Source organism: Callithrix jacchus, chromosome 3, assembly GCF_049354715.1.
Source record: "Callithrix jacchus isolate 240 chromosome 3, calJac240_pri, whole genome shotgun sequence".
NCBI lineage: Eukaryota > Metazoa > Chordata > Mammalia > Primates > Cebidae > Callithrix > Callithrix jacchus.
The window spans coordinates 124314795-124386883 of record NC_133504.1 but is presented as its reverse complement, the minus strand read 5'-3'; the positions used below and the strand labels follow the sequence as shown (position 1 = coordinate 124386883).

At 39.2% G+C, this 72089-nt stretch overlaps 2 long non-coding RNA genes across 2 annotated transcripts; both read right to left on the bottom strand.

Moving 5' to 3' along the window:
* Positions 1 to 20980: 20980 nt before the first annotated feature.
* LOC118152082 (uncharacterized) lies at positions 20981 to 28905 on the bottom strand. Its single transcript, XR_004740431.3, has 3 exons — positions 28647 to 28905; positions 27176 to 27339; positions 20981 to 21414 (listed from the first exon to the last, which is right to left on the bottom strand). It is a non-coding gene; the product is annotated as an uncharacterized LOC118152082 (long non-coding RNA).
* Positions 28906 to 35735: 6830 nt separating this feature from the next.
* Positions 35736 to 58253, bottom strand: LOC144581874 (uncharacterized). The gene is made up of 3 exons (XR_013533289.1): positions 58164 to 58253; positions 41373 to 41624; positions 35736 to 35936 (listed from the first exon to the last, which is right to left on the bottom strand). It is a non-coding gene; the product is annotated as an uncharacterized LOC144581874 (long non-coding RNA).
* Between the last annotated feature and the right edge of the window lie 13836 nt (positions 58254 to 72089).

Here is a 72089-nt window from a genome sequence, read left to right as displayed (position 1 = left end):
TTTGCATCAATGTTCATCATGGATATTGGCCTGAAACTTTCTTTCTTAGTTGAATCTCTGCCAGGTTTTGCTATCAGGATGATGTTAGTCTCAAAAAATGAGTTAGGGAGGATTCCCTCTTTTTGTATTATTTGGAATAGTTTCAGAAGAAATGGTACCAGCTCCTCTTGGTATCTCTGGTAGAATTCAGCTTGTGAACCCGTCTGGTCCTGAACTGTTTTAGGTTGGTAGGCTACTAATTGCTGCCTCAACTTCAGGCCTTGTTATTGGTCTATTCAGGAATTCAACTTCTTCCTGGCTTAGTCTTGGGAGAGTGTAAGTGTCCAGGAATTTATTCGTTTCTTCTAAATTTACTGGTTTTCTTGCATAGAGGTGTTTGTAGTAATTTCCAATGGTAGTTTGTATTTCTGTGGGATTGGTGGTGATATCCCCTTTATCATTTTTTATTACATCTGTTCAAATCTTCTCTCTTTTCTTTTTTATTACTCTGGCTAGTGGTCTATCTATTTTGTTGATCTTTTCAGAAAACCAGCTCCTAGATTTATTGATTTTTTTTGAAGAAATTTTTGTGTCTCTATCTCCTTCAGTTCTGCTTTGATTTTAGTTATTTCTTGCCTTCTGCTAGCTTTTGAATTTGTTTGATCTTGCTCCTCTAGTTCTTTTAATCACGATGGTAGGGTGTTGATTTTACATCTTTCCTCGCTACTCATATGGGCATTTACTGCTATAAATTTCCCTCTGGACACTGCTTTAAATGTGTCCCAGAGATTCTGGTATGTTGTGTCTTCATTCTCTTTGGTTTTCTGCCTTCATCTCATTATTTATCCAGTAGTCATTCAGGAGCAGGTTGTTCAGTTTCCATGTAGTTGTGAGGTTTTGAGTGAGTTTCTTAAACCTGAGTTCTAATTTGATTGCACTATGGTCTGAGAGACTGTTTATTTTGATTTCCCTTCTTTTGCATTTGCTGAGGAGTGTTTTACTTCCAATTATGTGATCAATTTTAGAGCAGGTATAATGTAGTGCTGAGAAGAATGTATATTCTGTGGTTTGGGGGTAGAGAGTTCTATAGATGTTTATTAGGTCTGCTTGGTCCAGATCTGAGTTCAATTCCTGGATATCCTTGTTAAATTTTTGTCTTATTGTTCTGTCTACTATTGATAGTGGGGTGTTAAAGTCTCCCACTATTATTGTGTGGGAGTCTAAGTCTCTTTGTATGTCATTAAGAACTTGCTTTGTGTATCTGGGTGATCCTGTGCTGGGTGCATATACATTTAGGATAGTTAGCTCTTCTTGTTACATTAATCCCTTTACCATTATGCAATGTCCTTCTTTGTGTCTTTTGATCTTTGTTGGTTTAAAGTCTGTTTTATAAGAGACTAGGATTGCAACTCCTGAATTTTTTTTTTTTTTTTTTTGCTCTCCGTTTGCTTGGTAAATCTTCCTCCATCCCTTTATTTTGAGCCTATATGTGTCTTCACTCATGAGATGGGTTTCCTGAATACAGCATACTGATGGGTCTTGACTTTTTATCCAATTTGCCAGTCTGTGTCTTTTGATTGGGGCATTTAGCCCATTTACATTTAAGGTTAATATTGTTTTGTGTTAATTTGATCCTGCCATTTTGGTGCTAGCTAGTTGTTATGCCTGTTAGTTGATGCAGTTTCTTCATAAAGTTGATGGTCTTTACAGTTTGGTATGTTTTTGCAGCAGCTGGTATTGGTGGTTCCTTCTCATGTTCAGTGCTTCCCTCAGGAGCTCTTATAGGGCAGGCCTGGTGGTGATGAAATCTCTCAGCAGTTGCTTGTCTGCAAAGGATTTTATCTCTCCTTTGCTTATGAACCTTAGTTTGGTTGGATATGAATAAGCACTCTAAAGTTTACATCAAATTAAGTCTCCTTCATCAGAGAAAAGAAGACAATTTTGCTCCCTTTTAATTAAAATATCATGGACATTTGTTGCTTCCACCAACACTGTGTTACCTGTGTTTCACTGGAGGTGACTCTGTCTTACTTTATATTCCAAGAAGCTAACATGTTTCCTCACTCGTACGTGTTCAAGAAGAGATTGAAAACAATCTCTGTACACATAGTTTTACCCAAAGTTACTCAACAAAGTCATAAGACAAGACTCTTGTCTTGGCATTAATGAATACTTTCTAATTTTTTCTTTTTTCTTTTTTTTTGGAGATGGAGTTTCACCCTTGTCACCCATGCTGTAGTGCAATGGTGTGATCTCAGCTCACTGTAACCTCCAACTTCTGTGTTCAAATGATTCTCCTGTCTCAGCCTCCTGAGTAACTGGGATTACAGGCACATGCCACCCCACCTGGCTGATTTTTGTTTGTTTTTACTAAAGATGGGGTTTCACCGCGTTGACCAGGCTAGACTCAAACTCCTGACCTCAGAGATCCACTCGCCTCAGCCTCACAAAGTGCTGGGATTCAGGTGTGAGCCACTGCGCTCGGCAACTTTCTAATTTTTTTATTACTACACTTCAGGCAGTTTAGCAATGCTTTTCCAGTTTGCTGTGGGAGCAAAAAGTGAGGTTGGCAGTGTCAGCTCATGAACTGACATTATTTGGCAAATATAAATTAGGCATAGAGATTAGTCTGCTTTCATAGCAGAAAGACCCCTATTCATCCCAAGCTTATTGGTACACATCAGTCCCAGTGTCTATAGTTGAGAGATATCAGCTATTGAGGGGCTAGCTTATCACATCTTCAACATCAGTGATACCCTGTGTTTGAGTGAAAGCAAGGCATACATGCACAGTATCCACTGTAACTTGTTTGGCTGGTTTTTATGGGTTAACCAGTTGACTTTACATTTCTTAGTTTGAAAAAACAAAATCAATGTGCGATACTAGAAATTTTATAAAAATGAAGTAAGTAAAGATATTTTAGGCAAGTCTGAAGGAAGTGAAAATCAAGAATAGCTACCAATAAGGAACTTTAGAACATGCTTTTTTGAAAACAGGAAGCTGTGATTACCCTCAGTCTCCATCAGTCACTCAAAGTAACACTGCACATTCTCTAGGGACAACCCTGACAGGGAGAGGATCTCAGATGCACCAGGGACTCTTCTCCCCTGAAACATGAACATCACAGGCCATTGGGGCGGGGTGTGTGCCCATCAGCATCTCTGGGTTATCCTCCTGAATTAGTGCTCTCTTGGAGGAAGGCAGTTCTGTAAGGCTGGCTTGTTCTGGCAGGCCTTGGCTAGGCCAGTCAGTTTGTCTTCCCAGTCATTTTTAGTCTTGGCAGCTCTTGAAATATTTCCTGACTGGAAGTCGAGAGCATGAACTTTCTTACGTAGGTACCTTATTTCCAAGCAGTTGCCTTGGGCTTGAAGCTGACATTTTGAGAGTAACACTGAGTCAGAGAGTTGTGATGAGGTGCTCAGAGTTCGAAACCACATGTTCAGGGCTTTCTTCCCAGCTTTGCCTCTGGCAAGCTATGTGACTTCAGGTGAGTTGCTGCACCTCCCTTTGCCTGATTGCCTCACTCTGTTTGCCTTTGCCACAGGGCTGTAATAAAGATTAAGTGGAATTGGTATCCTATCCACCACATGGAAAACACTACCTAAGAAAGACTATTATCACTTGCCTCCATCCCAATTCAGACATGCTGTATATTAACTTTGGCAAATCTATTGACAAGTAGTATCAACTAAGAAGATTGCTGGGCTGCACGAGGTAGGTGCTGAAAGAGGCAATATAGCTACTTGGTTGTGGTCACTATTTGCATCAACTTTTTTGTTTTAAATTTTGTTAAATATCTTACTTATACTTATTCTCAAATTAAAATGTAAGATTTTTTTCTAATAAATTCTTAATATATGTGAAGCAGAAGTATTACATATATCAGATAAAAAATGGACTATTTTCAAAATTTTAAAAAAGAAATCTATTGAGAGGCAAGACTTCCAATACCAAAACAAACAACCAATCAATTTAGCCACAAGACCCCTAGTTTCAGGAGACAGAAATTCTAGGATTAATTTTGATTGCTTTCAGTATCATGATCTAATTACTTTATTACATAATATATCTACCTAATATCCATATTACTTTGGGGTGCACAATTGCATCACTGCCTCTCATTTTAGGGAGAACTGCATGGTAGGATTATTATCTGTGCAGCAGAGAACAGAGACTGTGGTATTGAGGAATTAACCCTAGTTAGAGATTGGGAAGACTCACAAATAGGAAATATGCAATTAGGATTATTTTTTGACCAGTGAATTACCCAGTTGGCATTACTCAATTCACGCAAGAGTTTCAGATGTTGGAAATGAGTGCAATGTAGGCAAAGTGTTAGTGAAACACAGGTGCACAACTTGAGCTTAAAAAATAACATTTTGGCTATTTCTCTGGTCATTAAAATGGTGCTTATACATCACATGTTCGCAGCATTTTAGAAGCCACTAAAAACTGAATTATCTCAGCAGGGCAGTGGGTTTGGCTTGAGTAGGTAGCAGAGCAAAGTTATTGAAAGTACTGGCTCTAGAATTAAAACCCCTGGAATCAGATCAAGGTAACAACACACTTACCTGGCTGCTGACCTCTGGCTGCTTCCTTGACCTCTCTAAGGATCTATTTTCTTGTCTGGAAAATTGATATAAAAATAGTACCTATATCATTAGGTTGCTGATAATATCAAATATGAAAATGTACATTAAGTGCTTAACTCAGAGACTGAACAGTAAGAACTCACTACATTTTAGCTATTACTACTTTTTACTATTACTTGGGGTCACTTGCCACCTTGACCTTGCATTGGTAAATAGCACAATGATGAAAGAAATCTGTTCCTGATTAGCACCAAGATCTCCTTTATTCAGGGAACCCTAATTTGTCTTTCCGTTAAATGCATTGAATACTGGTGAGATTAGAAAGTCCTGGAATTGGATACTCACCCTGTTTCTGTCAGAACCTGTGAGTCAGGTTCAGAGTAGCTGTCACCTTCCTATATTGTTTCCATTTAATGACACCACTCTTTCCCCACCATTTTCTTTGAAAGGACAAGGAGCTATTGAGAAAACTCAAGTATTGAGAGCAGGCTCCAGGAAAAAATCAGTAACTTGCCCGAGGCCATGTGGAACTGCATTTCTGCAGAACTACTTGGACTACCTTAATAATAGCCAAATTTAATAGGCACTTGCTGTGTGCTGGCACCTTATGTGCATTATCTTGCTTAACCCTCATAACAACCTTTTGGAATGGGACTTTCATTAGTTATTTTCACTGGAAGAAACTAAAGATAGGTGTATAATTTGTCCAAATCAGCACAACTCGTAAGCACCGCTGTGTGCTGTAAACACTCTATGATATGGGATGCAAGAACTTTGTGCCTGATAATTGTTGTCCCTCTGAGTCCTGTACGGTGCCTATAGTTTTGAGAGCAAAAGGACTAACGCCTGCTAAACTTTGCCTTTTTCTTGTTTACAGATTCATTAGCTGAGTTTCCCACGTCACCTGCCAGTAGACACTTTGGTTGACCTCAAAGGGCAGACAGCTGGGCATGGCCACTGCAATTTTATTGTTCTATTTTCAGGAAGCCACAGAGCAGTTCTAAACCTTCCCTAGCAGTTGACTTAGAGCTCTTATAAATGGAATTTGATATGCCTATCCTGGAGGACTTTGCAAGCAGGTAAAACTAAAGACTACACATACACATCTGTCATACATCTTTAGAGACTCCTGACAAAGAGTTTCTATTTCATGACTCACTTGGGAAATATGGGTCTCCTTTTTACTATGCTGGATCTGGAGCCAGAAAGGATGTGAAGGGAGTCTGAGACCCTGTCCTCCGACAGGTGTTTCTGCTACTATGTGTTTACTAAGGTATTAGTGGTAGCTGGGCGGAAAAGTGTGCCATGCTTATGTAAGTTTGTGAAAGTCTGTGTATGATTCAGTTAAACAAGTTTCTTCAGAGCCTTTATCTGCCATTGTTCATAGTGAATTGTTATGTATTAAGGTAGCTTAAATGACTCTAAAATTATCTTTTATTGGAGCAACTTGTGGGACTACTTTCCTACAGAATACATTTGCAGGAACCCTGGTAAAAATGCTTTAGCATGTAGGCTCAGGGGTAAAGCCAGGCTCCGCCATTGAGATGTTGTGTGACTTTGGGAAAGTTATTTCCATACTCTGTACTATCTCTCTTTCTTCATCAGTAAAATTAATGCAATAATGACATCTGTCTCCTACGGCCTTATAAATAAGGTCATGGTCAGCATCCCATAGATGTTAACTGTTATATTTTAAAAACGGTACTTCAATTTTAAATTTTGAGGTTAGTTTCTTTACCTCAGAGAATTTAATCTCCTCTCATATTGTTATCTGCTGACATAGGAGGCAAAAACAGCCCCTAAAACAAAAACAAAAATCAAATCATTGTTTCTGTGGTAGGTCATGTCCATCCTGCGATTGACCTAAAAATGTAATCACTAAGAGCAGTAAGAATTTTCTTATATGACAAGAGAGGTCCATGTGGTGCCTCTCCCAGCCTACAGATAGTTCATGTTGTAAGTCTGTAATTCTGAGTTTTCTGGACCCGGGAAACTCTCACCAGGGGCTCAAATTTTCTTGCATAAGAAGACTCTCTAGCAGGTGACTGAAGCCCTCCTCAGTTGCTCCTTCCTCTGAGAACTCTACAAGCCAAGGTCTAGACACTGCAGTTCAGGACATCAAATTGGTACTTTGTTCGTTTTAGAAAAAAGTGGACAAATCAAGGGATATCAAACTGTTGGTAAAAATGTTAAAAATTGTGGCAAACGAAATGAGGAGGTAGTCCTGGGACTGTAAGTAGATAAATACCACTTATTCCTTCAAAATCATCTTTAGAGTTTAAAACTCACCTTCCTTCCAGGATGATCCTTCCAGGATGGCCTAAGCAAAATCCTCTGTGTTACAACCAGTATTACAGCAGCAGTAATGGAAACCACGGAAGTGAAGGCGAGGTGGTGGTATTGTATAAGAAAGGGAATATAACCTTCAGGCAGGAGAGCCCAGAAATTCCTGTTTCCCAATCCATAGGGAAAGGAGAAGGGGCAGGAAGTCTCCAAAACTTTCATTCCAGGAGATATGGATTTAGATAGTGTCTATGGAATTGTTAAATCAAGTTGAGCCTAAAGCTGCCTCCTTACATGTTTAAGTTAGTCCTAAAGGTTTTTCTGTACATTGTCAAGTATAACAGGTAGAGTTGTAAACTGACCATAGCCTACAACTATGCCAATCACTGGGTTTTGGCTAATCAAATGCATCCAACTACTTGAATCCTGTTCAAATAAGGTAAATGGAGAGCTTTATTCAATCCAGTTGCTTCTGTTCTTCACTTTTGTTTTCTGTACCTCGCTTTCCTTTTACTGTCCATGTATTTCCCACCACGTGCCTGTGCTGGAGTTTTTCTGAATCTGTTGTGATTCGGGGTGGGGGGGGCGCCCGGTTCATGAATTATTCATTGCTCAATTAAATGCCTTTAAATTTAATTAGGCAGCTGGGAGCAATGGCTCATACCTGTAACCCCAGCACTTTGGGAGGCCAAGGCAGGTGGATCACCTGAGGTCAGGAGTTTGAGATCAGCCTGGCAAATATGGTGAAACCCTGTCTCTACTAAAAATACAAAAATTAGCCTGGTGTGATGAGAGCTCCTGCAGTTCCAGCTACTTGGGAGGCTGAGGCAGGGGAATCTCTTGAACCCAGGAGGCAGAGGTTGTAGTGAGCCAAGATGGTGCCATTGCACTCTATTTAGGGACAGAAAGTGAGACTCAGTCTCAAAAAAAAAAAAAAAAAATTCAGCTGAAGTATTTCTTTTAACAGGATTTAGGCAGCATACATGATGGCAGCCTGCAACTATTCCAGCCAGGTAAGTGGAGTTAATTGGTAGAGTACTCAGGGGTGGGCATGAAAAAGCAGAGGGAAGATGGCAGGAATGTGTTAAAAGGGGAAAGCTGATAAAATCAATAGAACTTCAGGATTGATCAATTATCGAAGGTCAGAGGGAGTAGTGAAGAATAATGCTGTTAATGGACTCTGTGGTGGATTCTAATGTCATCAAAGGGGAAAGAATAAGTTAGGAGAGGAAATAATGAGGCCAGTTTAAAACTGCACTTTGGCCATTGGCTATTCATTCCCAAAAATGCTACCAGAAAAACCTATTGATCAGGCAATGTTAAGTTTATTAGAGCACTATCCAGTTTTAGTGATATCTCAAAATGCTGAATTAAGGCAAGGAAGTTATAGCATTTCAGGGCCTGGGCTATGTGATTTTTTAAGGTAGGTTTTGTAAAAAGGTGGGTAGTAGAGATGAGTGGGGACAGTGAGGCAGAGGTCTTGATGCCAGTCTGGATGGAAAACTGTTCAGTCTTCATAAATAAGCTGTCTGGCTCACAGCCTTAACTTTCAGGAAAAAGTATTTCCTGGTTGAAGCAGCTAAAGTATTTTGCCTGGCGCAGTGTTATTTAATATATACACATGAAGAGTATATGCAACACTACAGCTGCCTGTTTAATGCAGGGAATATAAGGAATTCTCAAGATGGGAATGGAACATTCAAGCAGATGAGATCAACAGGATATCCTGAAACTAGGAGTGGAAATGATGATATATCATGTTCTTGTAAAATCTAGAGTAGACATTATGTGCTCTTACCACAAAAATAACTATGTAAGGTAATGTGCATGTTAATTAGCTAGACTTGACGATTCCATAATGTATGTAAACTACAGAACATCATGTTGTGCACTGTAAATGCATACAGTATTGTCTGTCAATTAAAGAATGAAAAAACAAGATTTTTTGAATTTATGTAAGCATGCAAATCCAAGCATAATCATTTGAGGACATCACGTACACTGTGAAACTTGTTTCTCACTGACCTACTTACCAAAAATCTCTGTGCTGTCCTGGCTTACGGACATTCAGGCTTAAACATGTTGTCTGGGCTCTGACCATTTCAAAACTACTTTGTCACTGGCTTCAGTCTCTTTATAGATAGATACATATTCTCTACATGTTTTTTCTTTCAGTTAATCTACCTTGATGCAAAGATTTTCTCTCTTTATATGAACTAGCTCTGCTGTCCCAAGATTTCCTCCATATAGAAGAATATAAAGCACATTTAATGAAAGTAAAGGTTTTGAATCAAAGGGTATAATTTAGAAGTTTAGAGTATTCAAAAATGTCCCCCTCTCCTGCTCTCTGAAAGAGCTCAATGTGTGTTATTAAGAATGAGGGAAACTGCTTCTAATTATAGAAGTAAATCCACTATGTATAGTAAATCCACAATACTGAGAAATAGCTCGGTATGGTGTTGTCTAAGGTCAAGCTAAAGCTTCCTAGGAATTGAAATCTCAATAACTATTGGTTGAACTGAACTGTGACAGATTTTCCACTCTTTGTCTTGCAATCATTTTTGGCAAATAATGGTTTTAGTAAGTACTTCCAGGAAATAACAGTAACATTTGGAACAATTTCATAAATGAGATACTTATTAAGAATATATAATGCCTTTGTTGCTCTCTTAATAGCTCAGTGTAGATATAGATATAATCTTAATTATTTACTGCCTGGGAAAGCTCTACTGCAATGACTCATTCCTTTTTAGAGCTTAATGGAACTTAAAAGAGTCCTACGCTTATTTTACATCCAGGAATATGAGGTCCAGAGAAGTTATATAGGGTTAGAAAACAGGTTCCTGATTCGCAGGTCGGAATTTTTTTCCATTACAACATTATGCCTTTCATGGATTCCCATTATTGCTTCACAGTCTAGAAGCATCTTCCCCTTTCTTGAGCAGAAAATAGAGATAAAACATCCACCAGTAAATCTGAAATTCTGGAGAGAACAAATTTCTTTTTACAAACATTTGGGTCATAATTTGGCCCAATACTGAGGCTGAATGTAAGGTGATATCCTGGTGTTACAAACAAATAGTTATTTCAGACAAATAAAAGATGCCTGATTTTTTTCTTACTGTGTTTACTGCCTGGGTCGTTCTTTGACTGAACTTGTTTTGTCATCAGATAGAACTTGAGAAGCTCTTCTGACTTATGATCAACCTGAGTAGAACTCTTCAACAACTGGCTCTGTGTTCTGTGAAATGGCAGAATAATTGCTCAGTCAATATTTTAAGCACAGTAACTAACTTCTTTCTTACTAGTCACATAAAATGACTCTTCATCATTCTCTTGTTTGCATTGGCTAATAAGGTAACAAAGCTGCTATTCATGTCAGCAATCGTTTTTCTGCCACAAAAGAGCACTTCTTAGAACAATAGAAACTTCTCTGCTCCAAAAACAAACAGAAAGATTTTGATTCATTGATTTGACTGAAGTCTTTTTTTTTTTTTTTTTGAGACGGAGTTTCGCTCTTGTTACCCAGGCTGGAGTGCAATGGTGCAATCTCGGCTCACCGCAACCTCCACCTCCTGGGTTCAGGCAATTCTCCTGCCTCAGCCTCCTGAGTAGCTGGGATTACAGGCACGCGCCACTATGCCCAGCTAATTTTTTGTATTTTTAGTAGAGACGGGGTTTCACCATGTTGACCAGGATGCTCTGGATTTCTTGACCTCGTGATCCACCCGCCTCGGCCTCCCAAAGTGCTGGGATTACAGGCTTGAGCCACCGCGCCCGGCCTGATTGAAGTCTTATAAAGGGTAACTTTCAATGTATATGACTCATAAATAACAAATATACATTAAAAAACAAGACAGAAAAATCCCCCAGTCCTAAATTGGGTCTTGGTAATATATATTACTATTTTATATGCAAAGTTCGATGATTGATTACTTAAATCTCCCCCCTCTCCTTCTCCAGTGGTCTCTTTTTCAGAAAAATAAAAAGAAGCATTGATACCTCAGGTGGAAACAGACTTATAGCAGTCAGGGGAAGTTGGGCAGTGTGGCAGTGAAGAGTAAGCAGTGTTTTGATTTCATTTTTTTCTTGGTCAAGTAGAAAATGCTAATACTCTGAAAAAACCCCACAGTTATTACTTCACCCAAGTCTACTGTGGAAAATAATACTTATAATAAAAAGCAAACAAAGGTATTTGCATAATAGTCATACTCAGCAAAAATTAATAGATGTTTCAGTTGAACTTTGCTTGCATATTATTTGCATAGATTTCATTTACTAATAACACTCAGCTCTTTATTTTTTATTTCATATTAAACATTTGAGTCTAGAACTGTTCTGTTTCTCTTGAGATTATTATTTCTTGATCTCTTATTTTATTCTTATTCTCTCTAATTTTAGTCATCTTGATGAAAGTCAAGAGAGGAAAATATTGACAAAATAAATTGTCACCACATTCTTTTAAAGAGTCAATTATGGCCAGACCATCCTAGGGACCAGGAAAACCAGTGATCGTCACTTACTTTGAATTTACATGGCATGGGCAGGCAATAGACAATAAATAAACAAACACAGTAATTATTTTATATAGTGGAGGTTAATTTGGTTTGGGAATTCAGAAAACACCTCAGCTGGTGATGGTAGTGAGCTGTAACTTGAAACCATACATAACTCTGGAGCCAGATCATTCCAGGCAGAGTACAAGATTCTACATCAGAAGAGTGATTGGCATGCCTGAGGATGAGAAAGAAGGAAGGCCTGAGAAGCTGGAACAGTCAGTGTCATATGATATGCAGGGATGGACCAGAGTTTGAGGACCCTGAGGGGCCATAGTAAAGTCTGTACTTTATTCTAGCTATGTTGAGAAGTTGTTGCAGACTTTTTAAAGCAGGACAACAATGTAATTTTATTTATTTATTTATTTAAAGATCACCATTGCTGTGTGTAGAGCAGAAACAAGGAAACTGTTGTAATAATCCAAGTAAGAAATGGTGATGTTTAGAATAAGGTAGTGAAGACGGAGAAAGGCAGAGAGATTTTAGATGCATTTTGTATGTAAATATATGCAGACTTGATGTATTAAGTGGCATTATGACAGGGATAGGGAGAAACTGAGGAAAAGTTATTGGTTTTTGACTTGAGCAACTAGGTGAATAATGGTCTTATGTACCCAAGTGAGGAAGTCTTGGGTATGAGCTAGGGGAAAGAGCTCTGTTTTGGCCATAAAATCCTGAGAGGACCCCAAGACTTCCAACTGGAGCATTATTGCTAATGATACCTTTCATTTATAGATTATATCATATACTCTTACAATTCTTATTTGTGTGATTGATGGATTGATTGCATGGGCAGATGTGCAGAACTGGACACAAAGGAGGCATAAGTGAAGAGAAGAGAGGACACAGAAGCAGGAAGGAGAATATACTCAAAGACATGGTGATTATTGCTGATTGCCACACAGAATCCAGCCTTGGCTTTGCCATGTACCCCTGAGAGGAAGCTCAGTTCTCTTTCCTCTCCCATGCCCTCCCCTGATCATCTTTATGGGGCCTGAAATGAGGCAATTTTCAAAAACGAAAAGCAATGATTGGCCCATATCTCCTTTTTTATGGAGTCCTCATTTATCTTTGAGATGCTATCACACTTGATATATTTGTATTCCAGTTGTCATATTAAAGTTTCTTCCTCTATGCACTTCTGGATTCACTGAGATTTAGGAACCAGGAAAAGAAAATATGTTGACATTTACTACTCTGATATTTATGTTTCAATAAGTATAACTTGAATCATTTATTTATTTTCTAAAACCATAAAGTAACACTGAAGACAGATCTTATGAATGATTTATCTTCTATGCACTCAGTTGCCAACTGAATTTTAATTTTCAAAGAAATGCTATTTTAAATTACTAGATAATATTCATGTCCGTGACTACTATACTTTTTTAATTTTTAATTTTGGAACACATAGGAAGTAGCAAAGATCGTACAGTGGAGTCCAGTGTACCTTTAATCTGGTAACAGGCATTATTTAAAAAAATCTGAATATAATACACCCAAAACAGAATAACCTAGATCCATAAAGCAAGTTCTTAGAGACATAAAAAGAGATTTAGAATCCCACACAATAGTGGTGGGAGACTTTAACACTCCACCAATTGGAGTGATCACTGTCCAACACTATTGGACAGATCACTGAGGTTAAAAATTAACAGGACCTGAATTCAGTGTTAGATCAAATGAATCTGATTTGTAGAGAATTATCTGATTCTCTACAGAACTCTCCACTCAAAAACAAGAGAATATATATTATTCTCATCACCACATACTCTATTAATTGACCAGTATTACGACATAAAACAATCCTCAGCACTGCAAAAGAACCAGAGTTACACCAAACATACTCTTGGACCACAATGCAATAAATATAGGAGTCAAACTTTCAAAATTGCTCAAAACCATGCAATTACTCGCAAATAAAACAGCCTGCGTTTGAGTGACTTTTGAGTAAATAACGAAATTAAGGCAAAAATAAACAAGTTTATTGAAACTAATGAGAAAAAAGATACACCGTACTGGAATCTCTTGGACACAGCTGAGAGAGTTAACAAGGAAAATTACAGCACTAAATGCCAACAACAAAAGGTTAGAAATCTCTCAAATTAACAACCTATATTACCTGAAAGAATTAGAGAAGTAAGAACAAACCAACCTCAGTGCTAGCAGAAGACAAGAAATAACCAAAATCCAGGCTGAACAGAAGGAAATCAAAACATGAGAAACCATTCAAAAGATCAGTTAACCAAGAGTAGGTTAGTTTGAAAAAATTTGGTAAGATAGGCTGCTAGCTAAACTAATAAAGAACAAAAGAGAAGATCCAGATAAACACAATTAGAAACAACAAAGAAAATGTTACCACTCACCACACGAAAATAAAAATAACTATCAGAAACTACCGCAAACACCTCTATGCAAAAAAAACTAGAAAACTTAAAAAAGATGGATAAACTCCTGGACAACATGACCTCCAAAAACCAAACCAGGAAGAATTTGATTCCCTGAGCAGGCCAAAAATGAGCTCTGAAATTGTATAAGTAAGAAATACCCTGCCAACCCCCCAAAAAAGCCCAGGACCAGATGGATTTACAGCTACATTTTACCAGAAGAACAAAGAAGAGCTAGTATCATTTTTACTAAAAAAAAAAAAACTCTTTTAAAAATTGAGGAGGGATTCCTTACAACTCATTCTATGAGGCCAGCATCATCCTGATACCAAAACCTCGCAGGGACACAACAAAAAAGTAAACTTCACACCAGTATTCTTAATGAATATTGATGCAAAAATCCTGATCAAACCACTTGCAAATGAAATTCAGCAGTACATCAAAAAGTTAATCCCCCATGATCAAGTAGGCTTTTCCCCTGGAATGCAAGGTTGATTCAACATACACAGATCAATAACAGTGATCCATCGCATAAACATAACTAAAGACAAAAACCACCTAATTATCTCAACAGATTCAGAAAAGGCTTTTAATAAAGTTCAATGTCTTTTTATGTTTAAACACTCTCAATAAACTGAATATTGAAGGAACAAACATCAAAATAATGAGTAATCTATGGCAAACTTACAGCCAACATCATACTGAATGAGGAAAAGCTGGAAGCATTCCCCTTGAAAACTGATACAAGGCTGTCCTCTCTCACCACTCCTATTCAACATAGTGTTGGAAGTCCAGACCAGAACAATCAGGCAAGAGAAAGAAATAAAGGGCATCCAGATAGAAATAGAGGATGTCAAACTATCCCTATTTGCAGACGACATGATTCTGTGTATATAGAAAGCCCCATAGTCTTGGCCAAAATCTTCTTCAGTTGATAAACAACTTCAGTAAAGTTTTAGGATACAAAATCAATGTACAAAAATCTCTGGCATTCTTATACACTAACGACAGCCAAACTGAGAACCAAATCAGTAATGCGATTCCACTCACAATTGCCACACACACAAAAAAAAATACCTAAAAATGTAGCTAGCCAGGGAGGTGAATGAACTCTACAATGAGAATTATAAAACACTGCTCAAAGAAATGAGATGACACAAACAAATGGAAAAGCATTCCATGATAATGGATAGGAAGAATGTATATTATCAAAATGGACACACTGCCCAAAACAACTTACAGAGTTGATATTATTTCTATCAAACACTCATTGATATTCTTGACAAAACTAGAAAAAAATGTTAAAATTTACATGGAACCAAACGGAGCCCAAATAGCCATGACAATCGTAAGTAAAAGAGCAAAGCTGGAGGCATAGTGTTACCTGACTTTAAACTATATTACAAGGCTACAGTAACCAAAAGCAGCTTGGTACTGGTACAAAACAGGCACATAGATGAATGGAACAGAATATAGCATGCAAAAATAAGACCACACACCTATAAACATCTGATCTTTGAAAAAGCTTCCAAAAATGAGCAATGGGGAAAGGACTCCCTGTTCAATAAATGGTGCCAGGAAACTGAATAGCTATGTGAATAATATTGAAACTGGACCCTTTTCTTACACCATGTAGAAAAATTAACTCAAGAAGGATTAAAGACAAATGTAAAATCCAAAGCTATGAAAACTCTGGCAATACCATTCTGGATGTATAACAAGACAAAGATTTCATGATAAAGACATTCAAAGCAGTTATAAAAAAGGAAAGATTGCCAAATAGGACCTAATTAAACTAAAGAGCTTCTGCACAGGAAAAGAAACTATCAACAGAATAAATGGGCAACCTACAGAATGGGACAAAATATTTACAAACTATACATCTAACAAAGGTCTAATATCCAGTATCTATAAGGAGCTTAAACAAATTTACAAGAAAACAAAACACACCATTCAAAAAAGGGGCATGAGGAAACACTTCCCAAAAGAAGACATACACATGACCAATGATCATATGAAAAAAGCTCAACATCACCCACCATTAAAGAAATGCAAATCAAAACCACAGTGAGATAGCATCTCACACCGGTCAGAATAGTCATTATTAAAAAGTAAGAAAATAACAGATGCTGGTGAGACTGAGGAGAAAAGGGAACTCTTATACCTTACTAGTGGCAATATAAATTAGTTCAACCACTGCTGAAAACAGGGTGGTGATTCCTCAATGAGCTGAAAACGGAAATACCATTTGACCTAGAAATACTATAGAACATTGGTTATCTAATAGGTATATACCCAAAGGAATAGAAATTGTTCTATCATAAAGACATATCCATGCAAATATTCATTGCTGTGCTATTCACAATAGCAAAGACATGGAATCAACCCAAATACCCATCAACGACAAATCGAATAAAGAAAATGTGGCACATACACATTACGGAATACTATGCAGCCATAAAACAAATGAGATCATGTCTTTTGCAGGAACATAGATGGAATTGGAGGCTTTTATCCTTAGGAAAATAATGCAGAAAACCAAATCCTGCATATTCTCACTTATAAGTTCACTAAATGAACACAAAGAAATCATGAACACAAAGAGGCAAACAACAGACATTGAGGTCACTTGAGGGTGAAGGTTGGGAGGAGGAGAGGATCTTAAAAAAAATAACTATTGGGTACTAGGCTTAGTACCTGGGTGAAGAAGTAATCTGTACAATGAACCTCCATGACACTTGTTTAGCTATATGGCAAATCTGCATATTGTACCCTTGAATATAAAATAAAAGTATTTTTAATACCATTACTAGGTATATATCCAAAGGATCATAAATCATTCTACTATAAGGACGCATGCACACGATTGTTCATTGCAGCACAGTTTATAATAGCAAAGACCTGGAACCAACCCAAATGCCCATCAATGATAGATTGGACAGGGAAAATGTGGCACATATACACCATGGAATATTATGCAACCATGAAAAACGATGAGTTTGTGTCCTTTCTAGGGGCATGGATGAAACTGGAAACCATCATTCTCAGCAAACTGACACAAGAACAGAAAATCAAACACCACATGTTCTCATTCATAGGTGGGTGTTGAACAATGAGAACACATGGACACAGCGAGGGGAGCATCACACACTGGGGTCTGCTGGGGGGAAATAAGGGAGGGGCAGCAGGAGGTGGGGAGTTGGGGAGAGATAGCATGGGGAGAAATGCCAGATATAGGTGATGGGGAGGAAGGCAGCAAACACACTGACATGTGTGTACCTATGCAACGATCTTGCATGTTCTTCACATGTACCCCAAAACCTAAAATGCAATAAAAAAAAATTAAAAAAAATAAAAATAAAAGTATTTTTAAAATATGAATATATTTACCTTTAATTTATTTGAAAGGGAAATCCTTTCTCACAACTAATTAAGTCTTTTGGTGAAAAAAAGTTCATTTGTATTGCATATATATCCAGAGTGGAATCACAGGGTATGAATATGTCGATTACTAGCTTTTTAGTAATAAAAGTTATACATGTTCATTGCATTTAAACATTTAAAATATGATAGCAAAAAGAAGAAGAAAAAATTAAACTACTTTAATCCAAGAACTCATATAAGTATTATAAAAATGTATGTGGAAAGCCTTCCTGTGTGGGTGAAGGAAGAGTGTTCCCAGAAAAGAGACAAGCTTGCTGAAGCACAGAATTCCAGAAAATATATCACTTTTAAGAACTGAAGAAAGTTTGAGTGACAGAACGTTGGAGTGTAAGTGTCGCAGAAGTCTAGGCAGAATTTGTTAGGGGCCTAGTAAGTGAGGCCTTATTATACCCAACCTAACGTTAGCCTTTATCCTAAGAACAATGGCAGAGCCATCACAAAATTTGAAGATGAGAAAAAATATGATCTGATATGTGTTTTAGGAAGATCGTTTCTGCCTGCAGTATACAGAGTGGCCTGGGGTGTACCAAGACTTGAGGCAGGAAATTAGATTTTCTAGTAATCCAGGCAAGGGATGATGGGTATGTAGACAGGTAAAATGTCAGTGGACACAAATACGGTTTAGAGGGTTATTAATGGAATTTGGGTAGTGAGAGAGGGACAGTTCCAGAAAGATCTCAGTGTTCTTGCTTGAATTATGAAGTAGCTGGTGGTTTGTTTCACAAGAAGAGAAGGGGAGATCTGGAGCTAAGAGGAAAGTGATGCATTGGCTTTGAATTTACTTGAGTGAGGTGAATCATAAACCATGTAAATGAACATGCCCAGGAGACAGTAGAAACAGTTTCTTAATTCAGGAGAGGTCTAAGAGTTATTAGTAAATAAATGGTTACTTGTGTAAAGGAACTTGAATGAATAAAGAAAAAGAGACAGAAGGCTGAGGAACAGCAATTAAAATAAAATGGAAGAGAAAGAAGACTCAGCAAAATAAACGAAATCAATTGTAGCCAAAGAGGAAATAGCGTAATCAGAACTGTGCAATGCCAGGGAAGCCAAAGGAAGAAAGAGGTCCAGGAATAGGAGTGTAGGCTTCAGGGTCAACAGTTCTGAGTGGTCATATGGAAAGAAAGAAGAAGTACTAGATCTGTATACATGATCATCCTACATTGTTTAATATTCACAGACCTCTAGAAGCGTTTTTCAAATACTGACAGCAATTTATGATTACCACTGCCTAGGTAGTAAGAATCTCACTTAATATTTTATTTGAAGAAAGTTATTGATAAGAATTGGACACTGACTTATGTGAGTATGGAATGGAAGGACCATGGGAAGATGTCAAAGGTGGGATGCCAGGGCCCAAAGCACCCTCCGTAGTGAGGGGCAAGGCAGGCGTGGTGGTATTCTTAACTCTGAACTCGTCTTACAGCCAATTTATAGGGCTGGTAGAGAGAAGGGGATGGACAGACGTATTAGCTCATCGACTGGGAATGTGATCCCTAGCTGAAGCCGAAGAGGAAAGCTGGTGTCGAGACTTAAATGAAATTGAAGGAGGTGAAAGGATAACCTTCTGGAGAAGAAAGAGATGACTTGCAATATATCTCTTTCTGGCATTCTACACTGGCTGACTTATATGCTCTTACCATCAATAATACTTAGGAAGCAAGGAAACACACGGCCAAGCCAGTGTTTTTCAGCGATAAATAGCCCTAGTAGAGTCAAGGATATTTTAGTGTATTACAGTTTAGCTCAGATAACAGTTTTTATTTGATTCCAGCCAGAGTGTTTAATGGCTTAAGATTGGAAAACATCCCTGCCTTTTTGCTGTCTTACAGACAGCAAAAATACCATTCTGGATAATATTATTATTATTATTTAATTAGAAGAAATTGAAAAAGAGAAGGCAGAGAAGATCCCAGGTCTCACACTCTGGGACTATGCCATGCCTGGTGGATCCAGCTGCCAACAGCATGTGTGTCATTTTCTTCTTAACTGTACTTGTTATTTTTTTTTGTTGCTGTTCAATTCTACAAGAACAAGTTGTGCAAAACCATGTTCCTCCATCATATGGAGGAACACAGATGAAAGACATGGCTTTTTCTTCTTTAAAAGCAGACAGTTCCATGAAGCAGGGTCAATATGCATCATATTGATATCTGTACTCCCAGCCCCTAGTACATAAAAGCTGCTTTAAAAATATTTGCTTAATGGGTCAGGCGCGGTGGCTCAAGCCTGTAATCCCAGCACTTTGGGAGGCTGAGGCGGGTGGATCACGAGGTCAAGATATCGAGACCATCCTGGTCAACATGGTGAAACCCCGTCTCTACTAAAGATACAAAAAATTAGCTGGGCATGGTGATGCGTGCCTGTAATCCCAGCTACTCAGGAAGCTGAGGCAGGAGAATTTCCTGAACCCAGGAGGCGGAGGTTGTGGTGAGCCAAGATCATGCCATTGCACTCCAGCCTGGGTAAAAAGAGCGAAACTCTGTCTCAAATATATATATATATTTGCTTAATGAACATATGAGGGTTCCAATGAGGTCAGGCACATATCCAAGTAAGTTTAATAGAGACACTGTGATTCATGCTATAAAAGCAGCACAGATACTGCTGATAATATCAGTAGGGAAACACTCAGATATCTGAACACAGGCACAATACATAATCTACATAATAATAATAAGGAAGTAAACTATATATTGATCCACATTCTAAGGCTGAGTTTGTAACTTCTGTTTGGTGGACACTGTCATATTTACCTATTGAAATTTGAATAGCTTCTATTTTGCAGATCTCTCTTTGGAATATTTGTTTTCGTGTCTACAGTATTGAGTTGTTCTATGGGAACTGGAAACATTCCTACCAGGTAAATATGTTGAGTGTATTTAACAAAAAAATACAAGAGTGTCTGTGGGGTGACTTCACTAAACGATCAATAGAAACCAAACACAAAAACCAACAGTGCAACAATAGGACTGCGTGCAATAGTCCTTTGAAAAGTTCTGTTTGAGAGCTGATACATTTTATTTTTATTTTTTAAATAAAAGATCAAGTCTCTTAAATTATAGACTTCTTTCAAGAGTTGAAAAATTAAAGTGATTCGAGGGAAGCTTTTTAGAATTAAGCTTATGTTCAAAGAAAAATTACTGGGCAAGAAGGATAATTTAACAAGTATTTCTATTAATGTATATTAGTATCTGAACCATATTGAGGCAATCTGTTGTAGAAAAAGAAGTGAATGAAAGGCACTCCATCCCTCCCCTGTACCAGCCTTGCCTCTGTTGTCAGTGCTATTGTGACCAGGGGAGTATACCCAGCTCCCAGAGCTCATAGGTCCTTGGCTTCTCTAACTGGGAAGAATGGGGAAAGGGGCCCCAGAGGCACGGTGAGTTTCCCGTCCAAATAAAATTGTGGATCCAAAGAGTTTTGCAGAAATGCAATTTATGAGAGAGAGAGAGAGAGAGAGAGAGAAAGAGAGAGAGAGAGAGAGAGAGAGAGAGAGAGAGAGAGAGAGAGATTGAGAGAGAGAAACAGCTCCCATGCTGTTGTGGGAGGGGAACCCAGAGCGGGAAATCTGCTTAGGTAGGAGCAGCTAAAGTTTTGACCCTTGAGTTATTCCCTTTCTGTTCATGTTCTGGTCCAGTGAGAGGAGTTCTTTCAGACTTCCTCTGAGTAATTGACCTTTGACTCCGATACAGGATTGGCTATTTGGTCTACAATCTTGAGTTATAGAACCTCCTTCTCCCAGAGCTTTCAGTGGGAATTTGGGACAAAAGAGTTCTAGTTGGCTTTCCCTACCTGGCCTGCATGTGGGAAAGCCAGACAAGGAACTTTAAATTTGAAACCCTTCTGGTCTCCAACCGAGGTATGGAGCCAGGAAATTCCTGCATTTGGAGCCCCTCCCCTAGTGGACCTGGGAAGAGAAGTTTCTTTAACACAGTCCCTCAGTTTCACCTCTGAACAGGCAAGTCCAACTGCTGTTGGGACATGGGTGTCGATCGCTCTTTAACTACTTCCTGCTGAATTGGGGCATAGAAGGAGCTCTACAGTTCAGGTTTTCCCAGAGGGGAGTCTTCCAGGGGTGCAGATCGATCCAGAGGCCCACGATAGAACTTATGAGTCAAGGACATTTGGGGTTCCATTTGCAGGACCATTTGTAGCCTCATGGCCTCAATTCTAGAAGAAACAAATTTGACAAGAAGGTTAAAGGTGAGTGGCCCAAAGGTCAGCAATAATCGAATGATTATAAATGGGCAAAGAAGAGGGTAGGGCCAGGACAGCCAGTTGTTAAAACAAGCTCCACGATTCTGTTTCTTGAAGGTCTTTGGCCTTGTGTTTGATTTGGCCCCTGAGTTCTTTAAGTTTGTTTAAGATAATACCTGACTGGTTTACAAAGTAGCAGCATTCTCCTAAAAAGAGACAGATGCCTCCTCCTTCTGCTGTTAGCAGATCCAGAGCCCTTCTATTTTGAAGAGCCATAGCAGCTAAAGAGTTAAGCTGCTTCTGCAGAGTTCCGAGAGAATGAGCAACCTTTTCCATGTCATCGTTTAACTCCTGAGATACAGTAAAACTGAGTAGAGGTAGCAATTCCTCCAATGTGAGTACCAAGTCTTCCTATTATTCCAGCCCCCACTATGAAAGGAATAATTGGGGTTCGAGTATGACATGGCCTTCTCAAGAGAAGACTCTGCACCTGAGAGTCAGTGTAAATTGACATGGGGGGGCACGGGGAAGGAGAGGAGGCATATTTCCCCAGAGATATTATTTAGGCACAGTAGGCTGAGGTGCCACAAAGAATAAGCCTGGTGCTAGGCAGTTAAGGTCTGGGGGTAAGGCAACCCAGTTTTGGCATAGGGAAGCATTGGAGTTGTTGGTAGAATTGACACAAGTGAAGTTTGAGGTAGATGGAATTTGTAGATTGGTGACCAAGGGACCTATAAGCCCGGTATGATTTGAGGGAGTGATAATATCAGAGGGAGAAGCGAAGAGCTATTAGAAGTATAATTAGGCAGTAAGCCTCAGATAAGGAGAGTTTATGAGATGTAGGCCAATCCATAGGGGCGACCACGCAGAGTCCGGTTGCAAGTATTGAAGTTAAGAGTGACAGTCCTGTTAATGCCAGGATGTAAGTCAAATGCATGAGTAGTTACTTTCCTGGGGATCTTGTCAGAAGAGCAAAGGTAGATCCTCTAATGGCTCGCAGGTGTATGAAGGGTGGTCTCCGGGAACTTCAGGCTGTGGGGTGGAGGGCCTATGACTTTCTTCAGGAGGTGCCCAAGGCTTCAGCTGAGTGTGACAAATCCATGAGTCAATTCCCGCCATCTTAACTGCCATTGAAGTAGACAGAATAACTGAAAATGGTCCTTCCCAAGATGGCCTAGAGAAGGAGAGTCTGAGGGGAGAGACTTAGCAAGGACCAACTCTCCAGGGCACAACAGCTCTTTCCCTTTTTCCCTAGGGTGTCCTTCAGGTAAGGTTCTAAGAGCCTGTTGGTGCTTAGCCAAGGAGGTTATATCTTTTATTAGATCTGCTGTTTCCTTGTCTAATACGAGATCATTAGTAAGAAACGGCCATCCGTAAAGCATCCCATAGGGGCTGAGTCCTATTTTCTGAGGAGAGTTTTGAGCCCTTAAGAGTGCTATTGATAACAGAGAAGGCCACAGGAGGTGGGTTTCCTGAGCCAGTTTCTTTAAGTGTCTCTTAAGAATTTCATTTATTTTCTGCACTTTCCCTGAGGGCTGAGGCCTCCAAGCACAGTGGAGATGATACCGTATTCCCAACGCTGTGGAAATTCCTTGGGTCACTGCAGCTTTGACGGCAGGGCTGTTGCCACTTTGAAGACAGTGAGGGAGACTGAATTTTGGGATTCTTTTATTAAGCAGGACATTTATTACCTCTTGGGCTTTTCCTGTTCTACAGGGGAAAGCCTCAACCCAGTTCGTGTAGGCATCTACATATACTAACACATGTTGATATCCCTGAGACTTAGGCATATGGGTAAAGACCATTTGCGAGTCCTCACCTAGGTAATGACTGGTTTGCTCTTCCCCAGGAGGAACTTTGCAATGTGCCAAAGGATTATTTTTTGGCATATTACACATCCCTTGACTATTTGTTGGACAGCCTTGAAGAGACCTTTTTCTGTAAATATAGATTTGTCCATTCGATATGTATTCTCTATACCCATACGGAAGGTTTGTTGTAGGCTGCTAAGTAATTTCCACTGGCTGGCAGCAGGTAGTAGTGCTTTTGTCTCCTCAGTAGCTAGCCATCCTGAAGGAAGAAGATTACGTCCCTGGGAGTTTGCCCACTCTACCTCTTCTGATGAGTATTGAGGTCTAGTTCCCTGGAGAGGGTTTTCCCATATTAAAGGTCTTTCCATAAATTCTTGTCTAGCTGCACTTTTGCCTCTAGGTCAGCTTGGCAATTGCCCTCTGCTTCCTTCTCATCTCCTTTCTGGTGACCTCGGCAGTGTGAGACTGTTACCTCTTTGGGTTCTTGGACAGCATAAGTCTAAATTTTCCTTATGATATTTAATGGGAGTTACTGCCGAGGTTAGGAACCCTCTTTCCTTCATATGGCAGTGTGAGCGTGGAGAACCAGGCAAGCACATTTGGAATCTGTGTATATGTTTAATGTCTTTGCTTTTCCTAATTTTAGAGCTCCGAGTAAGGGCTACTAGTTCTGCCAGTTGGGCACTAGTTCCAGGAGGAAGGGAAGGTCAATGACTACTGCATATCCTGCCTTTTGAACTCCATTTTCTACAAATGAACTTCCATCAGTGTATAGGTTAAGGTCAGGATTGGCTAGAGGAGTTTCTAAGAGATCCTCTTGAGCCACATAGTTCTGGCCTATAACCTGCTGACAGTCATGTTCTTTGTCTGCCCCTTCTTCAGGAAGAAAAGTAGTTGGATTGAGGGCTGCACATGTGCACAGCTGAAGCGCAGGCCCTTTGAGCATTAAGGCCTGATATTTGAGTAAGTGGTTGTTGGACAGCCATAAGCCTCCTTTAGAGGCCAGAATTTTAGCTACATCATGTGAAGTCCATATAGTTAGATCTTTCCCTTGCAGTATTTTAACAACTTCTGACACCAATATAGCCACTGAAACTATGGCCTACAAGCAGTGTAGCCAGCCTTTTGCTACTGCATCAATTTCCTGACTTAGGTATGACACCAGTTGTGGCACGGTCCCCGAGTCTGGGTGAAGATCCCCAGTGCCACTCCTGACTTTTCTGTAACATATTGGGAGAAGTTGTTCCCTGTAGGAAGGCTTAGAGCTGGAGCCTGCAGTAGTGCCTGCTTCAGGGTCTGAAAGTCTGCCTTAGCTTTAGGGTCTCATTGTATTAGATCGGTGTTAGCTTTTTTGGTTTTCCTTAATCAGAGTATAGAGGGGTTTGGCTATTTCACCATATCTGGAAATTCACAATCGGCAGAAACCAGTTCTTCCTAAGAATCTCTGCAACTGTTGTAAGGTCTTTGGGTGGGGGAAGGCCAGAATGGGTTGCAGATGTTCTCCATCAAGGGCCCGAGTGTCTTTAGACAAGACAAGCCCTAGGTATTTTACCTCTTGCCTACAAAGTTGGGCTTTTAACTTGGAAACCTTATATCCACAGGTGGCTAGAAAGTATAGGCAGTCCTGGGTGGCCTGCTGGCACTGGGTTTCTAAGTTAGCAGTTAAAAGTAAGTCAACCATATATTGAAGAACCAAGGTACCTGGATATGAAAAATAACTAAGGTCCTGACCTAGAGCCTGGCCAAACAGGTGGGGGCTGTTTTGAAAGCCCTGGGGTAACACTGTCCAGGTGAGCTGAGAATTCTGGTCTAAAGGTCTTCAAAGGTGAACAGAAACTGGGAGTCAGGATGTAATGGAACACAGAAAAAGGCATCATTAAAGTCCAGGACTGTAAAGCATGTGCCTCTCCTGGTATTTGAGAGAGGAAGGTTTGTGGGTTGGGTACAGCTGGGTATAAAGGGATTACAGCTTCATTAATAAGCCTGAGATCTTGCACTAGCCTACACTGTACATTAGGTTTTTATAGTCCTAAAATTGGAGCATGACAAGGGCTGTTACAGGACCACACTAGACCCTGAGCTTTTAAGTTCCTTACAATATCCTGTAGCCTTTTTTTGGCTTCTGGCCTTAGGAGGTACTGTCTTTGTTAACAAAAAGAGGTGGGATCTTTTAGCCTTATTCAAATTGGGCAGGCATTCTTTACCCGCCCCAATTGTCCCTCCATTGCCAAACATCAGGATTAATCCCTTCTTCAAACCATGGGCAGCAGAGAGAGCTTTTCTCCCTGATGTTCATATAGATGATAGTTCCTGCTCTGGCTAACAGGTCCCGCCCTAGTAAGGGAGTAGGACTTTCTGGCATGATGAGGAAAGCATGGGAGAAAAGCACATCTCCCCAGTTACAGCTTAGGGGCTGGGGGAAATATGGGGAGACTGGATGTCCTAGGACTCCTTTGGAGGATAACCGCCCAAGACAGGAAAGCAAAACTGAGAAGGCCGCAGCAGTGTCCGGGAGAAGATCGACCTTCTGGCCCTCTATGGTTAGCTCTACCCAGGGCTCAGTGAGGGTGATGACTTGTGCTGGTGCTTGCCCTGGGCACCCTCAGTCCTGCTGCTGGGTCATCTGGTTAGCCACCTCAGGCTCTGGGAACCTTCATCCCCTGGAACAGTGTGCTTTCCTGTGATCCCCTTGGCACAGTGGGCAAGGATGAGGATGTGATCCGTTCCTCTGGGACAGTCCTTCTTAAAGTGTCCTGGTAGGCCACAGTGGTAGCAAGCTCTGCCAGACTGGTGGCTAACCCAAGCCTTTACCTTTTCCAAGCCTATTTGGTCTGCTTGCCTGAAGGCCATGACTAGGGCTGTGGCCTTTTTCTTGTCCCTCCTTTCCCTTTCAGCCTGTTCCTCCTGGTCTCTATTAGAGAACACCAAGTTTGCTAGATTTAGTAATGATTCTAGACTCTGTTGTGGCCCCAGGGCCAGCTTCTGGAGCTTCCTCCTAATGTCTGTGGCTGATTGCCTAATAAATTTGTCTTTCAGTATTAGCTGACCCTTGATGGAGTCTGCTGACAGGGGAGTATACTTTCTTAAGTCCTCCCATAACTGCTCAAGGAAGGCTATTGGGTTTTCTTCCTTTCCCTGAGTTATGGTGGATAACACTGCATAGTTCATGGGCTTTTTCCTAGTTCATCTGAATCCCTCAAGTATGCAGGTTAATAGATGCCTATGACTCCAGTCTCCATGTTCTGAGTCAAGATCCCTGTGAGGGTCCATGCTGGGGACTGCCTGTTTACCTGTAGGGAATCTATCCTTCTCCTCTGGTGTCATTTGGTCATGTACTTGACTAACTACCAGGTGTCCCCAAACTCTTGAACCGCTGCTAGAGCAGCCTCTCTCATTGCTGGTTAGGGTCTGGCTAAGCAATAACATAATATCTTTCCAACCTAATTCGAAAGTCTGACCCAGGCCCTGCAGAACATCTATGTACTTGTCTGTGTCATCTGAAAATTTTCAAGTCCCCCCTTGATTTGCTTTAAGTCAGAAAGTGAAAAATGAAAGCTTTAAGTATGTACTTTGGTTGGGCCAAATTCTCCTCCTACTGCCTGTAGGGGGCAGAGTTGAGGCATCCTAGTAGCCTGAGGTGCCTTGACCCATGTTGGCCTTTCCTGACTCCTCTTGTGTTATAGGAGCTGAGGAGACCTGGTCCATATTGGTGGAGGGAGGAGCCACAGGGAGTCCTGGATATGGGGGTAGTCCTGGATATGGGGGTAGTCCTGAGGAGGGGCCAGTAGGGCATAGGTTAGAAGTCTTACGTAGCTGAGGATTATCCCTTAGAGAAAAGAAAATTTGCACATAGGGGACCTCAGTCCATTTACCTTTTCTCTTACAGAAAAGGTCTAATTGTAGAAGGGTGTTATAATTCTTACTTCCTTTAGGAGGCCAGGTTTCTCCACTCAGCAGAGAGTATCACAGCCACACTGTTTGGCAGAAAAAATGAGCCACTTCTTCTTCAAAGATTGTGGGTCGAATTGGTCCCAGTTATCCAGGATACACTTTAAGAGTGATTTTGCCTTGGAAGGGTGGCACCCATCTGAAATTGAACACAGGAATGTCCACATCTCTGGTTATTCCTTGCAACTGCTAGCCCTGGGGCATCCCCCAGTTATAGTACCTTGCAGTTCTCCTTGCACCCTAGATGCATGATCATCTTTGGGCCCCACCATGTGCCGGGTTTAATCACACTTACTGGTGTCATGGGCACAACATCACTGTCTAATGTCCTTACTGGCTACCTTAAGGACATGAGGACTGCCGGGATTAGTGGCCCTGTATCGGCACTTCCTTGAAGAACTAGGACAGTGAGGCTTGAGTGATGGGTGCCAATATTCCCTAGCAAGAGTTCAATTGACATAGGCCTGACCATAAAACTGCCCTATGAGGATAAACTTGAAAAGGGCCTCTAAGCACAACAATCTTAAAGAAGGTAATGGCTGGCTGCATGGCTGAGGCCGGAGCAATGCCCTCAGGACCAGGCCTTCTCCCCCACCCCACTTTCCATCATAGGAATATGTCCTAGGGTTGTGGGGCCTGTAATTAGCTATTTGAGGCTCAGACCAGGTCTGACTGTGGTATCCTAGATGAAGAAGTTCTGCCGTACAGAGAACTGATCCTAGGCAAGACAAATTGTATGTTATCAGATTCTAGCACCACTCAGGCGGATTGGGAAATTGCAGGTGACAAAAAACACAATGTCCTATAGCCTTCAGTACCACTGATAGACTCTGGCTCTGTTAGGACATAACCTAGTACAGCAGATTAAGGGAACTGGCCCTGTGTATTTATACTGTAGGAGGTCCTCATAGGCATAAGCCTGAGGGAACCACAGGCAAGGGTCCCTGGACTGCCACCCCAAGAGCCTCAAAGTCCTAGTAAGAAGGGTAATAGCCTCCTATGTAGGAAATATCTTAAGAGGAAGGAGCCGGGAAGAAGTTTGCCTCATGGATATCTGGATCCAGGAGGTTGGGGTCTGAAAGGCTGGACGTGGCTCACATAGACGGCTTTTTCTTAGGAGGTCTAAGCAAGGCCACAACCTCAATAGAACCAAACTGGGAGTTGGGGACCACTGCTCTTTCCTCCTGCTGACCCTCAGCTTAGCCCACAGAAAGAAAAAACAGTAAGAAAGGGAAGCTGGTTGAGGCTAACCAATGCTCCCAGTTCTGAAGAGCCAAGGATTGTTAGAGACTCCGTTCACAGAAAGCCTGACACCCATGTCTTTACTCTGGAGGCTACACTAGTTGCTCTTAGATGGCTGACAGTTGCCCAGTTTTTACCTCCTTAACAAATTTAAAAGAAAGGAAAAGACAGATTAGCAAGTGAAAGGGGTCCAATATCACTCACCACTCTGAATTCCGACATCTCCTGGCTGGCTTGCCAACAGATGTAACCCGGGGTGTGTACCCAGCTCCCATAGCTCATAGGTCCTTGGCCTCTCTATCCCCAGAGAAAGGGGAAAGGGGCCTTGGAGGCACGGTGAGTTTACTGTCTGAATAAAATTGTGGACCCAAAGAGTTTTGCAGAAAAGTGATTTATGAGAGAGAGAGAGAGATAGAGAAGACAGCTCCCATGCTGTTGTGGGAGGGGAACCCAGAGCAGGGAAACTTAACTGAAGTTTTAACCCTTGAGTTATCCCTCCCTATTCCTGTTCTCGTCCAATGAGAAGAGTTCTTTCAAAATTCCTCTGGAGTGATTTCTCTTTGACTCTGATACCGGATTCACTACTTGGTTTACAGCCCTGAGCTACAGAGCCTCCTTCTCCCAGAGCTTTCAGTGAGAATTTGGGATAAAAGAGACCCATCTGGCTTTCCCTACCTGGCCTGCGTATGGGAAAACCAGACCAAGAACTTTAAATTTGAAACCCTTCTACCCTTCTGGTCTCCAATGGAGGTGTGGAGCCAGGAAATTCCTGCATTTGAAACCCCTCCCCTAGTGGACCTGGGAAGAGAAGTTTCTTTAACAGTTCCTCACTACCATGTTTGGAGTTTCTATTTCCTCATCTTTTAGACGAAGGAGTTCAGTTAGATTAGTTGTCTATAACCATAAAATTCAAACTCTTCCTTAGTATAGTAAAACTTCTATATGATTCTTCACTATCTAGAATTATAATATTATATTATTATGTACTATCCAGATTATATTGCAGAAGGAATATTATCTCTGTGCACACAAAATTTAGTGAAACTGAATATAATACTCTATAAGGTAGAAATAAAGGGAAAGGAATTTATATTTAAATAATATGTATTTTATTGTATAAACACTCTGGAGCACATAACAAAGCAGACAGCTGCTTGAACTTTTTGAAAATAAGTCAACACAAGAAGTCTACAGAAATAAAAGCCCAGAAATCTGGGCATAGACAATAGAATTAAAACAAAATTAGGATAAATTAATATTAGACCCGGCTGATTTGTAGGTGACAAAAGAAGGGAAATGAAGAAAATTAGCAAGGCATTTCTTTGACAGCTTTATTTGCTGCTTCGTTGTAAAACGTTTATTTAATCTGGATGCTTTACTACTTCATTTGGAAAAAAACGTTGGCAGTGTGAGCACATTGGTAATTCAAATTCCATTGTGATATAAATGAAATAGCCAGAGCTAGGGGAATTATTGCCTTTTATGGTGTGATCAGAAGCCCTCTCTCAAGAGGAAACATTTGCACAGAAAGCTTAAAGAAACAAAGATGTCCAAAGCAGAGGAAGACTCTGAGGAAGTGTGTTGACATGTGCCAAGCAACTGCAAGGAAGCCAGCTCAAGAAGGCTACAGCAGACAGCACAACTCAAAGTGTGGCTGTGGCAGAGGATGAGGCAGAGAGGTGGGTTGGGGGCACTGGGAGTGGAGAAAAGCATATGGTGATTTGAAAGCCACTGTACAAACTTCTGACTTACCTTAGTTAGATAGGAAACCACTTAAAACTGAGCTAAGTTGTAACATGATAAGCATTGAATTTTTACAGGAGCCTCTATTTCTTTCATTCATTAGAAAATGAATCCATTTATATTTGAAAATAGCGTGTACGGCTGTAAAGGAAAATGTAGGTAGACCAATTTGACCAATTAGTAGGCTATAGCGATACTGAAAGTGGGAGATGTTTGTGTCCTGGATCTTAGTGGTAGCAGGAGAGGAATTAATCAGTAAGTGATTGAAATGTAGATATGTTAAAAAGGAGAAGATAGAAGCTGTTAGTGTATTGTGTGTGGGCATGGGACAAAGGGAAGAGTCATGATCAAAACCAAGGTTGAGGCTTGAGCAACTTGCAGAGGGGGCTAGGATTTACTGAAAAGGAAGACTTAAGCAGAAGAAGGGCTGTGTGCAGGAGGAAATGAGATGCCTATTAGGCATTCAAGTAGTGATTGTGAAGAAGTAACTGGATAAAGGAGTATGGGGATTGGAAAGAGGTCTGGGCTGGAGATATAAATTTTGGATTTATCAGTGTAAGATGGTATTTAAAACTATGAGATGACCTAAATTGTTAAGGGAGTGAATACAGGGTGAAAAGAGAAGAGGAGAAGACCTGAAGTCAATGAAGTGGATTTATTTTGGTTGATTCCACAGGAGTAGCTTAGAGGTAGACAGGGAATCAAGAGAGAATGGTGTTCTGGAAATCCAGTGAAGAGATAGTTTCTAGTTCAGCTGTGTCCAGGACTTCTGACTGGTTAAGATGAGGACTGATACTGACAATTTCCATTAATTAGCAACACATCTTTGGTGACTTTGACAAGAATTGTTCTTATGGGATAGCAAGGATGAAAGTCTTAATGAAGTGAGTTCAAAAGGGAAGCAAAAGCTAAGACAGTAAGTGTAGACCCTCTTTAAAAAGAGCTGTGCTACAAGTGGTAGTAGAAGAGGAAGAGAGGCCCAGAGAGTTTTTAGTTTTTATTCTTTTTTAAAGATGTGAGATTACAGAACGTTGTGGAGGTGGGAATAATCTTCTAGAAGACCGCTATCCAGCAGAACTCTGTGAGATAGAAATGTTCTGTCATCTATGTCCATGCTATCCTATAGAGTAGCCACTGGTCACATGTAGTTACTGAGCACTTGAAATGTGGCTAGTATGACTGATGAAATGATTTTAAATTTTATTTAATTGTAGGCCATTTGAATTTAAATAGTCATGTGAGTTGGTGGCTAGTGAATTGGACAGCATTACTTTAAAGAGAGGAAAGTAATGAAATAGAGGAGAGAAGGTCGGCTGTGGCAGTGATAACCCTGAGTAGCTGAAAGTGAAAGAGATCCCAGAGTTGAAGGGGTTGGTCTTAGAAAGGGGCATAGCTGTTGATTCACTGTAACAGAAGATATAGAAGTTGGTTCAGATACTGATATTATTGATAGAGTTGTGGTGGTGGCTGGATGAAATTTCTTTTCCAATTGCTTATTTTGTCCAGTGAAATAGAAAGCAAGGTCTCTAGGCTGTGTGAGAAAGTACAAAAGCAGTGTTGGCGTAGTAAAGAGAGAGTAGAAGGATTTTCCAAGGAGCTCCTTGACATTAGTGCTTATGAATTTAAAGAGATACCGGTTAGCATGACTTTATATTTTTCTCCACTTATACTCAGAAGGCCAAGATGCAGTTAAATTTACCTGGAGTTAGGACTTTGCCAGAAAACTTAACCAAAGGAAAAGGGGCAAGGGAAAGATTAAACTGAAGGACCATTGAAGCTAAGCTGGTTAGGAGCAAAGTGAGAACATGAGGAGACAAAGGACAGTGAAAAGATAGAGGAACAATGGATTGTTAACACTTTCACCTTATTCAACATATAAATGACTCAACATGGAGATTTTGCAAATGAAATTCTAGGCATTTCTTGCTATCATCAATGGTCCAATAGTTTTTTTCTTCTTTTTTTACTATGACAGTTTCAGAGGATTCTTTTACTTTTCTGCATTCATTGTTTCAGGATTCCATATGGTTGCTTTCAGGAATCTACTCCAAGCAAATTTTGTCCAATTTTTAAAATACTAGAAAAATGACAAATTTCCATTCTCTACTAACTTTGTGATATGTAAGCCCCCTGATTAGTGCTTTGTGTTTTCAAGGACAGTTTTGCACTCTCAGAATCCTGCAGGTAAACTGTTATTTACACATATCACTAAGGACTATTCACATTCTTTGGTGATAAAATTTTAATTAAATCAACATTTTACGTAAATGAGTCATTTGTTAAGGCTTATAAACCTTGGGATTATACACAAATCTCCACTTACATGTATGTATCCAGAGTGCAACCCTTTTGTGACACATTTTTATGCAGGCAATTTGCCTTATCTTGTGTTATTGAGTCATGAAAACACACGGAATAATAGACGAGGCTTTTATGAGATAAGAAGTGGTCATTAGCTCTGTTGTATACCTATTGTATTTAAGATCAAGACCCATAGCAAAATCAATACCATAAGTTTACAATTCTGAGTTCTCAACCTGCCTTTAATAAGAAGTCCATCTACTGTCTCTCAAACACTCGTTGCTTTTGAGCCAAAGCTCTTTTGTATCTTCAAGGTTTATGTGATGAATATAAATATTAAACTAAAATCTTAAGTATATGGGAAAATTCACATTCCTTTTACATTCAAATAATATTAAGTTTGACGTTTCCTATCTATTCCACCAGAACTATGAGATATTTTATTTCAGTGTTTAATTAACGCCTTGATTTCTATCACCTTGCCTCCTAAACACATCTAAGGTCCCAGGAAACATGTGAAAAGAAACAAACAAGCAAAATCACAAAAAGATTTGAAGAATGTCCCACTGGTCTTGTTATTCCTAAAAGACCCATTTTCCAAACCCACACTGTCCATTGAATTGCAGAGCTTCATGTTTGGAGCACAGAAAGCTCAAGCATGGAACACAGACAGGAGACCATAGTTGGGGTTCAGACACTTTTGCCAAGTTGAAAACTCCAATCTTAGGTCTAACTTTTCTATGTATGCAATACATAGTCCATTTTGCCATAGTCCTGTCACCTTTCTGGGGACCTGATAGGAGAGGTCTAGAGTCCTTATTCTGATTAGAAGGTCACCTGTTTGTGTATTTCTTTGTCCTGGATAATGTACCTTCTCTTCCCTTCTCAGGTACCGTTCCCCTCAAAGATAGTCTTCTCTTTATCCTCTCCACTTCAGAATTGCTATGATAACCTTCTCAATTACTTTAGGCTTTTACAAAAAAATAAAATGCTAGTGTGTACACACATTCTGCTTTAGACCCAATAAATTTGGTGCTCCCCTAGGGCAAGAGAGTACAAAGTTGGCAGGGAGCACAAAGCATAAAATAATGACTCCATAAAGTATCCTCCCCAGGCTTGGAAAGGTCATCTCCATGCTGATCTGAGCTTTGGCACTGACCTACCTGCTTAGGTTAGTCCTTTGCTGAGGGAGAGTAACAAATGCAGCACACTCTGAAACTCCCATGCTGAGTGCTGTTATGCACATTGGTAGGGCAATATGTTATCTAATTAGAGCTTCGCCACTAAAACTTACTGTGGCATCCAGCTGCACATGGCAGGGCTAACAATGTACTGTATTTCTTGTTCCTGGAAGAAAACCATAGCAAATTCCAAAGGCCTGTTTTTACAGGACTGCAGCCAGAATGACCTACTTCCCTAATGCCCTACTAACCTACTAAAATTACTGAGTTCTGAGCTGTGTCATACGATCACCTATAATACCAGCTACTCAGGAGATAAAGCCCCAAAGGAGGAAGCACATTTCTACTTCATTGAGTTGGGACAAAATCTCCATTTAATGGTGCTTTCAGTGAAGACAAAAGTGATTCAGGGAAAAATAAACCTCCTAATACATGGGGCTCACAATGTAAGACTTATAATAAAGAGAAAAATTCTTTTTGATCTTGTGAACAGACTCAGAGAGATCTTGAGTTTCTCCAACTCTGTATTATATTTTTTCAGATATTGGCTATATATTTCATTTTTTAATATTTTTTATTTCAATAGCTTTTGGGGTACAAGTAGCTTTTGATTACATGGATGACATGCATGGTGGTGGAGTGTGAGATTTTAGGGCACTCATTACCCAAGTAGTATACATTGTACTCAGAATGTAGTTATTGTGTCCCTCACCCTCCTTTAACCCTCCCCATTCTGAGTCTCTAAAGTCCCTTATATCACTCTGTTTGCCTTTACAAACCCATAGTTTGGCTTTCACTTATAAGTGAGAACATAAAGGTATTTGGTTTTCCATTCCTGAGTATATGCCAGTATAGTTTATACATTCACTATACTAACAGACCAATGTTTTAGCTTCTTGTTTGTTAAAATAAAAATTCAAAAGCAGAATAAATAGACATTTTTAGGTAGATATCAGTATTTCTGAATGATCAATGCTTAGAAGCAAGGATCAAGTAATTATTTTAAAACTGTCCAATGCCAGACACAGTGGCTCACACCTGTAATCCCAGCACTTTGGGAGGCCAAGGTGGATGGATCACTTGATATCAGGAGTTCAAGACCAGCCTGGCCAACATGGGGAAACCCTTTCTCTACTAAAAATACAAAAATTAGCCAGGCATGGGGACAGGTGCCTATAATTTTAGCTACTTGAGGGACTAAGGCAGGAGAATTGCTTGAGCGGGGAGGCGGAGGTTGCACTGAGCTGAGTTAACATCACTGTACTCCAGACTGGGTGACAGAGCAAAACTTCATCTCAAAAACAAAGCAAAATAAAAAAACTGTCCAAAACTTATTTCCTGAGCTACCACAGTAAATAAAGATTTATTTATGTAATACCCTATTTAGAACCTTAAAAAGGGAAAGGTTTGAATAAATATTATGTGGTGATAGTTTTCTCCTCTTCTTTTCTCCACTCCTCCTCCTTCTTCTTCTTTTTCTTCTGTCCATCCTTTCTTCCTTTCCTTTTCCCCTCCTCTTCCCCTTCTTCATCTTCTTGTTCTTTCCTCTGCTTCTCCTTCTCTTTCAGTTTATCTGCTTCTCCTAGCCTATAGGGAAATCTGGGATTCTGTGTAGGACAGTGAAGGTGGTGAGTGGGGCATCCTATACTCAGGGAAAAGAGTAGGTGGAAAACGGGAACTTTGAATTAAGAAAAGAATTGCTAGCATCCTGGTTTTCAGCTAAATTATTCAATATTAGGCTTTATTTCCAGAAATAAGTGACTTGTATATGAATGTCTGACCATTCCTTCTAGTAAGTCAATGTACTACTTGTATTCTCAATTATGAGCCTTACCATCTTGAATCTCAGTCATATCCATATGCTAAAATTGTGCTAGGTGATAGGGATCCAAAAATGAATGGTCCATGATCTCTGCACCAAAGAAATTCATTGTCTATGATGGCAAATAAAAATAACTTGAGCTATATTATTGTGGTAATAGTTAAACTTTTTGAATTTAATTAATTTAACAAATTTAAACTAATTTTGAATTCTTACAGAAAATTATGAAGAAATTGAAGCAGGTCTATAATACATTGTTTAGATAAACTATTCCAAGATCATACAGCTATAGGATGTTACTCAGGACTTGAACCTGCACAGTTTATAAGACAGTTCTTGAAGTTCTGAAGAATGACAGAGGAAGAAGGACCTGAGACCAATGATAGCTTCTGAGGGGAAATCTTGTTTCAGCTTAGTCTTGAAGAATGCACAGTAGACTCTGCATCCCTGGTGGACAAGACAGGTGAGAACATTTCATATACTTCCCCTTCAGGAAGGGGAAGGAAAGAGATTGTGAAAAAAAAAAAGAACATTACCTCAACCCTTTATATCTAATGTGTCAAGTCCTCTTTATTTGTTCTTTGTTCCTTTGGGTAATTATCTATATACATGTTGATATCAACTTGTTTTAATCAGATAATTGATCAAGGAAACATAATTTTTATAAACCTCAGAAATAGACTCCTGCATGAGCACTTGATATGAAAGCGTTGGTATTACATAATGTGGAGAAAGGTGCTGGAACAAATGATCATCTGTAAGGGGAAAAATTAAATTAGACTCTGTGTTGGATGCTGTGGTGCTCTTTGTAGTGCTCCCCTTCTGAATGGTAACACTAATTCTTCCAGCTGGAGCATAGCTAGTTGACAGGTCACAGCTCAATCAAACCACTTTGCAGGAATTGCCCTTGGCCTAAAGGAGCTGCCTTGCTGAAGGCTGTGGTCCCTCCCTGAAGGCAGCTCACATCCAAAGACTGGCTGATGTGGGGATACAAATTCTATCAATTTGAGACAAAAGGAAAGGGCCATCCCAGCTCCCTTGGGATCTGCTAAGGGATCTGCCTAGGCCTCTGCTGCATATACTTCACCATTCAAGTTTATTCTCTGCCCAAATCGGCCTTCCTTACTTTTTTTCAGGTATTGTTCCTATGTCCATTCTCCAATAAACCACATGTTTACAAATCACTATCTCAGAGACGGTTTCCCAGGGAGGTCTACCTAAGATCCCTAACTTACACCATACCCACAATCAGCTCCAGGTAAGTTAAAACGAAAGTACAGAAAGACAGAAATAATTTGTACAAGGTTACACATCTGAACAATGATATAGTTGAGATTTAAACCCGAGAAGTCTGGCTCTAGAGTCCCTGCTCTTAATCCCTAATGGCAAAGAAAATAAACCACCTAAGGCTGCATAGAATGTCATGGGTGAATTGCACAAACATATTGTGGAGCAAATGAAGCAAGGTACAAAAAATACAAACCGTATGATTTCACTTCCATGAAGCACAAAACCAGGCAACATAAGTTGCATTGTTTAGGAATGCATACACAGAAAGTAAAGATAAAAAGAAAGTCAAAGGAATGACTATGGAAAAAACCAGGTGGTGATTACTCAAAGGAAACAGGAAGAGGTGAAATAGGGAAGATGGTTCTGAGAATGTTGGTAATGTGTTATTTCTTTATCTGAGTGGTGGTTACACATATGAACATTTATCATTTATATGTGTTTCACATTTATAATAATGGTTTTAAACTTTCTTTTCTTTCCTTTTTTTTTAGATGGAATCTCACTCTTGTTGCCCAGGCTGGAGTGCAATGGAGTGATCACTGCTCACTGCAACCTCCACCTCCCGAGTTCAAGCGATTCTCCTGCCTCATCCTCCAAAGTATCTGGGATTACAGATGCCTGCCACCATGTTGGGTTAATTTGTGTATTTTTAGTAGAGACAGGGTTTCACTATACTGGCCAGGCTGGTCTTGAACTCCTGATCTCAAGGGATCCATCTGCCTTGGCCTCTCAAAGTGCTGGGATTATAGGTGTGAACCACCATGCCCAGCCAGATGTGTGTTCTTTTCACTCTTTTGTGTGTGTATGTGACATATCTTACATGTAAAAAAAATGGAATAAAGAAATCCATGGTGAGAGGCAAGATGACTGCAGGAGAGAACCCTGTGAAAGATATGCCAAGTGTCAGGGTCACAGAGCTCTGTGTATAAGTGTTAGAGAGGGTCTTACTTCTTTTCAGCCTTCACCATAAATGCAGAAGCCTTCACAAGTACCTGATTATGAGCAAGCAACCCTGAAGTCCTGGTGGCCCAGAAAGGTGTTGCTTCTGATCTCTTTCACTGTGGATTCATAGGGAGCTGAACTTCCCATCTCCTGGTGGATCTTTGAGGCCCATGTGTTAATTTGCCTGCATACTTTTCTCTCCTGCATGGCATTAGGCATCTCGGAGGCAACATTCCGAAACAAAACTCATCAGTTGCAGGACAAGCCTTTAAAATTCTTTCTTTTTCTTCCTGGGATTGAGTTTGTACAGCATGAGATGATAAGACACCCTTGTAACATAATCACACGTGAAATTACCACAGGATCTGAGTATTATGAAAGGTCTGATTACCTTGTGGGTACCACTTCCCTCCAGGACAGCTCCCTCTCATCCCTTGTTCCTACGTTATTTGATAGGCAAAGTGTTAGGGATAAAGAGCTGATAATGAGGTTAAAAGGAACGAACCACTAGAAGTCCTGAGCAAAGGGGATTTGGTGTAGAAGAAAACAGTAGGATGAGTGGTATGAGGTTCCTTAGTTAACTTTAAGGAGACGACCAACTGGGTGAACGGAAAGTGAACTGTGACATCGCAACAGTATTAGAAATGTGTGCCCAAGGCAATGACTAAAGTTCAGAGACCACTCTGGACTCCCAAGTCATTCCCATCTTATACCTCTGTAATTCTTTCCAGATACTTGTCATACTAAGATTTAGGCCATGTATTGCAAGGCTTGATCTGTTCCCTGTTATCCTCAATAGGAACACAGTTATGGAGGTTCCACATACATTCAGTTTACTGACTCTCCAAGCACATGTTAAGCATCAAGTATCTGAAAAGGGTCCTGGAAGCCAAAAAATAACACATTTCTTTCTATCAAGGAGCTCACAGTGTGGCTGAGGAGGCAACAGGTCATCTGACAAGGAGAGTGCCAGGCCCTTCTCAGGAATAGTCCATGTTTTAAAGAGTGTACCTATGAGTTAAAATACATAATCATAAAAGAGAAAAATGAGATGAAGGAGCATTAGACTTGGAGGAAGAGTTTTGGGAAAAAATTCTAAGAGAAATAGTTTCAGAGCTGAGTTTTGAAAATAAGTAGTTATTATTGTTACTCTGAATTTATCTTTCTGAAAAAAAAAGGTTTCTTTTAATTTATATTTTTCTTCTCATAGCTTTTATAGTGTAACGCTTTGAATCCACTAAGTGCATAAGGAATTAGGGAAAAACGTTTGGAGGATGTGCTGGAGTACAGTTTTAAAGGTTAAGACTTCCGGATGGGACATATAAGCATACACATGTAAGCATTTATTTCTTTCAAATATGACCTTTTGGTCAATTAATGGAATAACACTTGATTTAAAGTCATTTTATGATAACATAGAACAATGGAGCCTGATTAGGAAAAATGAAGAATAATACTCTATCCTATCTTGATTCTTCAGTGGATTCTTGAAAAATTCTAAGATGAGGTAAACTCACTATTTGATGGTTTAGAAACCTAGCCAACTCTGCGTGCATCTATCAAGACATTTCAATTGTTTGGTTTTATGAAAGTCATTTTTTCCATTATTATTGCAAAGAATAAACTTGTATTTGTTTACTGAAGAGTTTTTAAAGAGTTGGAATTTTAGCAGCAGGAAATTCATTTCTCAACTTGCAGTTATCACGTAAGAGGCATCAAATTGCTCATGAATTAATAGGCTAACTGCCCTTATCATTTCCGGGTGGGACACTCACACAGTTAATGCCGGAGAAAGCTAAATACCAGGTGTTGCTCATCAGATGTCTTAGGATATGTTGCTGAGGGTCTGAGATTTACATAGAATTTATAGAAAGCAATGCTACTGAATTAAGCAGAAGGAATCTAGATCCTAGAACAACGCTGTGGAGTCAGAAGGCTGTGCTGACAGTGTCTACTGTGCTGAACGTTTAGCTATTACTTCTTTCTCACATGCACTGAGTCAGAAAATGCTGTTTCATGAGCTGTAGCTACTTGTCAGGCCACTGACTCAACAAACTGAAATGTTAGCCAAGTGAAATATTGCACAATTCTGCCTGCTCATGCATAGCACAATCTGTAGCCTCAGAATTGCCAGTCTTAGTGCACTAAGAGGAGCTGAGATGAAGCAAAAGAAGTAACAGTCTGACCTTAGCTGTAAAGGACAACAGGATGCCAGCACCCTAGGGTCATGCATGCTCCTTTCCTCTTTCAGTGAATTGGCGGCCCATGACTAATTTATGCAAATATAACATGGAAAATAATTTCCTGAAGAGAGCTCCTTTGTGCCAAATATTTCCTGTTTTTCTTTTGGCCTGTCCTATGGGTGATATTAGCTTATTTTGGAGTCAAGCTTCCAATTTTCCTGCAAGACAGGGCCAAGAAATATTTATTTCACAAAGAGGCCAAGGTCTGAGATACAAGACTAAGACTGAGTGAGGCCCCAGAGCAGGATGACAATAGAAGATGGTTTTACTGATATTCCATCCCTTTTTTTCTCCCCACCCTCAATTGCAGAGTGACCAGGGTTCACTGAAGGAACAGTAATTGCCATCTAAACCTGAGAACAATTGTGCTTGAGGGATGACTCATTTAAATTTATTCAAGTTCCCACTGGAAAAACTCTCTCTTCTCAACTAACAGGATATGAATACCAACTCCCTAATGTAATTAAGATATTAGAAGGCACTTTCATTATAAGAACATAAAGTATCCAGAAGTTATTCTGCAATAGGAGAATGATAGTCCCTTGGTTCTACAGGAGCTCACTGCTGGTCAACAGTGTTTCCAGGCATTACTTACGGTCCCTCTGAGTTCTACCTGCGATGCGGTCTAAGCATACTGCTCCTCCACCTGCACCGTCCTGTACTGGGTCTCTATTTTTTTCCCCTAGATTTTAGTCATTTTGTTTTTCTCCATCTAGGTAGTTCTGTTGGTAGAGAATGTTTGTCCTAGAGTTTGTTCTCATTGGACTCCTTAGGGAAGGTGGACACAAGCCATGGCTCTAGAAAATAAGTATTAAAAGACTGAGTATTTATTCCTCCTGGGCTAGACATCCCTTCCCATGTCTGGGACTGCAATAGCATTCTGCATCCAAGTAGGAATTCCCAGTAACTAGCTCTGGGTCCACTTTTATTGCTCCCAATCCATGTCTACTGGAAACACTGAGTTCTGAGCAATGACTAATGTCTGCATACCCTGGTGAATTGATAATCCTAAGTGAAGGTGGAGAGAAATAGCATTTCATAAATGGAAGGGACACAAAAAAATAAATCTAACCCATCTCTCTCAATTTCCTGATGAACAAAGAGATGTTCAGAAAAGTCACTCATTCACAGTTGCTTGTCGGTGGTAGCCAAGTCCCTGATTTCCACTTCTAGGCACTGTTAGTTAAACTATGATGTCTATTATGGTAACATTATGAAAAGGGCTGCAACAAAATGTATTCAGTTCAACAAATAGTTATCGATTCTCTCCTATGTACAACTATAGTTTATCATATGCTAGTCACAGACCTCAGTGCTGGGATACCCACAAAGTCTTTGCTCTCCTGGAGTTTACATTTAAATGGAAGATAGATTACAGGAAAAACATGATTTGTTTTACGGTTATGACCTTTAGTTGTTACACCATGCAATGAGAGGATTTGCACTGTAAATGGCTGGCTGCATGTTGCTCTACAAATGTAGTGAACATGTTATCTTCTGTCTTCTGTGGCATTACGAATTTAAAACGCTTCTGCTCTATGCGTACATGCTTAGGACCAGGTGTCCTGTTCTCTGGTTCTAAAGATGTGGTCACAATAATCATAGCATGTGGCTGGGTAGGCTGTTTAGAAGGCAGGCTAAAAAGGCATGCAACAAGCAACTGGAGGAATGGAGACAGAAAGCCAAAGAAGAAAGTTATCCAAAACCAATATGGGAAATTTTGTTTTACAATATTTTAGATTATAATATTTTTCTTGCTAAGAAGTACAGTAAGTCAGAGTTTTCTGTAAATACTTTTGTATACAAATTAATTACCTCATGAAATAGAAAATAAAGAAGGAGTTGAGGGGAGCACTGAGGAGACTCCAGCAACATGGCCATTGGAAGGTTGGTTCTCTGTGGAGAGGCCTCACCTTAACCCTGGTGACATAGACCTCAGACTATGTGCCTTTTTTTGCTTTTGATTTCCAGGGTTTTTTTTTTTTTTTTTTTTTTTTTTAAACTGGTATTCTACTGACTGGATTACAGCCCAGAATTCTGGCATTTTGAAGTTTTAAATAAAATATTACCAATGTCACTATATATAAACCAAATTGTCTGAATTTTTCCAGACAGCAGCTGTGTCTATAACAGTGACTTGACAATTTTGACAAAAGTAACTTTTCAAAGAAAAGGTATCCACGTATTCCACATATGCCATGCTAAATATTATTTCCTCCAGAGACAAGACCTAGTTCTTGCCCTAGAGTAGCTTATATTCAGATGGAGAGGTGAGATGAGATAGATGCTCCTGGTCAGCTATTCTAAATTTAGTAGCAAATCAGACTCAAGGCCACAGTAAGTCCAGAGCCTTAGTTTCCAATGACAAATATGTAGACAATTTGTAATATATAATTCATTACACTGATGTGAATGATTGTAATATTCATATTGATGTCTAAATTACACACTTTTGAGAAGTCACAATCAGGATCCTATTCAAGTTAATTAGAATATCTGATTAAAATATCTATGTTGAACACCTACTATGTGCCACATAGGTGCTCAATATAGATGTTTGCTTGCTGTTTACTTAGATAGATCCCATGGGGGCTCACATTTCATGATGCTTTATAGCAGGGGACCCCAACCCCTGCAGCAGGACTGGTCTTAATTAGGAACTTAATTAGGAACTTAAACAGGACTTAATTAGGAACCAGGTTGCATAGCAGGAGGTGAGTGGCAGGTGAGCAAGAGAAGCTTCATCTGTGTTTACCGCTGCTCCCTCTTGCTTGCACTACTATCTGAGCTCCGCCTTTTGTCAGATCAGCTGTGGCATTAGATTCTCATAGGAGCAGGAACCCTAATTGTGAACTGCGCTTGGGAGGGATCTAGGCTGCACTCTCCTTATGAGAGCCTAATGCCTGGTGATCTGTTACTATCTTCCATCATCTTTAGATGGGACCGTCTAGTTCAGGAAAACAAGCCCAGGGCTCCTACTGACTCTACATTTTGTTGAGTTGCATAGTTATTATTTTATTATATATTACAATGTAATAATAATAGAAATAAAGTGCATAATAAATGTAATGTGCTTGAATCACCCCAAACTATTCCCCCCACCCCTCCTTGTAGAAAAATTTTCTTCCACAAAACTGGTCCCTGGTGCCAAAATGGTTGGGGACCCTTGCTTTATAGCACTCAAGATAAGCAAAGTGCCTGCAGCCAAGGATGTGAGTCACCAGAACTAGATAGAAGAACCACTCTGAGAAAGGGACTACTAGCACAGGAAAGCAAAAATGACTTCCTTTTGCACTCTTGCCTTAAGCATTTCTCTTGGAATTTTCTTTTCCATTTCTTTCTCTTTTCTATCTTATTTTTAAATTTTAAAGCCAGTTTCACAATTTGCATATAAAGAATGTCAACTGCTTTATTAGGGTTGTTCCACTGGGCATTTATAGGGGAGCCGGGCAGTCCGTGTTCTTAGGATAAACACACTTTATAGTGGCTTTTCTTTTTCTTTGAGACGGAGTTTCGCTCTTCTTACCCAGGTTGGAGGGCAATGGTGCGATCTCGGCTCACTGCAACCTCCGTCTCCTGGGTTCAGGCAATTCTCCTGCCTCAGCCTCCTGAGTAGCTGGGATTACAGGCACGCGACACCACGTCCAGGTAATTTTTTGTATTTTTAGTAGAGACGGGGTTTCACCACGTTGACCAGGATAGTCTCGATCTCTTGACCTCGTGATCCGCCTGCCTCAGCCTCCCAAAGTGCTGGGATTACAGGCGTGAGCCACCGCGCCCGGCCTATAGTGGCTTTTCTTTATTTGCCCCAGCAGGCTGGCTCTTTCCTTGAGAATGATGCTGGGCGTGTAATTGTTCCATCTTCAGATACTGTATCAACCCAAACACGCCCTTGCACCTTGCACCTTTCGAAACCAAAGGCATGGTTCCCAAACTAGCTACTTTCAAAATCCATTTTAATAAAGGTTCTTCAGGGAGCTGATGATACCAATCCACAAAATAACTGCGCAGGGGGAACTGGGCCCATTGTCTCAGCTCTGTGCCTTAGCAGCTTTGCAAAAGATAATTTCTCAGAGCCTGAGTTTCCAATGACATAAAGGCAAACAATTTGTAAAATCTAACTCATTACACTGATGTAGATAGTTATATGCATATTGATGTCCAGATTACTTTTGAGAGTATAATAGAGCAAATGTTACACAGAAGGTGAAAATACAAAAACATATATTTTTTGACAATCTGTTTCTTTTTCTTTTCTTTTTATTGCATTTTAGGTTTTGGGGTACATGTGCAGAACATGCAAGATAGTTGCATAGGTACATACATGACAGTGTTTGTACTGCCTTCCTCCCCTTCACCCACACTTGGCATTTCTCCCCAGGCTATCCCTCCCCAGCTCCACCCCCCTGCTGTCCCTCCCCTATTCCCCCCAATAGACCCCAGTGTCTAGTACTCCCCTCCCTGTGTCCATGTGTTCTCATTTTTCATCACCCGCCTATGAGTGAGAATATGCGGTATTTCATTTTCTGTTCTTGTGTCAGTTTGCTGAGAATGATGTTCTCCAGCTTCATCCATGTCCCTACAAAGGACACAAATTCATCTTTTTGATTGCTGCATAATATTCCATAGTGTATATGTGCCACGTTTTCCCAGTCCAGTCTATCATTGATGGGCATTTGGGTTGGTTCCAGGTCTTTGCTATTGTAAAGAGTGCTGCAATGAACATTCGTGTGCATGTGTCCTTATAGTAGAACGATTTATAGTCCTTTGGATATATACCCAGTAATGGGATTGCTGGGTCAAATGGAATTTCTATTTCTAAGGTCTTGAGGAATCGCCACACTGTCTTCCACAATGGTTGAACTAATTTACACTCCCACCAACAGTGTAAAAGTGTTCCTATTTCTCCACATCCTCTCCAGCATCTGTTGTCTCCAGATTTTTTAATGATTGGCATTCTAACTGGCGTTAGATGGTATCTCAATGTGGTTTTGATTTGCATCTCTCTAATGACCAGTGATGATGAGCATTTGTTCATATGTTTGTTGGCCTCATGTATGTCTTCTTTTGTAACGTGTCTGTTCATATCCTTTGCCCATTTTTGAATGGGCTTGTTTTTTTCCTGTAAATCTGTTTGAGTTCTTTGTAAATTCTGGATATCAGCCCTTTGTCAGATGGGTAAACTGCAAAAATTTTTCCCATTCTATTGGTTGCTGATTCACTCTAATGACTGTTTTTTTTTTTTTTTTTTTTTTTGCCATGCAGAAGCTTTGGAGTTTGATTAGGTCCCATTTGTCTATTTTGGCTTTTGTTGCCAAGGCTTTTGGTGTTTTTTTCATGAAGTTCTTGCCTACTCCTATGTCCTGAATGGTTTTGCCTAGATTTTCTTCTAGGATTTTTATGGTGGTAGGTCTTACGTTTAAGTCTTTAATCCATCGGGAGTTAATTTTAGTGTAAGGTGTCAGGAAGGGGTCCAGTTTCTGCTTTCTGCACATGGCTAACCAGTTTTCCCAACACCATTTATTAAACAGGGAATCCTATCCCCATTGCTTAATACAAAAACATATTAAGATTCTGCTTTAAGCTATGCAATGTGCTGGCTTTTTATGTGGTTCTATTTATTTGATTTTTAATACAATATTATAAGAAGAGAGTATTAGTTATATTTGGTAGATAAAACAATGAGGACTCAGTTATTTAAGAGTCACACAGCAGAGGGGTTGGGATTCTACTTATAAACCATTTGACTTTATAGCTTTGCTATTTCAACTGGACCAGGTGGCTGCCCCCACACAATAAATCACACTATCAGAGAATCTCATAGGTAACTGTTTCAGTAAAATGCAATTTCCCAAAACAAAGAAATGACAACAATTTTTGGTCAGGAGAGACATTTTGAAAGTATACAAAAGTATAAAAGGATAACTTATCTTCTTTTTTAAAAATTTATTTATTTAACTTTAGGTGCATACTATAACTGGCATTTCTCCCCATGTTATCCCTTCCACTTATCTCTTAAAAATATTCTTCTGCCTATGATCCTTTTAGAAAATAGAAAACAACAATTGAAAAATCCAGTGGAGATTTAAGAATTTAGTTTAGAACATTTCGTCTCTTTAGAATATAATTTAGCACAAATTGGTGGATTATTCATTTAAGAAAAAGATTAAATTCATGATAACTTACATAATAAAAACTAACACATATTGATATTTATTTTGTGGCTTGATGTTGACTAAGGGCTTCACAACTATCTCAGTCTTTCCAGCTCCTGTCTGAGTCAGGTACTACTCTTGGCCTATTTTATAGATGAAGAATAGGAGAATATTTTCTCTGAGAGAAATACAGTGGAGGGGTCTAGCCTAGGAAGGGCTGCCTCAACTGCTGGCTGATGCTTTGCTGCCTATCAATTGCCTCAAAGACGGTAACAGAGGAATGCACACATGAAGTTTATTATGAAAAAAAAAAAAAAATAGAGTGATTGGGCAAGGTTCCTAAGGGTCAAGTTCACCTCTGACAAATGTCTGGTCTCTCTGACTTCCACCATTGCTTAAGTTATTCCATAACATGCAACCTCATGTTAAGGTGAATAACTGTGAGACCAGTGTTAAGTATAAGAACATTCTGTTTTCTTTCCAAGACTCTGAATTTAATTGACGTCATTGTAAAAAGGGAAATGAGTTCTGTGTCTAGGTTTGGGGAACAAACCTCAGACTATCAAGAGTTCTTGAATTTTAATTGTGACTAGTGTCTAGAGCAATTGGCTTTATCCAGGCCTGGGATTACAAAGCAGAGTTGTACAAAATGGAAAGTTAAATGATTTTTTAGTAAAATAATTTTTCACTCCCTCTCTCCTATCCTTCCTTCCTTCCACTTTTTTTTTTTTTTTTTTTTGCACAGTGATAGTATGTAAGACTGTATATATCAGATAATTCCTTGCACTGCATTTTAAAATTTTCATCTGGTAATTTAGTTTTGTTTCTGTATGGTAAGAATGAGAACTCTCAATTATTTAGCACAAATTGTGTGCCAGGTTCCATATGTAGGCTTGACAAGAGTTAACTTAATTCTTTGCCATATTTTGATGTGGGTACCCCTGGAATTAGTTTTTAGACTGAGAAAGGAGATGCAGAAAGGATAAAATGTCCAAATCCACATGGACGGTAAGTTTTGCAAACAAGTCTTTAATCCAGTGAAATCCGACTTTAGAGTGTATTCTTAAGCACTTAAGCATGATATAAGTTTTAAGCAGCTCCTTTATAATTTCACTGAACAAGGTTTCCAGTCATGTTATATGTGTGGAGATTAAGACCCATAACAACAATGGCAACACTTTCATAACAGCTCACCTGTGTTAACACACAAATTCTCACAACACTTGAGATAGTTAAGTGCTTTTTTTATCTCAGTGTTATGGATTAGCAACCAAATGCAGAGAGGTTAAGCAACTTGTCCAGGATCACATAGGAGTAGGTAGTGGAATTTGGATTTAAATCTCAAGCATTCTGCTTCCCAAAGCCACACTCTTAACCACAATTCTACTCTGTCCCTCTGAGTTACAAATTTAATTAGCATGACATAAATATATGTGCAGCTCTTTTAAAGATTTACTATGCTTATTTTAAAAGTTGTTACAACATAAGCATTTTAGGCTTTTATTAGTCCTCCAACTTTAACATTTATGATTTTGTTTTTATCTTGTAAAGTCTTAATTTACAATAAAAAATGGATGTATACTGTCCCATATGTTTTATTTATTTATTTGAGGTGGAGTCTCCCCCTGTGGCTTAGGCTGGAGTGCATTGGCAATCTTGGCTCACTGCAACCTCCACATCTTGGATTCAAGTGATTCTCCCACCACAGCCTCCTGAATAGTTAGGATTCCAGGCTCCCACTACCAATGCTCAGCTAATTTTTTTGTCTTCTTAGTAGGGACAGGGTTTTACCATGTTGGCCAGGCTGGTCTTGAATGCCTAACCTCAAATGATCCACCTGCCTCGGCCTCCCAAAGTGCTGGGATTACTGGTGTGAGCCACTGCACCTGGCTCCATATGTCTTAATCACAGAAAGAGGAAAATTTTCCAAACACTGATGAAACCTCTAACAACATACTCTGCAGTTTATAGATTTTTCCTACCTGGAATTTAATTTGCATGTGCATACTGGTTCTTCAAAGCATTAAGAATGTGCAAACAAGACTTCTTGGAAAAGTGAGGCATGTGGTATGCAAATTCCTGAGCTTCATGGCAGGAGGGCAAGGGGAACACTAAATCATCTGGGCCCGTGAGAAAGAAACTCTGGTCCTGTCCTGTCCTTTTCCAGAGCAGGGATCCTAATGCTTGTAAGAGAAGGGCCATTGGCAGCCTCTAGTTAACAGAAATGTTGGTCTGCTAATGAAAATGAACACATTTGATTTTGGACAAGTTAATGGGAGATATCTATTATTTTTCTAATGAGATGTTATATTGGCCGTTGGATATATTCAAGTCTGGAGTCAGTTGCTGCCAAGCAGATAGGTAAATAGACAGATACACACATACATACTTAGAAAATATTAATAGGAAAGTGAAACTGATAGCTCAGGGTTTGTGTTGAGACAGACAGAACTGAGCTGTTACTCACACCCAGTGTCACTTAGGCCAAGGTTTCAGCTGCAGTAATTTCCACGGTGAAATGAGGTTTCATTCAACAGATATACATTGAATGCCTGCAATGTTCCAAGCACTTTCTAGGTACTGCATAGAGCAGTGAAAAAAAAATGACAAAAATCTTCACGTTTCTTAAGTTTATATTCTAGTGTATGTGTAGGAAGAAGGAGGAAACATGGAAAGTCAGGTACTAAATTGGTGAAAGGGGAAAATATATAGTATGTCAAATGCTTACAAGCATTAAAGAATAAAAGAATGCAGAGAAGGTGAAAGGAAGTATTTGCTGCAGGAAGAGATGATGAGCTGAAGATGGTGAGAGTTAGAATTGTAAATAGGACCGTCACAAAAATCCTCACTGAAAAGCAAAATTTCTAAGGCAGGAAAGGGAGGGAGTCATGCAGATACGTGAGAGAAGACTGTTTCAGCAGAGGGAAAAACATCTTCAGCAGAGGGAAAATCTAGGGCAAAGACTCAATACCTTGTGCGAAAAAGGGAAAAAAGAATCAACATGGCTGAAACAGACTGAGTGGAAGTCAAGGGGGCATGGGAACTACAGAGGAGGTGAGGATATCACTGCAGGATAGACTGAGTGACTGGCAAGATGGAGCTAGTGTTTACTAAAGTGGAAACCTTTGTGAGGAGCATGTATAATGTTGGACAAAGTTAAGTTTGAGATTTCTATTGCTGCCTAAGTGAGTTGTCAAGGAGCCATTTGGATAGTCATATCTGTTGTCAGCAAAAAAGACCAGGCTGTACAACAAATGTACATGTTGTCAGGTATTGAAGATTTTTATAGCCACAAAAAGTGGGGATAGGTAGAGAAGAAAAGAGGTCTCAGTTCCGAGGGATTGGGGTCGAGCACTGTTTTGAAATCTAGGAGGAACTAGCAACAGAAAGGCAGAGAAAATTCAGGAATGTGCGGCATCCTGGAAGCCAAAGGAAGAGGAAGAGAAAGTTCTAGGTGAAATGTTGTAGATAAGCTGCTTTCTTCATGCATTATGGCGTGAGTTAAATAAAATACTATTTTTACAAAACAGCATAATATCTGGCACAGCACTGCAAGAAAAGCTTGTTTTTACTTTCTAGAATGAAATTTTAAATGAAAATTTGTAAATGTATTTTGGACTTCTCAAAGTAAAATTTAATCCCATTTATAATTTTATAAAGACATTTTATCTGCTAATATCACTCGCCCAAGCTGGAGTGCAATGGTGCAATCTCTGCTCACTGCAACCTCCACCTCTTGGGTTCAAGTGATTCTCCTGCCTCAGCCTCCTGAGTAGCTGGGATTACAGGCACATGCCACCAGTTAATCTTTGTACTTTTAGTAGAGACACGGTTTCACCATGTTGGTCAGGCTGGTCTCAAACTCCTGACCTCGTAATCTGCCCACCTCAGCTTCCCAAACTGCTGGGATTACAGGTGTGAGTCACTGCATCAGCCAAAACTTTTTAAATGTGAGAAAATAAAATATTTCTTAGAGGTATTTCACAAAAGGTTAAGATAGATTCTCTCTGTCTTATAAAATTTGTGTATGATTTGATAAAAGTTAATAATGAGAAAATCAGATCTAATATGTAGAATTTTGTTGCAATTTTGTTCTAAAAATAACCAAATTCTTAGAAATAAGTCTTCTTATATATAAAGGATAGCTAGAAGGAGAGAGGGATAAATTTTATGTATAAAATTTATGTGTAATAAATTTTCTTTATAAGATTGTTTCTTATAAAATGTATGTATCATTTCATAAAAGGTAATAATGAGAAAATCAGATATATATATATAGAACATTGTTGCATAATTAAATTTTTACAAATAAGTCATCTTATATGCTAAAGGACATCTGGAAGGAGAGAAGGATGACGAAAGCACAGAAAAAGACATTTTTCATACCTGCTCTGTGTGACATGCTCTGCAGGGAGCTTTATATGGCCCTTCTCAAACACTGGAGACAGAGCAGCCCAAAGGTATCTGCTACTGTGATGCCTACCATGTGAGAATCTTCTCCAAATGTTAATTTGCAAAAACGAGTTTATATGAAGGGAGATACTGTATTACTTATTTGCCCTGAAAAATGAAAGTGAACCAAGGCTGGAGATAGAAATTTGTCGCAAACAGTATCTTCAGCCATCCCTCCAAACAAAGTTTGAAAAGGACGTGAATAAATCAATGCAGAATCAGAATTGTCTATCTCTTCTGGCCTACGTTCTTTATTTCTTAGTTGAAGATAATCAAGGCCAAATCACATAACCAAATGACAGAATATGTTTTTGGAGACACCGCCAGGCATGTCAGATCTTTCTGTTTTTGGCTTGTAACATCCACATACAAAACCCGTGAATAGGTGAGCTCAGCCTGCCAAGAAATGAACCCATCATGTGTCATCTACAGATTTCCTCAAGACTAGAACATTTGTGAGAAACAGCCTAAGGCTTTCCCTGTGGAGTTGAACATGAAATTGAACATAGACATTTTGAATATTTCTGGTGACTTGTGGATCCAGTTTCCATAGAGCACTAGGTTCTCTAAGGCCACAGTCACTAAGTGAGGTTCCATAGCAGGTGTAAAATCTCACTGGGTGACTGCATCTTGCTGTGCTTACAGCACTGTATGTTGGGGAAAAAAAGAGGAAAATCTATTACTGAAATCCATGCTATTTTACATGATATTTTAATTACTTATTTTTAAAACATCTCTCCTCCTAGAATACAAAACTCTGTGAGGGGCTGAGAATATGTCTATTAACCCCCATCATCTAGTACAGGGTTGGTACACAATAAACATTTGCTGTGTGAATGTTTTCTGCTTTATTCCAGAGGCTTGCCAATTCTCAATCTCATTGTAGGTTGAAGAGCTGCTCACATAGACTACTTTTAGTGCCTTTCATTTTCACCAGTTTAGATCAATAGACATAGAGATGCTGAATTACTGCTCAAGAAATATAGATCCACATGCCTTAAACTTCAGAATCTTAAATTGGGGTGAATGTCAGTCCTACCAATGTGTATAGTCTTTAAAGGCAGGAACTATATCTCACTCAACATTTAATCCCAAGAGTCTTCATAGTACCTGGCTCATATCAGTTGTTCAATAATCGGTTTTTAAAGCAAGGTGTTTGATGAAACAAAAATGACAAAAATGGGCTTACTCAGTCTTAAGTGCTAGAAGTGAAGACAGTCCTCAGGGCTTGCAATGGGCTCCACTGGGTGAATTTTTCTTCTTCACCTTGTACAATGATTGGACTCATAGGACACAGCAGATACACAAGAAATAATATTGTAAGGTATATTATACTCAAAGGAAACCAAAAGTGTCAAAAGACTTTCAATTAATAGAAAACTGCTGAGTCAATAGGACAGCTAATGTACAGAAATTTGTGTTCAGAATTTGATTATCTAAAATTAAAATAAAATTATTTAGTGCTATCTTGAGTATACAAAATGTTTTAACAATGGATTTGTGAAACTGCAGCCATGTCCAAATATCAAATCTTTATTGAATTATGTCTAAATATCAAATCTTTATTGAATTATGTTCTACACAGTGATTAAGCAAAAACTAAACTAGATTTTGATTCTCATTGTAGAAAGTAGTCTTATATTTGTAAATATAACATTTTAACTTTCATTTATGTCCATTTGGATAGAAACAAAGTTAGAGCTAATAGTGACCCCACTGAGGTCTGATAGGGTCTCTTAATGTTAAAGAAGCAGTAAAATTAGTAATGGTTTTCATTCCATCCTCAGGAACTGTATATGGTTATACTTTGTCATACAAATGGTTTGATAGTCCTTAGATGCCAGCTATGGATAAAAGCCCAATAAGAACAGAATAAATAGCCCATAAATCAAGCTGTGTCACATTACATAAAAATATAACTATGAAACTACATAAAGATACAACTATTATAATTATTATCTTTTTACATACAGGTCTCACTCTGTCGCTCAGGCTGGAACTTTTAAGATTTTTTAAGCTCATAAGAATAACAATTCTAAATTGTTAGCTGGAGCTCAAGGAGAGTCAGTGAAGACCCATAAAGTGGTCAAAATTCGAGGCTGAGCTGCTCTTCAGTTTGGATGCTTGCAACAAAAACGAAACAAAACAGGAAAACAAAAAACATCACTTTTTGTTCTGAGTAACTTTACTTTCGGAGAGTTACCAACTTGTGACATGAGAGGATTAAATAAAGATCACAATCAAGCAAAATAACTGGCATAGCACCTGGTTCTAATAGGCTTCTATGAATGTTGCTTCCCACCACTCCTCTCTCTTCCACCTGTTTCACCTTTTGAGGGCCCTGAATCATGACCTCCAGCTGCATTACGCCTGAGGCTCATGCATATTCAGCTCCCTGAAGGGAATGCCTTCTGACAATTGACACTTAGTAACTCTTTCTTACTCCTCTCTGTCCCCTTGTCTTATTCCCTTACTACTCCCAATCAGGAGGCTGGAGTAGCTGAAAGTAGATTTGTTCCAACACGAAAATGCCTAGGTCACTAGGCACGCAAGAGGTGCTAAGTAATTGATAAATAAGAAGAGAGAGAGAGAGAGAGAGAGAGAGAGAGAGAGAGAGAGAGAGAGAGAGAGAGAGAGAGAGAAAGGATGGAAAGAACCTAAGATAATATAAGCCATTGCTAACTTGTGATGTTAGATGTAAGATGTCAAAAAGGAACTGGAGTGCTGGTGATTCCACCACTATGATTCCTTGTAGTGGTCATAGTGCAAGTGCTGCATATAGACGTCATCTAAACTGGAGGTATAGGGTCTATGTCATGTGAGAACAGGCCTGTTTGATACCAGGCTTCACCTGGTCAAGTCTCAGCATTGACCATTATTCCAAATAAATTAAAAAAACTACTCTGTGAGATCAGGCTCAAAGGACAGGACTTGAGTTTAAAACACACTTCTGAAAAGACTCAAAATCAAAGTGCATGCAGTTATGGCTAACATGGAGAGAATGCCTATGGATTTACTTTTTGGTTCTCAGAAAATGAGATGAGCAGAGCATCAGCTGAAGTTGAGAATGACTAAATGTAGCGATTACTACATTTTACAGTGATTAATGCTCTTAATGAAGTCATTATTTCAACTTATCACTTTGTAAAAGATTTGTTTACATTTACAGCTGCCCCTCTTCCTTCAGGACACCAATGGTACAGGAGAAAAAGCACTTGACTTAAAATCAGGCAGTCCTATTTAGAATCTGGCTTTTCACTATCAGCTATATGAGCATGGTAAGTCACTTAAATGCTCTAATACTTGTTTGTCCACTTCATTCTACTATCCCACTGAAAAATGAGGATATACTAGATTCTGCTGTTGCCCATCCCTATTCCCTTTTCCAGACCAGTGCGCCCACCCTGGAGCTATCAGAGGTGCTGGCTGATAATGGCTGACAGTTGACCCTTTGCCAGGAGAAATGTCCTTGTCTGAAGAAATGTCCTTGCATCGCACCTCCTGGATAGCTCACTGGCAATGAGTAGCCAACATCTGTGATGGGGAGTAATAATGCCTAGTACAGAGTTGTCAGAATGCAACAATTTAACACACATGAAAATGCCTATCGTGCTAAAGTAAATGTTGAAATTAAAAAATAAAAATAAAAAGAACAGACCAGGCACAGTGGCGCATGCCTATATCCAGACACTTTTGGAGGCCAAGACAAAAGGATCACTTGAGCCAGGAGTTCAACACCAGCTTGGACAAAACAGGGTGACTCCTGTCTCTACTAAAAAAAAAAAAAATGATTACCCAGGTGTGGTGACACGTGCCCATAGTCCTAGCTACCTGGGAGGCTGAGATGAGAGAATTGCTTGAGCCCAAGAAGTCAAGGCTACAATGAGCTGTGATTGGGCCACTGCACTCCTGAGCAACAGAGTGAGACCCTGTCTCAAAAAAAAATTAAGAAAAGAACTAAGAAAATTACAGCCCACTGCTAACCTATAAAGTTAGACTCATGATGTCAAAGAAAATAGCCAGAAAGAATTCTGGTGGAATGAATGACATATCAAATTTAGAATGCCAGTGTTTGTGTTCTCACATGTGGAACAGGCTTTTCACATCATCAGAAAAAACGCTGTCTAATGGCTATGCCAATAACGTGTGAGATAAGAGGATATTGTCCTCCATGTCAGGCTGTCTTTCTTAGCAACTTCCTGGAAAGTTACAAACATTTATACCTTCAAATAAGAAGTCCATCCTTAAATAATTGGCTGAGGTCACACCACTGGTAAGTGTGTCAGACTCTGGGTTGGAAGCTTTGGCATGGCTCATTGCTGCTCTTTATCCGTTGGAAGCTGATTTCAGATTTGGTTTGATTTACGTCTTCCAAATAAGCAACTAAGAGTAATTCTCTCTGTAAATGATAATGACCATAATTGCACTCTTTGTTGAATGCCCACTGTATATTGATTACATACATTCATTATATCAGTTAATCCTTCAAGGAAGTTATATAATTATCCCAACTTCACACACAAGGAAACATGGAGTCCATCCTTAAATAATTGGCTGAGGTCACACCACTGGTAAGTGTGTCAGACTCTGGGTTGGAAGCTGGGTTTTTCTGACCATACAGTCTATGCTCTTGTCACCATTTTCTTTAGAGCTGAATTAGGACTGCATGTGGAAAGGTGCATGTCCGTATTTATATTTTATGTGTTCACTCTTCTTTTCCCCTCACACAACTTGCACAATGAACTTATATTCTTCTTTCTCTCCCTTCAACTATGTGGTTTTCTTCATTTGTTTGGTTTTTAACCTCTTAGTGAGATTGCTAAAGCTGGGAGAAACAGTCACCTGAGGGGCCTCTCATTAGGCTGCTCACATGACTCTCTTAATTTCCGTAGAGTGTGATATTTCCGTGTTAACTGAGGACACTGAGATGTTTCTGAAGAAGAGTAGACCAAACACTGTACTCAATATTTTACCTATACTGTCTTGTTCAGTTCTCAAAACAGCCCTGGGAAGTAGTAATTACTAGCCCCAATTTATATATGAGAACCTTGGGGAGACGAGAGATTAAGTAACTTGGTCAAAGTCACATGATGGTCAGCAGATCTAGAAAGTTTTTTCTAATGCACTTAACTCCAAACTCTATGCTATTTTTATTGCACAGTGCTGCATATTGCCTAAATATCTGAGAGCATCATTTCCATTTTTCCCATTACTGGTCTCTTTTAAGAATAATAATTTCAGTTCTGTTATTTTATTATGATCTAGTGGTAACACAAAAAGGAAAGAAAACTATTGTCTTGGAGAAATTGTGATATTGAAAGTCTAAAGAGCAGATTACCTTGTAGATGTTTTGGTTTCTAAAGAGAAAAATGTGAAGTCATTGAACCATGAAAAAAACTGACTCAAATCTAAAATATTGTTTTGAGTATTAATGTTCTAGCAAAATCACAGTGGTTTGTGACAATTTCCTCCTTTAACACAGTCACTATGGAAGGACGAGAATACTTAGAACTAGACCCTGACCTAATCACCGAAGAAGAGAAGTGAATAATATGTATGAACTGCTTTGAGCCCAGATATTTACAAAGACTACTAAAGGGAATTGTAAAGGAAGGTTGTCATTTACTGGTGAATCAGAACAGAGGAATTGAATGGTGCAATTATTTTATATAATGTGAGAATGGGATAACATGAGAAATCATCCTTAGTACTCATATCTTACACAGACTGGGGAAGAAAATCTTCCCCACCCTGAATACAGGATTTCACAATATTTCAATGTTACTATGAGTACATAGGTAAAAGGTAGAAAGAAGACGTGGGTAATGACCGGTTTGGCAAACTTGTGGCTGCTCTGCCGAATAAAATCACAAGATACCAATAGTGGGATCAAGTTAACCTGAGTTGAGGAAGTTAAGTAAAAATGTTATTGCTAAACAGAAGTACCTCAAGTCTCCCATGAAATATTCTGGCATTACCTCCCGTTTCAGAAAATGCTCTCCCAAACTGGTTATTATTTGGGGCATTTTGATCATTTTCCCCTTTAAAGATGATGCTCAAACATTATGGTGCCTGCTTATGTTAATCTATTCTGAAAACATATTTTGGGAGCAATAATGAATGGCTCATAAACATTTTCCCTAGAACCACATAAATGATATTCTTAACAGTTGCTCAAAATTCAAGATACTGATGATGATTGTTTTGTTTGCTTGTAAAAGTATATCTAATCTGAAGATTCATTCAGCTAACCTTTACTAGATAGATTGTAATCTTTCCCTTTTTTAAGGTCACTTTTTGTTTATTTTTTTCCTAAGCCTGGTCAAGGTACCCTCAGTTAAGGAGTGAAATGTCAAAATGCCATGGAATTAAGCTGACCTAATTCAGGTAGCTCAAATAAATACCAAATTTGGACTGAACATAGAAATTATTGAAAACTTTCTTGGTAATGCTTGGTTATCCTTTAGAATTTCATATTCAAGCTTAGTTTTGTAACAGCTCATACATCTCAAAGATTTTATTTTAAATATAAGCACATATTCCTATCAGAAATATGAATTTAAATTCTGAAATGTAAAAAATTTCACATTTTTTGAGACAGATGACACAAAGGCAAAGTATATCATGGCCTTATCATAGCTATACTTTGAGAAATCTCAACTTTTTGTGGGTGTTTGACTGAGGAGCTTTAAAGGACTTACTATTTACTTTTTTCTGACATATCCCTCAAATGAGACCAACACTGTTGAGGTTCCATTTGCAAATTCATCACCAAGACAGTTGTAGAAAGAGATGGGAATGAGTGTTACCCCACCCACTAGTTTAGTAGATGAAGAATCTGATGTCCAAAGAGATTGGGTGGCTTTTTTAAGTGGTTTAAACTAAGCAGGACTTCAGAAAATTGGGTTCTGAGCAAGCAGCAGAGCCAGACACTTGGAAAGTGCTTAAGGAAAGAAGAAATTATGTAAAATAAAGCAATATCCTTAATTATCAACCTTTAATATTGCAAGACAGAGTCTATTAACTGAGATTTATCTAGTCAGCTAAGCATGTGACAAGATGATTTTAATAATCAAGTTTTATAGATGGTTTACCATTTATAAACTTTACCATTAAAAAGTGGCCCACATCTTTCAGTGAAAGGGAAATAGAAGATCAAATGATTAGTTTAGACTAGTCCATAGATAAAATTCCAAATTTTATGTCAGTTGCCTGGATAAAAACCCTCTAAAGAGGTCTTAACATATAGTTTAGTTCTTGTTCCACTAAAAATGTTGTCCTTTTTGACAGTTAGAACCTTTGTCCACTTTGTAAGTAGAAATCTCTTGCCCTTAAGATAATTATGGCCAAATATTTATAATTATCAAGTTGTAGTTATACTTTAGATTTGAAATACACAACATTTGCCCAAGATAAAAATGGAGAATAGAATCTATAATGCAGGATTTGGAAGAGATACTTGTAAAGACACCTATAGTTCTCAAATCCTTGGTATGACACTAAGTAATAGTATTAGTTAGTTTTCCCACTGCTGATAAAGATGTACTTGAGACTGGGTAATTTACAAAAGAAAGAGGTTTAAATGGACTTACAGTTCCATGTGACTGGGGAGGTGCCACAATCATGGTGGAAGGCAAGGAGGAGCAAGTCACATCTTATGTAATGGCAGCAGGCAAAGACAGAGCTTGTGTAGGCAAACTACCATCTTTTAAAAGCATCAGATCTCATGAGACTCATTCACTATCAGAAGAACAGCACAGGAAAGGCCCGAACCATAATCCAATCACCTCCCACCAAGTTCCCCCCACTACCAGTGGGAATTATGGGAGTTAGACTTCAAGATGAGATCTTGGTGGGGGCCAAAGCCAAACCATATCAGTAATTTGGTAATTGCTATCGCTTATGTACAATGGAGTTAATGTGATAAATTTATTCATTCTGCAAAAGGAGAAAAGATCAGCAAAAGGGAGAAAAACTTTCAATATTAACAATTATTTATTAGTGGTCTTAGTATTACAGAATTCAAATACCATAGAACTTTAAAATAGTCTGAAAACAAAGTGGTTTAGATAAAACTTTTGCAAATAATTATTATTGAGAAGATTGCTGAATCTTGGATGATTATTATCTTTATAATTTCTTCATTATGCTGGTGTTTATATTGTGCAGTTTCCTTCTTATAATACTTCATGAGCTAATGATGTAATATCAGATGTGTGTCATGGATAAATGAGAAAAGCTTATATGCTCTCAGTCCTCAAAAAGTCTTTGAGTTCATGGAGTGGGGTTAAGAAGACAGGTTCTGGAATTTGATATTAAAGTTTAAATCTTCCTCTGTCATATATTCCTATGGGAACTTGAACAAGCTGCATAATCTCTTTGTCTTTGTGTACTCATTAGTAAATTGGGATAATAATAATACTGATCTCATAGGGTTGTTGAGAGGATTAGATAGTTCCTGGCACATAGAAAACACACTGTTAAATATTCTCTTTATGGCTTACCAGGATTCTCATTTAATAGATGAGAAAAGTGAAACCCATAAGTAGCAAATAACTTTTTATATTTCAGAGACTAGAGCTTTGTTTGTCATAGATGTAAATCCATGTAATAAATCTTAATATAGTCTGTATATTAAGCCCATCTTGAACTTTGAAAATAACTTTTTTTACATAAAAGAATGAATTCAGTTTGACTCATGTGGTTCAGTACAGGGTCACTCTAGGGCTGGCCTTGTAAGTCATTGGAATATGTAACTGACTATGTTGTGTCTTTAGGGATCTGGGAATGCCCCACGTCAAAAATAATTTCCACCCACTGACTGACGTCTGCAGTTTTCTTTAGTTTAAGAACCTGTTCCCTGTTGAAACACAGATTTTTCTATTATAAATAACACTTTACATTTAAAAAAATCATTTATATAATTTTGTAAAGGACAATTCAAGAGACAGATTTTGATAAAGGGGAAGGGAGAAGTGAAAATGAGGATTTCGGACCTTACAAGTGAAGCATGGAATTGAAGTGGTTTGGAAACTTTGATAGCAGATTTCTCCACATTTTTCAATTTGTATAAATTTACAGGGTATAAGTGTAATTTTGTTACATGCATCAATTACGTAGTGATGAAGTCAGGGCTTTTAGGATATCCATCATATCCAAATAACATATATTATACCCATTCTTCACAATTTTGCTTGTAATCAACTTTCCACTTGAATATTCCTAAAGCAACATCTATCCTGGAATGAATGAGTCTGACTCTTTGCAGTGTACTAAGACATATGTTGGACACAATGAAGGAGCCAGAAGTCTGAAATGACACAGTCTCTGTTCTGACAGAGAGTACAATCTAGTAGAAGACAAAATAAATGCACATGTAACTACAATAAGTTGCTAAGCACAGCAGAGGCATGGAAGTGAGCAGAAGTCAATGGGAGGTGATAGACCAGTACTTTTCCTCCTTACAAAGAAAGTACCTCCAATAGTATAGGAGAGAGCATGGGGAAGAAACCTGGTAGCCCACATAAGAGTGAAGTTCCTTTCAAAGCATCTGTCTTTTTCTTGTTTATTTTAATGCAGCATAATATCAGTATTTAAATTGGCTTTACAATCTTGGAAATGGGTGCTCCAGGGAGATGCCATGTTGATCCTGTGTTGTCTGGTATAAGCAAATATCATGCCTTGTAACCCTGAGAATCAGGGTGCTTAGTCTGGTGCTTGAGTATATGGAAGCATGCAACCTAACACCTACAACCCTTCCTGTGTTCATATCTTCATTCATCACCCCCCACTGCCTATATAATTTCGTTAAAAGCTGTGACTCACGTTCTGGAAGGAAGCAAGGGATAGAGTGGCGTATGCTTTCTTTTCCATACACCAATTACAACCTCCTGACATTTCAACACCATTTGAATCAATAACTGGCAGGGAGAGAAAAGGATTGGGGAAAAAGTAAGTCCCTGTAGGAGGTACATAGTGATCATAATCCTACAGGGACCTTAGCATTGTCAACTGTGCCTGTAAGGGTCTGACTTTCCCATTTGAAGCCCAATATTTTATTATATCAAGATTATCCAAGATTCAGGAATCTTCTCAATAATAATTGAGAAAGACTTATTTAAACCTCATTATTTTCAGGCTATTTTAAAGTTTCATAGTATTTGGATTCTGTAATACTAACACCACTAATAAGCCTTTTTTTTTTTTTTTCTGTTCTGAGCAACATAAACAAGGAGATACTAGTCTAACCATTCTACCATTCTGGAAATAAATAAAGCCAAACTGAAGCATTCTCTACTTCCCTTCATTTTACTTCCCACTTTTGAACTAGTTAGAGTTTTGTGTGATACTATTCTAATTGTTTGTGCAACAAGGGAAACATTATAATTTGTATAATTTCCAGGTGGAACTAATATTTTGTACTTCAGGCATTTTTGATATTTAACTTTATGAATGTTACTTTTTGTTTAAAGTAATATTGATGTCACAAATATTTTCAAATTCAGTATTTCAATTTTTAAAATTATTATAGTATTTTTCTTATAAATGGAGTTTTGCTATAGCACTCAAGCTGGAGTGCAGTGGCTACTCAAATGCATGATCCCACTATTGGTTAGCACAAGAGTTTGGACCTGCTGCATTTCCTTCTAGGACTAGTTCACCCTTTCTTGGGCAAACTGGTGGTCCCCTGCTTCTGGGAGGTCAATGTATTGATGCCAAACTTAGTGTGGACACCCAATTAGCATAATGTACTACAGCCCATAACTCCTGGTCTCAAGCGATCTTCCTGCCTCAACCTCCCAAGTAGCTGGGATTACAGGTGTGTGCCATCACACTGAACTAGATTTTTTTAAAATTAAAAATGTCACTGGACAGTGTTAGCGCATTTTAACAAGAATTTATTTGTACCCAACATAATACTTAGCACTTAATGGACATCCAATAAACGTTAATTCTATGGATGAATGAAAGAAATACAACAAAAGTAAATTAATCACAGAATCCCTTTTAAAAACATGAATGAAAGCACTGCTCTGATTATGTGGTAGGTAAACTCATGATATTTTTTATTATTGGTGTATTTTGGTAAATTAATATTATAAGATAGATTCATAAAATCTTCAAAGAAGTATGGTTCTCTAGAAATAATTGAGTTTTTTTTTTTTTGTTATTCTGTAATTTCAGCCAACTGCTACTAGAAAACATCTTCATTTGTGTCTGTTTGTGTGGTATAGCTTTTTAGGCTCTCTGAAATCCAGCACAGAATCAAATAATGTTGTTGAGAGTGTTTCTTTTGGCTGAGACTTAAGAATTGTCCACTTTTTTGCTAGAATGGCAGGTTAGAACTCCCAAGTTTTAATTTATTGGTTATGAATTATTGCATATTCTTAGTAAGAGGCTAGAACTCAAGAAAGTATCACTGAAATTGTTCAGGGTAAATCTTATGCTTCTTATATTTCAGGAAGGAGGGAATAAAGGTCTTGTCTTATCCCACACTTAATATTGTCTATAGATAAGAATTAGCTGAAATGTGTCTTGCTTACAGTCGTGTTTCTTTTTTGTGGATTAAATATCTATAGGCCATACCTTAATCATGGATCATCCAAGGGGTATATCACTGGATGTTTGCTTTTCAGTTCAGCTCCCTGCACATGTGTTCATGTACCATCATTGTGCCCTTTTGATGTTAATAGAAGAAAAAATCATCAAAATTGGATGGCCTCATAAAGGCTAGGCAACATTTCCAATGAAATTAGAGAAAAACATGTACTTAGGGAGCTATGCTTCTATGGCCTGGCTTCATTTTTCTCGCTACAGGAAAGAAAAGCTAACTTCTAAGCCTATCTAGTCCAAGTTTGCCTTAAAATATAAAACTTATTTCACAGCATTCCTAGAAAATATGGAACCACCATAAGTTCTTTTATTTTTTGTTACTATCAAAATTGTCAACACTTGTAATTTTAATTTACTATGTACAAATTATAAGCAGATTTTAAATGACCGTCTTAATACCTAGAAGTTTAACACTTAAGATGAAACCAGAACACTTTAGGGAAACCACACATTGCTCCCTGGCTTCATGTGATTCTAGGAAGTTGAATGAACAATCTTTTTTCTGAATTTAGTAGATTTAGGTTTAGATTGGACATGTCGTGCGTGTGAAAGCAGATGTGGTTAATAGGGTGGTGAATAGAACAGAATTCTTCCCAGAAAGAGCTCCATTAGGTCATATTCAAAGGAGCTTTTCTTCTTGTAATACCATATTTGCCTTGACACAAAATTCTACCTTTTTTCCTTCCTACCTTCTTCCAGAAACACAAGTAATTTTTATATGAAGAGAATGTTTACCAAAATTCTAAGATAAACCTTATATAGCTTTCCTCTATGTCATTTTATGGCTCCTGATAGCAAAGTTAATGAGAGAAGTTTCTGCAGTTGTGACTTATCCATAGCCAAACAATGCCTTATAATTCTTATTCTTGAGGCATCTGTGAGGGAAAATTCAATGAGGAAAGGGGATTTAAAGGGAGATTTTTAAAAATCCTTGGGAAATTCCACATGTGGTCAAGGGGCTCATACCTATGACTCCTGGGGCATGTCAGTAAAAGACATTGCACAGGATTTTATACTGAGTCACCTCTTGGGAATCTGAGACCTGAATGGAGCCTGCCGAAGGAAGTTGAGTGTCCTTGGTCACAGTTACCACTTGCTTGGTGAGCCAGATGACTTCTGGAAGAGTTCTTTATTCAGGAGATTTTTTAATGTGCTTACCATATACAAAGAAGCATAGCCATAAGCAAGACACATTTCAGCTAATTCTTATCTATAAACAATATTAAGTGTGGAATAAGACAACACAAATCCTCACCATATGTGTGAATCTAAGGATCCAATTCAGACCCTGTTACACAGAAGTCATCATCCAGAAGGGAGACAGGAGATCACTTGTGATACAGCCCACTGGACTAAAGCAGTGGTTCTTAAGTTCTGGTGCCTGAACAAACGTCATCAGCATCACCTGTGGACTTGTTAGAAAAGGAAATTCTAGGGGCTGGCCTCCTTTGCCCTTCTGAAACAGACACGGTGGGAGTGGAGTCCAGTGAGCTGTGTTTCAGCAAGACTTCCAGGGGGATTCGGACACACTGTCAAGTCTGAGAATCCACTGGGCTAGGAGGAAGCCTCCAGCAGGAGGAGAGAGTTGTTCTGGAGGATTTAACTAACATGGGAACAGGTTTAGGACAAGGTTGAGAGGTGATGCTGCCTAGACTTTTTAAAGAATTAGTAAGTTTCTTGAGAACAAAAAGCCAGCAGAAGGAAAATCTACACATTCTCAAACAGAATGTGCACTAGAGCTCAGAGAGCCAAGAATGGAAAGGCTGAAGCTGAGGGTGAGAGGAAGGAAGACAGACCCAGAGAGGAGTCTGGAGAGGTCAGAAGGGGCCAAGCGGGGGAAGAATTTTATCAGGGCCTGGAGTATTAACTGTATTCTGAAGACAGTGGCACTGAGGTAAACAGTGAAGACTAAAATATGGGAAAGACACACTCAGATTTGTAGAAAAGTTATAAAAGTTTTGGATTTTAGAAAGCTCACTTGGCAGAAGTGAGTGGAAAGTGGAGGGGAGGAAGCTCAAGTTTCAAGCAGTTAGATTTCTATGGTGATCTCCCACCAGGGAAAGCTCCCACCAGGGAAAGGACTCAGCTAAAGCAAAGGGATAGGAAGGGGAAGCGTCCCAAACAGGAGAGCAGTTGAGAAAAGAGAGTTGGCAGAACCCCATGTTATGATACATCACAGGAGCCAAAGATCATGAGGTAGAATACTGACTGACAGCAAATGCTGATGAGGATGGAAAGTGAGATAGACAGAGAACCTAAAATTGTATGCACCATATAATACCAATTAAAAAATATATATACATGAATATACAATACTGAAAGATGTACATTAAAATCTTTATGGGTGGTGAGATTATAGCCTAGTTTTATTTCCTTCTTTATATTTTATTTTTCAAATTTGCTACACTAAAAGAGAACCATATTCTAATAAGGAACTGCAAGTGTCAAGGAGGGAGGGAGGGAGGGAGGAAGGAAGGAGATATTTGGGAGCTGAATGGGACAATGTATGGGAAGTCAGAATGGTTCCATAAAGAGATGTAAATTACAATTCCTGCAGGAACCTTTTAAATTTAACCTGTCTTAAAAATTTCCTACAAAGCTGGCCTGACAGGCTGTGTCAGGGAGCTGAGGTATTTGGTGAGTAGCAGGAGGGGCACTGGGCATGCAGGGGGCCTGAGCTGGGGCAGTTGGTAGGGAGTGCCCTTCCTGACTGCCCACTGGTCTAGCCACTCATTTCACAAGAAGGGGATGTGTGCACAAGGAAGAAGGTCTTGTGAGTCTGACTCCTTGGAGGCTGTCGTGCAAAACCTGTGCCAATGACTGTCTTCCCTGACCCTGCCCTGCTCCAGACTGGGCCTCACTGACTTGGAGCATTCAGTGTTCTAGCTGTGGAAATGAGCTGATAATTTGCATAGGTTGGAACACGGTTGTGCTAAAAACCTGCTCTTTGGTTGCCTTCGTAGTTAATTTTTTTTTTTTCTGGTTCCATTTCCCTGTCATAGGAAATGATGAACAGTTCTAAAAAAAACAATACACAAAAATAATGTAAGAAACCTATGGGGTAATAGGGTATGTTTGATCTGGGGGGAGGGAAGTAGCTTCACTCATATTATTCCTGAAGAGAAAACAAGCAGTGAGAATTCCAGGAAATCATCATAATAAAACAAAGAGGTCCAGGAAATCATCATAAGAAAATAATGATTACTATCATTTATCACTGCACTAAGCATTTTACAAATATTGTTATTAATGCTCGTGACAGCTATTTCCGTTGTTCGTTTCTGTTAAGGCTGTCATTTACACGTGAGAGAAACTGAAGCCTCAGACATTAAGTAATTATAAGTGTCTGAGCCTTTATTTGAATAAAAACTTGTATTCAAAAGTTGGTACTAAGAATTCTGGAGGTGGACGATGATGACAGCTGCACAGCAACGTGAATACTTAATGTTACTGAACTATACATTCAAGATGAAGGAGATTATAAATTTTATGTTGCACATATTTTCCTACAATTAAAAAAGAAAGTCTATACCTTGTATATTACATTGCCATGTATTCCAAAGATATTTTGGTGTTACTATTTTGATAGGCTCCACATTAAGGAAATGCGTCCTTTCCCTTAAAGGGAAAGAAAATCGAGGGTCCTAACACCCTCCCTAAGCTGGCTCAAGGAACCTCTTACCTTAGGTCTCCTTTCTCTATCCCTTTTGCCCCTCTCCACCTTTTAAAAACTTATTCTCCTTTTGTCCCTTCTCACATTCTTCTTTCACCTTCTCTCACCCTGATCAGATGAATAGACTGCCTGCCTCCCCAATACACGCGCGCGTGCACGCGTGCACACACACACACACACACACACTCCACAGTCACAAGTGCGTCTGACCAGCCAGTGTTGCTGAGGCACTACACCTTAATCTTCATGGTGTTCATGAACAAAAGGGATTCAGATCAAGTCCTCTTGACCCTAGCATCATAAATGGAAGAAGAAACAGGTTTGTTTTAACCTGGGAGGCCAATTTCTTTTTTTCTTTTTCCCTTTTTTTTTTTTGAGACAGAGTCTCACCTCTGACATCCAGTCTAGAGTGCAGTGGTGCACTCCGCTCACTGCAGCCTCCACCTCCTGGGTTCAAGCGATTCTCCTGCCTCAGCCTCCTAAGTAGCTGGGATTACAGGCACCTGCCACCACGCCCAACTAATTTTTGTATTTTTAGAAGAGATAGGATTTTGCCAAGTTGGCCAGGCTGCTCTCGAACTCCTAACCTCAGGTGATTCACCCTCCTCGGCCTTCCAAACTGCTGGAATTATAGGCATGAGCTAACTGTGCCCCCCTGGGAGGCCAAATTTCAAAGAGATGTTGGAAGTTCCAATGAAGGCGAAACTGGGAGGAGGTGGATGCAGAAAATGGCAGTCTCCAGTGTTTAAATCCAGCAACACACACACACACACACACACACACACACACACACGAGGAAATAAACAAGTGAACTGGTACCATTCCAGAGAAATGAGAAAAGCTGAGGAATAGAGGAATAGAGGACAACGTGCTTGCCTAAGATCCTGGGTGCATTTTCTGAAACTCTCCCAGTTCTACCTTTCGGGAGTTCTTCTGTGGATGGGAAAGTGACAGTGCTGCCTTCTGACCACAAGGTGGGGCTTATCTATAGACTGACTATCAGAAGGATTTCTTGTTTTAGCCTTTTCCGTTTAGAAATCTTTCTATATTGCCAACTAGATTTGATTAAGGGCTTACTACACATTACGTTACCAGGCTGCAAAATTCCAAAAACACCCAGGTTGGAATTTGTGCAGCACTTAAGACCTGTACTTGGAACACTTATCATGGAAAAGAGAAAAATGTGTCATTTTTCCTGAATTTCCCTTACTGTGTTATGTTTATTAAGGTAGATGGTGGCTTGCTGTGTTATAAGTTTCTGCTACAGAGCTATTGTGAAAGTCAAGGTGGGCCTGAGTCATTCCCTTTCTTTTCTTTTTCTTCTTTTTAAATAATACGAATATTTTAAAGAGAAAGAAGAAATGTCACAACAAAACTATAAAACTTTTACAATTTTATAACTGCCTATATTTAATCAATTAACTGCCTATATTTAATCATAACTGCCTATAGTTAATCAATTAACACGTTTAGATTGCACAAATATATTACAAAGTATTTATGGTATTTAAAAGTAAAAGCACTTCATAGTATATTCAGATTCTGTGTTCAGGACAGGATAAGATTTTAAAGTTAAGTATTATGTGTCTTCTGTTTTCAGGCTTATCACTATGTCTCTGTGACTGACAGTGTGACTTTATTTGTTAATAACACCAAAGATCAACTTTAATGGCTTTTGTCAATGCAAAACCCTGGGCAAATATGCTCCTCCCACCCACCCATTTGATAAACTGTTTACAAACCACAGATGTCATTGAATAGATTTAATGAAGTTGAGGTCACTGGGCGTCAGAGAAATTTTGGGGCCTAAAAAAGTTGTACTCTTTTAGGCACAAAATTCAGGCCCATAAGAAACTTTTCCTGATGCTCTTGCAACCTTGTTGCTTAAACTTAAAAGAATTTTGTTAAATTAGTTTTCAAGACTTGGGCCACTGAGACATCAACACTCAGTGGGCTGCCAGAGCTCTCCCCGGCCTGGCCTTCTTTCTGAAGTGGGAGAAGAGCTCAAGCTTTGGGGCCAGAGACCTGGGTGCTGATTTAAATTCAAGTTTGGGCTTAGCTGCTTGTTTGCTGTGTGTGTATAATTTTAACTCTCTGAGCCTATTTTTTTAATCATAAAAATGGAGATAACAGCACCAAATAAATTTGTGATGAGAATTAAATTGATTAACTTCTATAAAGAACCCAGTACAGAAACTGGAAGACAATAAATATTACCCTGCCCCCACCCCTCTATCTGCTTCCCTCCCTCATCATTATGTCCACTACCAGCCACAGCCACTACGTCACATAATTTGGGCCTAACTGAGGATCTCCACTCAGGATGCAGTCAGAAGAGCTCTGTCAAGCAAGAGTTGCCCATATCCAAACAATCTGCAACTTTAGTTTAGATGCTCCATCCTTCCAATTGCTCACACCTGAAGTCTTCATCATCTGAGACTTCTGTCTTTTTCTCATATCTTACGCCAAATCCCTCAGGATTTTGTGCTGTCTCTACCTTAAATTGTCCAGAATCTGATCACTAGTCACCACACTGGTCAAATATAAAAAATGATGGTCTCTCTCCTGGATTTCCACCATGCCCTCTAACTGGTCATCCAGCTCTTCATCCCCTCCTCCCACCATACTCCTTTTCACCCTAGCAGTCAGAGTGTCAGATCATGTCACTGATTTCCCAAAGACACTGCAATGGTTCTTCCCACAGAGTGAAAGCTGGAATCCTTGTGATAACCCATGAGGCCTGTCTGGTTGGCCACTCGCTCTCTGCCCTCCTTTCCCACTGGCCAGCTCTTGTTGCTCCTGCCACACTGGCCTCCTTACCGTTCCTCACACACACCAGGCATGCTCCCAACTGACTCTTTAACTCTCACTGTCCCTTTGCCTGGAATGCCCACCCACATAGTCAGAGCCAACTCCTGGATTCTTCCTTTTGTAGCTTGGCATCAACATCTCAAGGAGACTTCCTCTGACTCTTCAATGACGCAATCTGCTCACTCCTCACCTAGCTAACTCCCCTTAACCCCTCATCTGTTTTATGTTTATTTTCCATGACATTTATTCACCTAAGGCACTTCCTAAGGGAAGTGTTTTGTTTGTGTTGTTCATTAACCTTTCCTGAGCACCTAGAAAAATGTTTGGGATATAGAAGGTGTTCTGTAAATATCTGTTAAATGGATAAGTGACAGGAAAGTTAAGCCTCTCTACATATATTTTCAAGCAATATTCACTATATTTGAAGTTTTTGCTAATGAGTAAATTAGTTGGGTTTTATTTACTTCTTTCTTACTTTTTTTTCCCAACTCCAACCACATTGCTTGTTTCACAACAAGGAGTCAAACAGTTGCAACCTGTCTGAGAGTCATGAGGAAATCAGGCAAGAGGAAACGGTGTCGGTAAGAGAAGTGCTCAGGAATCATTTCCTTCTGCTCGTGGGGGCAGGGGATAGGAGTGTGATGGCAATGCACACCATTCCCATGGCCTCTAATTCCAGCCCCTTTTTACTTCATTGAACCCATGCCCTCCTCCTCTTGGTTGATGAGAATTTTGCAAATGACAATGTTTGGTTAGCCATATTCATGGACAGGTACATATTCTCTTACAGTATTGCTAAATGTGTGGGTTGGGTAAGTGTCCTCTTCTGCTAAAAGTGGGCAAGTTTCACAGAGGAAGTTCTCCATTTCATATACCTTAGCTTTACAAGATAATAAAAGAGAAAAGCTATATAGGCAAACCCCATCATTTTACAAATGAAAAACCTGAAGCCTTGATAGGAGGACTGATCCTTCTACTGGGTTATGATGCACCTCTCCCCTTACTTAATCAATTATCTCTTCTCCAGCCTTCTAAGTCCACTCAGGCAGTAGAGGAGGGGAGAAAGAAGATAAATGTGCTCAAAAGAAAGTCTGCGAGACAGATACATGAGAGAAGCTCCCTGAGGCAGCGCAGAATTCTGGACTCTGCTTAGATTCTAATCCTAAGTCTGCTTCCAACTTACTGAATGACCTTCTGCAAGTTATTAAATACTTAATCTAAGTTTTTTTCTCATCTTTTAAATGGGAATAAATAATACCAAAATATAGGGTCGTGGGATATTACACAAATAAAACATGAAGTGCTCAGCAATGAAATTCTGTAAGTACAATTATTCTTGAGTGAGAACTTTCTATGTCGGTTGCTAAATCCAAGCAAGTCGAACCTAGAAAAGAATCGTGCTACTTACATTTGTCTCATTACCCCTGACTTTGTAGCACCTGCCTCATTTCTCTTTGGGTTTCTTGATGATGTGCTTTCATGGTCCTGTTTTTCTGGTTGGCTGTGTGTTTTCTTTCCTATCTCCTCCCCCACACAACCTTCCCGTTTTGTTCCTATATCCAACTCTGTAGGAGATGGTGTCAGTTGTGTTTTCCAGGTTTACCTCCCACTCTTGGGGGAAAGGAAGTACATGAAAAGTTCATCCAGCAAGTTTGGAGCAGTCAGCTTTTCCTTTCTTTCAAAACTCCACTGGCATCTGTGAATGGTGATTTCCTCCTTCCTGGTTTAGGGACCACATGGAGGGATTTAATATAGACAAGTAAGGTGATACAGTCAAAAAATATTCTAGATGAGTTCTGAGATAATTGGTAGATGAGAGAATAAGCCACCTAAAAATGTAAACGACTCAAATCTGGAAATCAGATAGTTTTGGGACACCAGATTATACTAAAAGAGATAAAGAAGTTTTATGTCCTTATTTTGCCATCAAGTTGAGACTAGCCCATACACAATCTGAATTATTTTTTAATTTTGTTTTCTTTTTACGTGAAATAATTATGTAGATTTTCTTGAATTATATGTCTATTTGGGGAAAATGAAGAGAATAATGGAAGAACTAAAATGCAACCCTTCACTTCAGCCACCTTTTGCCATTGACACTGCTTTTCAGTAGATTTGCTAAGCAGGCTTCCTCAGTTGAAAGTAGTACTAAGTTTTGATCTTTTTCCAGACGCATTTGGGTCTTATGTCTATAGATGACAAGAATATGAAAGGTCACTCATATCGTGACTGTATATACCATGAGTATTCCCCTCCTGCTCATTCTGCTCCTTATCCATCTACACTTTCTCATTTGAAAACTTCAAATAATGTCTTCTCCATTCTATCCTGGACATATCCAGAAAGAGCAAGGACCAGTTAGGAAATGCCATGTCTTGCAGTAGATGTGACTTAAAGGTGATATACACAAGGTTGGCTCATTATTGTCAAATGTAATATCTCCAGCTTACCCATTACTGATTTTAGCCCTTAGCGGTTTGTAAGAAAGTTCAGTAAACTCCCTGAAACTTTATGCACAGCGTTCATCCTTGGAGCTGAGCAGAAGGTATATAACTTTCATTATATTTTCAAAGACTTAAATGGTTAAAATAAGAAAGGTTAAAAACCACTGAGATAATACTTAAAATGGAAGTTGAACTGTTTGGTCTTAGCACAGTCAAGGTTAATCAGACACACCTATGGAACACCATTATATTCACTCCTTGGTCTCCAGAAACTGTGTGGGCCCCTGGACTCTTCACAGTTTGTGAAATGCAGGTGATAGGAAAAGGAAGCAGCAGAGCCCTTCCCCAGTGGTGGAATTCAATTGCCAGGACTTCCTCCATGCTGCTCTCGATCCTTTATGCTACTTTATCTTACCCTATTACTTCTTACCCTCGTCTTCAAGGAGCCTAGAAGAGATCAGATGGTTAATTCACCAGTAGAATGAAGCTGCTATTTGGCTGCACTATTTACTGCTTTATCTCTCCACCACTGCTAAATTAGAGCACTAACTAAAACTGTATTTTCCATGCTATGTTCTTCTCAGTTCATGGAAATAAAATAATTGTCCCCAAGGGATAACGAAAACAAAGATAAACGTTTTCATTTTTTTTTTGTGGTTGTTGACATTGTTCTTGTCTGAATAGGTTGTAAGAACTGGGAAATTTCTGCTTTCATGTAAGAAATGTTTGTGGAACACTTGTTACATGCAGGCACTAAGCTGGAAGCTGGAACACAGTGTAAATAAGGCAGATGCAGTTTTTGATTTTGGGGAATTTCCAGTCAAGTGGGTGAGACAGATATCAATAAACGGTTGGTTACACAAGTGGGTTGAGAGAGAGCTCATCATTTCAATGGAATCCATCAATGTGAAATGTATATCCGGGTTAAACTTTGTCTTAAATACTTCAGTGATCCCCAAGGCCAAAATAAGGTAAAA